Source organism: Gossypium hirsutum, chromosome D02 (genome assembly GCF_007990345.1).
Source record: "Gossypium hirsutum isolate 1008001.06 chromosome D02, Gossypium_hirsutum_v2.1, whole genome shotgun sequence".
NCBI classification, from domain to species: domain Eukaryota; kingdom Viridiplantae; phylum Streptophyta; class Magnoliopsida; order Malvales; family Malvaceae; genus Gossypium; species Gossypium hirsutum.
The window spans coordinates 26,636,812-26,708,900 of NC_053438.1; the positions used below are offsets into that span (position 1 = coordinate 26,636,812).

Sequence of the window (72,089 nt, forward strand, 5' to 3'; positions counted from 1 at the left end):
GGAAGCTGCTTTTAGACTATCCTGGATCACTTTTACTTTTTCTTCTGTTTCCCGGATCAAATCAACCCCATGTATCTTTTTTTCATTGAGCTCTATCCAATATAACTGTGTTCTACATTTTCTACCATTCAAAGCTTCATGGGGAGCCATTTTAATACTGGATTGATAACTGTTATTGTAAGCAAATTCAATCAAAGCTAGATACTTCTCCCAGTTACCTTCAAACTCTAATATACAACATCGGAGTATATCTTCCAATACCTGAATTACACACTCAGATTGACCATCTGTCTGAGGATGAAATGCAGTGCTGAAATACAACTGAGTACCCAAGGCTTCTTGCAATTTGTCCCAGAAATGAGACGTAAATCTGGGATCTCTATCAGAGATAATGGAGATTGGCACTCCATGTAGCCTGAAAATCTCAGATATATACAGTTCAACCAATTTATCTATAGAATAATCCATATGTTCTGAGATAAAATGTGCTGATTTTGTTAATCGATCAACGATCACCCAAATGGCATCTTTCTTCTTTGGTGACAATGGTAATCCCGACACAAAATCCATAGTAATTCTTTTCCATTTCCATTCCGGTATAGTAATTGACTGGAGCAATCTCGAAGGTACCTGATGTTTTGCTTTGATCTGTTGACATATCAGACATCTTGATACAAACTCAGAAATATCATGTTTCATACTTGGCCACCAGTACATCTTCTTCAGATCATTATACATTTTATTACCTCCCGGATGTACGGACATAATACCACTGTGTACCTCGTGTAAAATATTCTGTACAAGCTCTGAATTCTTCGGTAAACATACTCTGCCTCTGAACAATAAACAACCATCAGTCCCAATCTAAAATTCTGAATCATTACCTGACTCACATTGTACCCATTTAGTCTGTAGCTTCTCATTATTTTTCTGAGCTTCATATATTTGTTGTAGAAATGTCGGTTTAACTTTCAACTCAGCTATGACTGACCAAAGACAATTGGGCATTCATAGCTCGCAAAGCAAACAGAGATTTTCGACTTAAAGCATCAGCAACAACATTAGCCTTACCCGGATGGTAATCAATATTCAAATCATAGTCCTTTATCAATTTAAGCCACCTACGCTATCTCAAATTCAGATCTTTCTGTGTCATCAGATATTTCAGACTTTTATGATTAGTATAAATATGACATTTCTCACTATACAAGTAATGCCGCCATATTTTTAATGCAAATACAATAGCAGCTAATTCAAGATCATGCACCGGGTAATTTCTTTCATGTGTCTTAAGTTGTCTCGAAGCATAGGCTATAACTTTACCTTCTTGCATCAAGACACAACCTAAACCATTTAATGATGCATCACTATAAATAATAAATTCTTTACCCAGTTCAGGTTGTACCAACACAGATGCTTTCGTCAACAAATCTTTCAATCGGTTGAAACTCTGCTGGCATTCATCAGTCCACTTGAATTTAACATCTTTCTGTAATAAACGGGTCATCGGAGAAGCTATCAAGAAACTTCTAACTTCAGATACATTTTTCGGTGGACTCCAATTAATAATAGCTAAGATTTTACTCGGATCTACCCTGATGCCTTCTGCAGATACAATATCTCTGAGAAAACCCACTTCTCGAAGCCAAAATTCACATTTACTGAATTTAGCATATAGCTGCTTCTCTCGCAGAATTTGCAACACAATTCTCAAATGTTTTGCATGCTCATTTTCATATCGGGAATAGACCAAGATATCCGATTCATTAGGTCCATAAATACGGCAGGTGCATTAGTCAGCCCAAACGGCATAACCAGAAATTCATAATGCCCATACCTGGTTCTGAAAGTTGTCTTTGACACATCTGGCTCTTTTACCCGTAGCTGATAATAACCCGATCGGAGATCAATCTTTGAAAATACAGTGGCACCCTTCAACTGGTCAAACAGATCATCAATCTGAGGCAATGGATACTTATTCTTCATAGTGACTTTGTTGAGCTATTGATAATCAATACATAATCTTAAAGACCCGTCATTCTTTTTCACAAATAGAACCAGAGCACCCCAAGGTGAATGACTTTGTCGAACGAAACCCCTGTCAACAAGTTCTTGCAACTGTGTCTTTAACTCCTTTAATTCCGTAGGAGCCATACGATACGGAGCTATGGAGATTAGAGTAGTTTTCGGAATCAGATTTATAGAAAATTCCACTTCTCTTTCTGGTGGCATCCCCGGTAATTCCTCTGGAAACACATCGAAAAATTCACATACAACTGGCACTGCCTGTATCGTTGACTCAGATACCTTAGTGTCTAACACATATGCCAAATAAGCATCATACCCTTTTCTGACACACCTCTAAGCTGTCATAATCGAAATCACATTAGATAATTCCTCTGTCTGATCAGATTTAACCTGAAGTAATTCTCCATTCTAACACTTCAGCACAATATATTTCTGTCTACAGTTTACTACTGCATCATGCTGTGTTAGCCAATCCATACCCAATATCACATCGAACTCATCAAAAGGCAATAACATCAAGTCAACCGAAAAACAAATACCTTTTACCATCAGTGGACAATTTTTACAAACTTTATCCACCATCACAAACTGGCCCAGGAGGTTTGAGACTTTAACTACAAATTCAGTAGGTTCAACAGATAAATTTTTAACAAATACTAATTTTGTGCACATGTGTGAATGTGTCGAACCAGGATCAATCAATGCAGTAATATCAATATCAAGTAAAGAAAATGTACCAGTAATAACATCGGGTGCTGAGGCATCTTCTCTAGCACGGATGGCATGTCCTAGCAGGTGCTCGTGCCTTAGGCCTACCTGTAGTATCTTACGTAGCTCCTCGGTTACCACTGACATCACCAGATTGTCGAGGTGGTCTACCCCTCAAAACTGGATTACTCGGCTTCGATATCTAATCAGCTTCTTTTTCACCCCTTTCGAAAATCTGTGAGAAAATGGTCAAAAGAACCACATCGGTAACAAGCCCTGCTCTTTAATCGGCATTCACCAAAATGAGTTTTATTACAGTACTGGCCTCTCCGCTTAGGGGTACCAACACTGCCAACACTGGTCACTGATGGAGTGGAAGGTCTTGGATTAGTGCGTTGAAAACCTCGCTCTTTACCCGAATACCCAGTAGCTGAGGTAGAGCGATCCTGGTATTTCTTCAATTTCTTTGAGGCAGAAAACTAAGATTTTTCAATCGATCTTTTACTAAGAATTCGAGCTTCCCTCTCAGCCTATTTCTTTTCTTTGCTCAATTCTTTTGCTTTATAAGCTCACTCTACCAATGTAGCAAACTCTCGAATTTTAATAATTCCGATTAGTAGCTTAATTTCTTCATTCAACCCTTTTTCGAATCGTTTGCACATTTCGGCTTCTGATTGTACCCATTCTCGATCATATTTACTCAATCAGAAAAATTCTCTTTCATACTCAGATACTTATCTATTACCCTATTTCAGCTCAAGAAATTCTTTTCTCTTCCGATCGAGGAACCTTTGACTAATATATTTCTTTCTGAACTCGGTCTGAAAGAATTCCCATGTAATTTCTTCTTTCAAAACAACTGAAGCTTTAGTATTCCACCAAGGGTAAGCTGTATCTTTTAGCAATGATACAACATATTTCAGACACTCTTCTAGTGTGCAAGATAATTCCTCCAAAACCCGAGTAGTAGTTTCTAACCAAAACTCAGCCCGTTTGGGATCATCATCAACTGCAGGTCTGAATTTTTCTGCCCCATATTTTCTAATTTTATCAACCGGAGCTTTTTCCCTTTTCTGATAGATTCGGCATCTTTAACTTGTGGAATCTCAGGAACCGGTGGAGGAGGAGGAGGGGGAGCTTGAGTTTGCTGCACTACAGGGTTTTTTCTTATATACTGAGTAAACCATTCATTCATCATTTGATAGACTGTCATTTTAACCTCTTCACTTTAGTCCCTTGTCTCGGACCTTCTACTACTAGTAGCTTCAACTTCTCTTTGTTCTGAAGTCGGAGCATGACTCCTGGCTTCCTCGGGTTGAGCTCGGTCGGCATGCATTTACTATAAGAAAATCACATTTCAAATGGTCAAGAGATATCACACTATAATACTAATTTAAATGGCATGTATAGCTAATCCCGTATTCGCTACGTCGGTCCGAGAATCGACTAAACCGTGGCTCTGATACCAACAAATGTAATACCCTCTACCCATATTAATCGCCGAAATAGAGTATGAGGAATTACCAGATTTTACCGAATAAATTTTTCGCAAAATCCCAAAGTTTTTTTTGAACTCAATATAACTCCTTTATAAATATCTAATCTTCCCTGCAATTTTAAACTGAGACCAATCCAACACAACCAATCCATTTCAACATATTTTCAAGATAGATTTAACATATTCATAAGATAACCTCATCACATACCAAAATCAAAATTTGTTAGCCATACCAATGGCTAACCATACATCCATTTCACATTAACATTTACTTTATTAGCTTATACATGCCATTGATTTCCAAAATAAAGTTTCTTTATATACTAAGATCTTGAGGTTGATAGTGTGATACGTCTCTGACCGAATCCGACCTCCGAGCTCTTAACACTACAAAACAGGGGAAAAAGAAACAGGGTAAGCACTTTGTGCTTAGTAAGTTCATGTAACAAGAATTATACTTACCTAATATTTTCAATACAATGCAATAACCATTCATACACTCATTCAATACATTATTCCCTTATCATGCACAAACTCAACATTCAAATTAGTCCAATAATTTCCATGTATCAATAATATATACCATGATTGATGAGCTCATCAATACCATGATTTCCATTTCCTTGTTATTTTTCCATATTTATCCCGTTGAATTTCTCAGAATTTTGATGGATTTTCAGAGGTACACTTTAGTGTACAATTCCGGGTCCGTTAATTCATATTCATGTGCGCACATTTCCATTTCAGAGAGTACACTCCCGCGAACCTCATCCTTACAGCGGGATTACCATTTCAGGCTAAATCCCCTGTAATATAAACTCATAGAGTATTGTCGGGATTACCAGTCCAGGCTAAATCCCTTGCAATGACAATTACTCTAATGAGCTTGGATCTGAATTACCAGTCCAGGCTAAATTCAGACCCTAATTCAGATTACCCATGATGGGTAAATCCATTTTCCACATATTCTTCGAGAGGGATATATCAGGATAGGATCACCCGTCCGGGCTAGATCATTTTTACCGTCAATTCCTTTTCAGAGATCCATCGAATTTTCCTTCTATTCAACCTGGATTTATTCCCTTTTTTATCAAATATATCAATGTTTCATCCATTTTCATACAATGAACATTCAAATCATATTCACATCAATAACAAACATTTCAAGCATTTAAGAATATAATTCAAGCTACAGGAACTTACCTCGATACTTGTTCGTAAACAAAAATCTACTAATCCCGAACTTTTTCTTTTCCTCGATCTAGCTTCGTATTTGAATTTTCTGGATCTAAATAAATAAATTTAATCATTAATCTAATACATTTCATGTTCATATGTAACATTCTCTATAATTCCATTATTGTTTATAGTTCATTCAAAGCTGTCTCATTGAGTCATAGTCACTAAATTATTTGTATATTGAGCTACGGAACTCCAAATTAATATCTACTAATTTTCCCCGAAACTAGACTCACATATCTTCTTACCATAAAATTTTCAGAATTTTTGGTTTAGCCAATAAGTACATTTTATTCTTTAAAGTTTCCCCTATTTCACTATTCGACGGCTCTGACCCCTCTTAAATATACTCATTAAGGATTTTAAACATATAAATTTAATCCCATAATTATTTTTATCAAATTTTTTATGATTTTCCAAAGTCAGAATAGGGGAACCCGAATTCATTCTGACCTTGTCTCATAAAATCTATTATATCTAATGATTTACAATTCTATTGCTTACAGCGTTTCTTTTATAAGAAACTAGACTCAATATGATTTAATTTCATATTTTATTCATCCTCTAATTTAATCTCTACAATATTTGGTGATTTTTCAAAGTTAGACTACTGCTGCTGTCCAAAACTGTTTTAGTGCATGATGTTAATTATCATTTTTCCCCTAAGCTTTCAATAAATGATAATTTCATCCATGCTCAATTAACCTCTCAATTGAGCTTATTTTTCTCAATTAACACTTTATTCTATCACTTTAAACTACTTTACAACCTTTGGAAATCAAAATTTTAGCACTAGATTTTAATTTCAAACTTTTTCACAATTAGATCCTACAAATCAATTTTAATTGAAATTACCTAATAAAATAATCTCATAAACAAATTAAAACTTTAATTTCATACTATTTCATCATAAAATTCCAGTACATATTCATAGAAACTTTCAATTTCATTCATAAAATCAAAAACTAATGAATTTAGTAATAGGACCTAGTTGTAAAAGTGTTAGAAACACAAAAATTACAAGAAAAAGGCAAGGATTAACCCACTTAGTGCAAAAATTATGAAATACCAGCTTGAATAAACCCTTTGGACATTTTTGGCTGATGAAAATGAAGAAAATATGAAGAGAATTCTAGAAATTCCAATTTGGTCCTATTTTTATGTTAGTAAAATTTGTTATTTTCCCATTTTACCCTTATTTCACCAATTCTCCTGATTTTTCTCAACTTATGCCGTCCAAAATATCTCCTTTTGGGCTTATTTGCAATTTATGTCCCTCCTTATTTAACAATTGAGCTATTTAATCCCTCTAGTAACTTTTACACCCTTTTCAATTTAGTCCTTTTCATTTAATTGACTACCCAAACATTAAAATTTTCCAACGAAATTTTAATACCATATTACTAACATTTCATAAATATTTATAAAAACATTTTTGTCTCGGTTTTACGAGATCGAGGTCTCGATACCTTGTTTTTACCCAATTTCTTCAATAATTTCTTTTTCTAACTAACCACTAAATCGGTAAAATTCTTCTATCTATATTTTCAAACGATTTTCCTATCATATCAATATTCATGAAAAAATATTAAAATAAATTTATCTTTAAATCGGATTTGTGGCTACGAAACCACTGTTCCAATAACCTTGAATTTCGGTCATTACACTAAGGTCCCAATTCTTTCAGTCACCTCGAACGGTCCAATGAAACGTGGACTTATTTTTCCTTTCTTTCCAAATCTGAAAATTTTCTTCCACAGGGACACTTTCAAAAACACTTTGTCACCAACTTGATACTCGATCTCTTTTCATTTTAAATCTGCATAAGACTTCTATCTGTCTGAAGCTGCTTTTAAACAATCTCTGATAACTTTTACTTTCTCTTCCGTTTCTTTGACTAAATCAACCATGTAAATCTGATTTTCCTTAAGCTCTGTCCAATAGAAAGGCGTACGACACTTACGTCCATACAAAGCTGCATAAGGAGCCATCTTCAAACTTGACTGATAACTGTTATTATAGGCAAACTCTACCAACGACAAATATTTCTCCCAACTGCCTTGAAATTCTAAAACACAACATCTGAGCATATCTTCAAGTAGTTGAATAACTCTCTCTGACTGACCATCGGTCTGAGGATGGAAAGTTGTACTGAAGTTCAACTTTGTACCCAAAGCTTCCTGCAATTTCCTCTAAAACCGCGAAGTAAATCTCGAATCTCTGTCTGAGAGAATCGATAACGGTACCCCATGTAGTCTGAGTATCTCTGAAACATACAATTCAGCCAACTTGTCAAGTGAATAATCCATACGAACCAGGATAAAATGAGCTAACTTTGTTAACTTACCAATCACAACCCATACTGCATCTTTCTTTTTCGGTGTCAACGACAACCCTGTTACAAAATCCATGGTAACACGGTCCCATTTACACTCAGGAACTAACACAGGCTGCAATAAACCTGAAGGTACCTGATGTTTGGCCTTTACCTGTTGACAGATCAAGCATCTAGAAAAAAATTCTGAAATATCTCTTTTCATTCCTGCCCACCAGTACATTTTCTTTAAATCGTTACACATCTTTGTACTACCTGGATGAATAGACAGAGAACTACTATGTGCTTCTTGTAAGATCTTCCGAATAAGCTCATCATTCTTTGGTACACATACTCTGTCTCTGAACATCAAACAACCATCAGAACCGACTGAAAATCAGACTCTACACCTGACTCGCATTGAGCTCTTTTAGCTTGCAACTCACTGCCATTTTTCTGAGCTTCATAGATTTCTTCGAGAAACATCGGTTTAGCCATCAACTCAGCTAAAATGGAACCATCATTAGATAAAGCCAAACTAGTATTCAAAGCTCTCAATGCAAATAAAGATTTTCTACTTAAGGCATCAGCAACAACATTTGCCTTACCTGGGTGGTAATCGATCACTAACTCATAATCTTTAATCAACTCTAGTCATCTTCTTTGCCTCAAATTCAAATCTTTCTGAGTCATCAAGTACTTCAAGCTTTTATGGCCAGTAAATATTCGGCACTTTTCACCGTACAAGTAATGTCTCCAGATCTTCAATGCAAATACAATAGCAGCCAGCTCTAAGTCGTGCGTCAGATAGTTTTTCTCATGTGGCTTTAACTGTCTGGAAGCATATGCCATGACTTTATCTTCTTGCATAAGTACACAACCAAATTTGTTCAAGGATGCATCACTGTAAATCACAAATTCTTTACCCGGTTCTGGTTGTACTAAAACAGGAGCTTCAGTCAACAATGCTTTTAACTTGTCAAAACTCTGCTCACACTTTTCAGTCCATTCAAACTTGACATCTTTTTGCAAAAACCTTGTCAATGGGTAGCTATCATGGAAAATCCCTTTACAAATCGTCTGTAATAACCATCTAATCCAAGAAAGCTTCTAACCTCTGATACATTTCTAGGAGGCTTCCAATTAACAATTGCTGAAAGTTTACTCGGATCAACTTTAATACCATCACTTGAGACAATGTGTCTAAGGAATCCAACTTCCCGAAGCCAGAACTCACTTTTACTAAACTTGGCATAAAGCTTATTATCTCTCAAAATCTGTAAAACGGTTCTCAAATGCTCTACATGTTCAATCTCATCACAAGAATAAATCAGAATATCATCAATGAACACAATTACAAATTTATCCAAGTAAGGTCTGAAAATTCGGTTCATTAAGGCCATGAAAATAGCAGGAGCATTAGTCAAGCCAAATGGCATCACAAGAAACTCATAGTGACCATACCTAGTCTGGAAAGCAGTCTTCCGAACATCTGACTCTTTAACCCTCAGCTGATAATAACTGGATCTCAAATCTATCTTAAAAAACACAGTATCTCCCTTCAATTGGTCAAACAGATCATCGATAATCTATGCATAATCTCATCAAACAGTCTTTCTTTTTCACAAAAAGCACTGGTGCACCCCACGGAGAACAACTAGGCCTTACAAAACCTTTATCAGTTAATTCCTGCAACTGAGCTTTCAATTCTTTCAATTCCAAATGGGCCATTCTATAAGGAGCAATAGAAATAGGAGTTGTACCTGGAATCACCTCAATACCAAATTCAAATTCTCTAATAGGAGGCAAACCTGACAATTCTTCCAGAAACACATCTAAATACTCACGTACCACTGGCACTGATTCAATTTTCAACTCTGGATCTCTAATGTTCAATACAAAAGAAAGATAAGCTTCACACCCTTTTCTCAAACATTTCTGAGCAGACATAACAGAAATCATAGCGAGAGAACCATCTGACTCATGTTAATCAACCCAGATAATATCACCATTCACATTTCAACTCAATGTATTTCTTTTCGCAATTCACTATCACATCATGGGTAGTCAACCAATCCATACCAAGAATCACATCAAACTCATCAAATGGCAATAGTATAAGATCAACCGGAAAACAGTGATCTCTAATCATCAAAGGGCAATTTTTACATACTTTGTCTACTAACACATACTGGCCTAATGGATTTGATACTTTAATTACAAATTCAGTAGATTCTATAGGCATGTTCATACTAGGCATCAATCTCATACAAACATAGGAATGGGTCGAACCCAGATCAATCAAAGCAATAGCATTAGTATCATAGAGAGAAAATGTACCCGTAATCACATTAGGGGAGGATGCCTCTTCACGAGTACGAATAGCGTATGTCCTTATGGGTGCTTTAACATTTGGTCTAGCAGTTGAGTCTCTAGGCGTACCCCTATTACTTGCTCCAACTCCCAGATTCCTCTGTGGTCTGCCTCTAGTAAGAGCATTTCCCAATCTCGTAGTCGGTATTACTTCTCTTTTAACTGTTTCGAGACAATCCCGAATATAGTGATTTGGTGCACCACATCTAAATCAAGCATTTTCATTTGCTCTACACTCTCCAGGATGACGTCTACCGCATTGGGCACATTCTGGCCTAGGTGGTTGAGTACTACCCGTACTTGCGACTGTAGTAGTCTGAGCTCTTGGACCCTCAAATCTTCTGCATCTGTTTCGGCTAGAATACCTGGTTGAAAATTTTGATCCACTAGAGAACTCTCTAGGCCTCTTAGATGTAGACTGAAATGATCTGCTCATTTACCTTTTCTTTGTGTCTTGCACTTCAATTTCAACTTTGCCCTTCTCTTTTTCATTTAACAAATCTTCTGCCTTACAGGCTCTTTCAACCAGAACAACAAACTCTCTGATTTCTAAAACACCCACTAACAGTCGGATATCATCATTAAGCCCATTTTCAAATCTCTTGCACATATTAGCTTCGGTGGACACAAACTCCTGAGCATATTTACTAAGTCTGACAAATTCATGTTCATACTCGGCCACAATCATCTTACCTTGTTTTAACTCAAGCAACTATTTTCTTTTTTGATTTATAAACCTCTGACTAATATACTTTTTACGGAACTCCTCCTGAAAGAAATCCCAAGTATTTCTCTCACTCGGTACCACTGACACAAGAGTCTTCCACCAATGATAGGCCGAATCTGTAAGAAGTGAGACAACACACTTCATGCATTCTTCAGGTGTACAGGATAATTCATCAAAAACTCTGATAGTATTCTCGAGCCAAAATTCAGCTTTCTTTACATCATCATCTTTAGTAGCCCGAAACTCTTCATCCCCTTGTTTTCTGATCTTATCAACTAGTGGTCTTTCTCTTATAACTAAACCTGCGGCTGGGGAAGCTACATGGGGAACCTGAGAATCATGAGGGGGTAGAGGTCTAACAGCCGGATTCATACGAACGAACTCAACAAACCAATCATTGATAGCTTGGAAGAAGGCTTCTTGAGCCCCTCCTCCCCGACTAACTGATACGGGCCTTTCACTACTATTGGGGGGCACCGTCCCTTCTACGGGAGCAGGCGCATTACTCTCTACATCATCTGCACCAGCTCGTTCAGGATCCATAACTATACAAGAAAACATTTTAAAATCGTCAGGAGTCGTCACACTATCAAAATATAAGTATGCCATGTATAGCTAGACTCTTACTCACACTCAATGTTCCGAGAACCAACTAAACCTACTCTGATACCAAAAAATGTAACACCCCTTACCCGAGACCATTTCCAGAGTTGAGCATGGGGCGTTACTTGACTTAACTTATTAGTTTGGGGCATAAAAATTTGCTTTTAACATTTATTTCACTGTTCACCATAATGCTGTGCACCTGCGCAGTAGTCACTAATTTAACTATAACTCAAGTTACAAAACTCAAAATTTAAATCTGTAAATTTTTCCTGAAACTAGACTTATATATTATCATACCATAAACTTTTTAGAATTTTTGGTTTAGCCAATTAGTATAGTTTATTCATTAAATTCTCACCTATTTCACTGCCTGATGGTTTTGACCTTTATTCACAAAAAATCAACTTTATCATTGTATGATTTTCATATGGTGTTCTCACTTATTTCTATAGAACATATACTCACCAAGGAATCTATAAATATAAATTATAACTCATAATTATTTTTTTAAAATTTTTAATGATTTTCTAAAGTCAGAATAAGGGACTCCAAAAATGATTCTAACCCTGTCTAACCAAAATTCAAATATCTCATAATATAAAATTTCTTTACCCATACCGTTATTTTTATATGAAAGTAGGCTCAATAAGCTTTAATTATATATATCAATCACTCTCTAATTCATTTTATGCTATTCTTGGTGATTTTGCAAAGTCACATCACTACTGCTATTCCAAAACTATTTCATTGCAATTTTTTTTTACTCTTTCATAATTTCTAGCTATAAACTATCACCTAGGCATTCATAATACCAAACATATTCTTACTTAGCCATTTTAATAGCTAAACATTATCACATATTTACACATCATCCTTTAGCAATATCATAAGGACATACATTCAGAATGACTAAGTCCCTATACATGCCATAGCTCAAACATTGATCATCATAAAATACCGAGTTGTTGTTGTTGATAGTGTGAGCGCTCTCCGACGTCTTTAAGATCCCCGAATTTGCTTTGGAATACTATAAAAGAAGGAAAACAAAATAAGTAAGCATAAAGCTTAGTAATTTCACAAGCAAATAAATAACAACATTTAACACAAATAAATATACTCAAGTGCCATGATCTCTAATTCCCTCTTTACTTAATCTCTTGCTCGTTCACTTACTTGTTTACTTAGATAACTCATGATTATAATTTACTCTTCTCTTGCTAAAATGTTGGTTCTCAATTGATAACATAATATGTTCTTAACTCTTATAACTCACCTGAATTTGCTATTTATGCTTTTACCTGAACTTTCATAGAACATAATTTGTTTACTAGCCCGTTGAGCCACATTAGAATAATAAGGATACTTGGGTCTCTTTTCTGATAATAAAATGCCAAAGCCATGTCCCAGACATGGTCTTACATGGGATGTTTTTTGTACTACCAATGCCATATCCCAGATATGGTCTTACATGGGAGTTCTAATATCGGTGCTCATGCTATGTCCCAGACATGGTCTTACGGGGGACCTCTCATCTCGGTGCCAACGCCATGTCCCAGACATGGTCTTACATGGGACCTCTTTACCCAAATGTCATGACATTTGTATCCGATACATTCCTAATGTTTCAACTGGACTTTTTAATACTAATTCTCTATCGTCTCATACTTGAGTCAACATTAAATAATTTCATAAAATAAATACATAATTGTTGGAAAATAGCAACATTAATAATAATTATTGAAATATTGCATTTATTTACTATAAACTTACCTCAGTACAAAATATGGCCAAATCTATTAACTTAGTCTTCAACCTTTCTCTTTCCTCGGTCTAACCCCGAATTTCGTTCTTCTTGATCTATAATAGAAAATTTAGTTTACTTACTACTCAAATTATCGAAACAGCCCTTGACTCTAAATTTTCCAAAATTATAATTTTTCCCCTAAACTTTTACATATTTACACTTTTACCCCAAAGCTCGGAAATTAAACTTCATCTTATATTATTATGTTTTAGAACATGCTGAAAATTTTTCCCTTCTATGGTAACAACAAATTCTCATTCTAACACTTATGAATTTTAGGTATTTTTACCGATTATGTTGTTTTATTCATTTTCACTTAAAATCGCTTAGCAAAAGTTGTTTAACATAATTTAAGACTTCATATTCTACCATAAAACATCAAAATAAACACATTTCACCTATGGGTATTTTTCCAAATATGAGCCCTAGGTTAAATTATTTCTAGAATAAGCTAAATCAAGTTACCGGGGCTACAAAAATGTAAAGAACATCAAAAATGGGGCTTGGAATCACTTACTATGGAGCTTGGAAGCTTGAAAACCCTAACTATGGCTTCCCCCATGCTAATTTCAGCCAAATGAAGAAGATGAGCACAATTTGCCATCTTTTCCCCTTTTAATTCATTTTAATTACCAAATTACCAAAAATACCCCTAACTTAAAATTTTCTTATTTCACTTATCTCATATCCATTTTTGTCCATAACTTAACCAATGGTCTAATTACCATATAAAGACCTCCAATTTAAAATTTCATAACAATTGGACACCTCTAACATCTGGAACTCAACTTTTGCACTTTTTACAATTTAGTCCTTTTGACTAAATTGAGTGCCAAAACGTCGAAATTTTCATGAAATCATTCTGTGAAATTGTAAGCCATAAAAGCATAGTACAAATAAATTTTTCCTCGTCAGATTTTTGGTCTCGAAACCATTGTTCCGACTAGGCCCAAAATTGGGATGTTACAGACTCAAAAACAAAAGCTACCAAAAAGAGTCTGAATAGTGTAAACGTCGAAGCTGATCCGTTCGAACTATTCCACCAGACGTTAACTATAAAAACAAACAAAACAAAACAAAACAAGTAAGTTTATGTAACTTAGTAAGTCCATAGTCAAAATTTAATTTAATTTAATTTAATTTAATTTAATTTAACTTACCTTAACTTATAACAGATCATTAATTAACTTTAACTATTATAATCCTAACAACGATTCCCAAAATCATATCTCATTAGTACCAAAATATTCAAACATATAACTCAATATCCATAATGGCTCAAGGCAAAGCAATCCATGTTACCATACATATTCATGTATACACAAACAGATCATTATACATACATTCAACTAAAAGATAATTTTACATTTAAATAAAAAGTTTCATGGCCCGTTGAATTATAAAAAATTGACCCAGATACTTGGGGTTCCTCCAAAACACACCAGAGAGCATCGTAATGCTATTAGAGGAACCGAAGTGCAAACAAAAGTACCGAAGTGCAATCTCGTTCAAGGGCGCATACTAACCCTATTGGCATGCCAAAATCATCCAAAATTCACAAAAATTCCATGTAAATTTTAATATTTACTCAAATTAATCCTTTAACTAAAAACTAACTAAAATCACTTTACAAAATAATCCTAAACATCAACTAAGACTACAAATTCATCATTTAACTTCAAAAATACCTAGAATTCATCAATGGTAAATTCCAAAAGCTTTAACAGTTTTAAAAATGAATCTCTGGGTTAGTTAGATTAAGCTACAACAATTACAAAAACATAAATTTTACAAGAAATAGATGAGAAAAATGCTTGCATGCATCAAACTAAGCAAGGCCAAATGTTGAATATGGCTATGGTGATTATTTTTTCTTCTAAATTCTATGGAAACAAAACTAAAGGAAGTGATGAACTTTTTCTTTATTTTTGTTTATTCAATAATTACCTTTTTACAATTTTACACTTTATCATATAACATCAATATCACTAAACAAAATCCTTTTAATCATCCGTCTCAAATTACTATAGCCTAAATACCACATAAGTCCTCCTTCTTTTAGTAATTAACCCATCTAATCATTATAATTCAATAGTGACTAGATTTTACATCTTTTACAATTTAGTCCCTTTTAATTAATTAACTATCTAAACATTAAAATTTCTGAACCGAACCTTCACATATCAAAATATTAACTCCATAAATATTTTATAAAAATATTTATGGCCCCAGTTTACAAAAATGGGGTCTCAGTACCTCATTTTAAAAAACCACTTAACTTATGGAACAAACCGCTATACTAAACTATTTGTTCAATAAGTTAAAATTTATCTAGTCAAAAATCAATATAAAATTATAACCGACTCGTATGAATTAAATAATAATTAATACGGGCTTACTCATCAAATTTGTGGTCCTAAAACCACTATTTCTGACACCACTGAAAATCGAACTATTATAGTACCAATTCACAATGACCTAACAAATTGGCCAATTTCCATTTCTGTCCTGATTGAACATATAAATACACTCACAATAATTTATAAAAAACCATAGATATATCATCATTATCAAACTCATCAAACTAACCAAAATATACAAAGAAAGTGTACCTTTGTAACATTGAAACTAGAGACTATTTATGCAAATATCCACTTAACACTTCAAAACATAAACTTTAATTAACTTATGCCAATTAAATGTACCAAAAGACCATTTGATATAAAACCAACTCAAAACCTAGGTACACACCCTTTATCGAAACAAGAGGAACTATAAAAACATTATTGAGTTGAGGTTTTTATCTGAATGTTGGATCACTTTTCATAATCTTAAATTCACTTACACCTGCGCACGAAATAAACAAACCATACGTTAAGCAATAAAGCCCAATTGTACTTCCATGATTCAAGTCATAAAATGAATATGATCACAAGAATATTTCAATCAATATATGCTATGATACAACCATTTCAAATTCCATGCTCATCACACAAATATCAATTCCATACACAATCTCATTTTTTAATCAATTGAACATTCTTTACCATACTTTCTATACGCAAGGTTAAAATTCAATTCCATCTCAATTTCACACACACACACACATACACACACATACATTCAACACTATGATAGTAAACATCCATTATTCAATCAATAACATCTAATCTTTCATTTTTCAATTTAATTTTGTCTCTTTCGAGTCTATTGACTCGTTCAATCAATTCGGCCTTTAGGGCTTGTTTTTAATTGGTTTGCATGGTCTTTCACATGCTATCAGTAGTCACATATCTCATATATGCATTTGTAATACCATTTTGTACTATCGAATCATTCAAATAATCATTTAACCAATTTAAATTTTATATTTCCTATTAATCTAGTACTGGGTTTGATGCCTTGAGCATAGTATAGCCGTTTGTAATCTTGTAATTTTTTTGAATAGATTGGTTTATAAAACAAAATCATTGATTACATTGATTTACTTTGTACGATTGTCCTCATATGGTTTTTTCACACAAAGCAAAATGGAAGCAAATGTTGTTTATTGGGTGTCTAATGTTTAAAACTAATACTAACCATTATTACGTGGTAGGATCGTAATATGGAAAGACATCTTATATTAGCAGACGAACCTAAACATGCCCTTAGTCTAATCAGAAATGAGCAAACCAATTGAAAGACTAATATGTCGTCTATCAAGTCTAATTGGGGAGATGTTTTGTCTTGGACATCGGAACAAGTGACTCCCAAAAGGTAGAGACATGGATATGGCTGAGTGGATTAACAGTACATTGAACTAGACCCAAGAAGAATAGATCCTAAATCCATTTATGATGAAAAGATGCAGAGTGCTAATTCCAAACTCTAGGAAATAACTATGAAACTTGGGATGGATTCTATAGACTCCAACTCAGTATGAGAACTTGTAGACTTACCAAAAGGGATAAAACCCATAAGGTGTAAATGGATCTACAAGAGGAAAAGAAATGCGAATGGTAAAATGGAAACTTATAAGGCTAGACTTGTAACAAAAGGCTATACTCAGAGAGAAGGTATCTATTACGAAGAAACACTCTCTCTAGTTGTCATGCTCAAGTCAATCCGTATATTATTATCCATTATGACGGTTTTCAATTACGATATCTAGCAAATGGATGTTAAGACAACATTTTTTAGTGACTATCTTAAATAGAGCATCTATATAATACTACCCACCGGATATATAGTTAAAGGAAACGAGCGTAAAGTTTGCAAACTACTTAGATCCATATATGGACTTAAGCAAGCATCCCGCTCATGTTGGATCTGGTGCCCTAAGTGTAGTATTTTCGTCTAAGTACACTTGTAATTTTTCGAACAGATTGGATAATAAGATTATTCATGAATTACATTAATACTTTGTATTATTTTCCTCCAACAGTTTTTGCATACAAAACAAACTGGAAGCAAATTTTGCTCATTGGTTGTCTAATGTTTGACTAATACTAAGCGGTATTACGTGGTTAGATCGTAATATAGAAAAACATCTTGTATTAGTAGACAAACCTAAGTATCTCATTAGTGTAATTGGAAATGACCAAATCAATTGAAAGACTAATATGTTGTCTATCAAGTCCAATTGAAGAGATGTTTTGTCTTGGGTATCAGAGCGGATGACTCCTAGAAGATAAAGACATAGATGTGACTGACTAGATTGACAGTACATCGGATAGGAGCCAAACAAAATAGATCTTGAATCTATTTATGGATTTATTCACTTATGACAATTATAGTGTGGCATACCTAAATCCTGAGTGGACGGCGCACTATATATGCGTGACTCATACACTTTAATGTAAGTAAAAGCCGTTCGAATAGATAAAGAACCGAAAGCTGGTGCTTGGGTGTACAACTTAAGCAATACGTAGCGTCATTCATAATAGTGGAATTCATAGCCTGAGACATAGGTAATTGATATTCTTTCATTGGTATTACATGGTTGATGAAAAGTAAACATGGCCACGGGTTGTTCATCTTTGTGATGAATGACTTGATTATTATTCGATAGTAATTGACTTTTCATGAAGGAAGATGTAATGGTTACCATGAGATAAAATAGGATCATATTGGGAGAATGGATATTATCCCAAAGAGATCAAGGATATCCTATGAGGGTAACACATTTATGAAAAGGTCATTGGATGAGCACTGAGTCGTGCGACGGCTCACGTGCGAGGGCAAAGGCTGGGCTACGGCGCTAGGCGGTGTGCGGCTAGGGTTTCTGATTTGCTGGAATTTTAGTTAGCGGGCTGTTGGGTTTGGGCTTAGGGTTATTTTTGTTTTAGGTTAATTTTTGGGCTATTAGATTATTGGATTTTAGGTGGTCTGGGCTTGTTGTAAATGGACTGAACCATTAACTTTTATTTTTGTTTTGTTGTTTGTTTTTTTTTATTAGTTTGTGTTTGGTTTCTTTAGTGAGTCGGGAAAATTTGGGCTTCTACATAGGGGATGTGATAATTAGATCCGATAACATCACGTGGGTTGGAAAACTGTAAGTTTTGTCCTAAAGTACGTTCGAACAACTTGAAAAGCATGGTAAATATGTTAAATTGGGTTTAAGACTAATGGTTTAAAAATATATTCGATAAGTTATGTGTATGAGTATGACATGTAATATATGCTATATGTGATTATGCCATCTATTTTAAGATTACAATATGTATAAAACATGTGTATGATATGTATGTGTCGGGGTGGGATATGTATGAAGGAGGTAATGTTTACGACAGTTTATATTACAAATATGGTAGCCAGACCGCAACGTTATACGTGAGGTAGCTCAGCTGTAGATTGTTAAGTGGCATCCCACCACATATTGGTGTGATTGAATGGATGGACTTTTGTAGTCCCATGTGGTGTGATTAGTTGGACGGAGATGGTGTGTAGCAGATGGAGGTAGGTTTATGATATGCGTGTTATGGTTTGATAAGTTGTGATATAACATGTTACACTACTGTATGGATTTGATATGATATAAACATTTGGAACAAATAGTTTGTGTGATATTTTGCTATAAAATTAATGTATATTAAATGCTTGAATTGGGGCAATGGGCCAAATTGCTCACTGGGTTTTTATCTCACGATGCTATATGTTTTGATTCAGGGAATCCTTCAATCTAATAGTGGACGATGTCTCAGAAGGCTCAGGTTTCACACCCTTAACATAGTATTTTATGGTTTTATTACATTCATCTTAATTGGACATTACGGACTTTATTTTGGTTGTTAATTTTGGACAATTTATAGATCGTTTAGATCATTAGGACTCAAATGGCTCATTTTGCCAACGGTCAAATGGTTAATAATCTTATTTAAGGTAACTAAAATTAAACGAAAAGTTTTCAAGTAATAACCGTCGCAAGTTAAGTTTAAGGTTTTCAATAAAACGAGTTGATATGATTTGGTTAAAGAGTTTTTAACTTGGGATTTTAACGTGATCGAAATGATTTACTAATAACAAAATGGTGTAATTTCCAACTCACATAAAAATAGTTTTTCTTCTACTAAGCAAATTTATTTTCTTGGTACTTTGTTTTGCAATGTGACCCCCATAATCCGGCCATAACGTCTAGGCCGGTTAAGGGGTGTTACACAACAACCAATTAATAAACCTATTCCAAGTACACAAAACCATACAAATGACATAACCAAATCCTATTTTTAACCAATATGCCTTAAGGCACCTCAATCACATTAAACACAAAGTGAAACATCTCAATCCATCTAAACATTTAATACCAAATATTTATTCCATCTAATACCAATCATACTTCAATATTCATTTCATTCCCTATATTCATCAATTAGGCATTTAACCATTAAAAGCACAACATTTATCAAAGCTTATAACGTACCATATAACCTTTTTATAAGTTTACACATTTGGACATTTTATACCATTTCCATTGAAATTTACCATCATTCAAAATGACTCAACCATTTAGCAAGACTTATAAACATACCATATCATGATCAAACTCAAGCATTTGGCACACATATCATAATCATTATCATTAAAGATGACATTATACATATCAAGCCTATATACATATGATATGCACATTCAAGACAAGTATTATATATATATGGATCATTCACCATCAATCCAAAATAAACTCATTTTCACGTTAAAACCTAGACACATGCCACATAACTGGAACAAGTACCATTCAAAACTTTATCGAGTTTGAAGCTAGATAGTGTGAACTCTAGAGTGATTCGACCAATACGTTCCACAAAAAGGTTAACTACAAACACAGAAAATGAAATAGAGTAAGCATTACAAACACAGAAAATGAAATAGAGTAACCATTAAAATAGTAAACTCACATTGTTTACTAGTAATATAACAAATTAACTACTATCCAACATTCCTGTTTCCACATTTAAACACAATAAGGTGAGATCATCAAAGGTAAGTCTCAAAGCAATTCAGTGTCACTAAATCAATATCATTAATTATCTATATACTTCCATCATATTATCCAGTCATCATATAACGTATAAATTTGGAACACACGCCATTTTTTCAATCATATAACATTTTCAATTATAAATTTCAACTCATAACAATGTTATTCTATCAAAACCTTTAAGCAGAGACAACATTTACATCATTCCAATTTTATCGGATAACAAATTCCAATCCATCATATCTATTCATCATATATGACTTTTACAACAACAATATACCATTTGGGCATTTCCACTTTCAATACTCATTCCACTCAATCTTTTATTCAAGTCTCGTGCATTCCTTCAAAACATTTATCTCTTTTACTTAAACAGATTATCTGAATGAAAAAAGTAAAATAATATCGAATACACGGGATATAAATTGCTCACACAAGCTGTGAATATAATTGCTCACATGAGCTGTGGGTCAGGATGGTAACTTTACACGATGCTTCTTACATGATCTGTGAAAGATCCGCAACTAATGCAAGACCTTAGCCATTGGTAAAACATCCAATGCTAGCACCCAAAACTATATAAACCCTAATGACATGCCATTTGTATTCTAATCGTTTATTAAGTTCAAATGGGAATTTATATAAAATTCATAATCTGAAGATTTCCATAGCATTTTCAATGGATCAGAACGTATATCATAATCATATCACAACTATTAAGCCTTTCACATGAATTGTCATTTGCACGTATATATAATTTTACAATTAAATCCGAACTCACATTTTATACCATTATGCTAATAGTTTCAAATATATGAAAATGTAAATATTCATAATTCAAATAGAAAACATTTAGAATATACATACACCGTATGATATTACTTAATATAATCAGCTAGTGACCTGAGTTGTGGGGACTATTCTACAATTTTCCCTTTTTCCCAATTAGTCTCCGGTTGATTCAATCCTTGATTTATATGATAATTAAGTTCAACTATCAATTCCAAAGGTCTTATAGCATACAAATACATGCTTATGACCCTTTATTCTTATTTTACACAGTTTCCCTAAAGTTTTTCATTTTATTCAATTTAGTCTCTAAAATTGAAATAGTTATATCTTTCAAATTCAAGCTTTGATTTTCAATCCAAATAAAAATTCATCATTGTACAGCCTTATAAAAACATAATTTTTAGAAATTTCATGCCAAATTTTATATTATTACAATTTGGTTCTTATACTCAAAACTAACAAAATTTACTTAACAAATTAGTCCTACTTCATTTGTAAGATTAAAAATCTACCATAAACATTTAAAAACTTCAATTAACATTAATGGAAACTTTATAAATCTTTAACAATTTTAAAAACGGAGATACGGGTTAGCTGGACCTAGTTGTAACGATCTCAAAAACATAAAATTACAAAAAAGGGCATCCAAATGACTTACATGCAAGAAGTATAGCTTGGCTGAAACTTTAAATTTTTCAACCATGGCTATTTTGTGGATAGAAAAATAAAACATGAAGAAGATGACTTTATTTTATGCTTTTCACTTGTCTTTTACTAAATTTAACATTAATTTAATTAAACTTTAATTATAAAAATTAAATTAAATATTATCATGATTGGAAACTAACATTTAATAGGTTAAATTTCCACATAAAACCCTTAATTTTAATCTATTTTTCCTTTTAAAAAATAAAAACCAATCCCAATTAACTGTTACAATTTTTACAATTTAATCTTTTTCCATAATTAACAATCAAATACTCAAAATGTTCAGGCCAAACTTCAATCCACTTATATAATTGACTTTTTGTAATTTGGTGTAGCAAATTAAACTAGTTTTCACACTTTAGGAGCTTGAATACAAGAACTTTGGTTAAGTTTTAGTTAAGTTTTCGTAATTTTATTTACATTCAATAAAATGTGTAAATTGAGTCTCTTATTGACCTTAGGGGCCGACTAAGGCCTAAGGGTGAGCTAATATGCTTTGTAAGTGTGTAGAAGACCATTAGAGGGTGTGCTAACTCAATACTGGTCGCTATCTTGCAACACGGAGACTTGGATGTCGCAACATAAAGAGTAGAATAGAATAATTTGAAGACTGCCTTTGGTGTCGCAACATAGCCTGAGGATGTCACAACACACCCCCTGAAGATACCCTGAAGATAAGCATACTCCTTTGATGTCGCGACACATGACCTGGTGTATCACGACATTGTTGGGAAATGTGTCCATATTTTAGTAAACATGTAACTTTTTTCTATTTATTTGAACGGTGAATAAATAAATCAAGTTAAATTCACATTTCAATATTATGTATTTTGTATCTTTTTTCTTTCATATTTTGCATGCATAGCAAAATTTAAACAAGAAAATATTAGCTCATTAATTGTATAAGTTCAAACTGAAGATTAGTGGCATTGTAAGAACATTTACATTGTGAGAACGTTTACATTGTGAGAAAGACAACTTACTTCAATAGATAATTTAAATGAGTTCATAATTTCATAAAAGAATCAAAGTGAGAATTTGATTCAAATACTGAGAATGATTATTATGTCATCTACAATTCCAATTGGGAAGGCCAATCTTGGCTATCGGAGCAGTTGACTTCACGGGTAGAGACATAGATGTATTCATTAGTAGAATGATACATTAGACTGGACCAAGATGAATTAATTCTGAATTCGTAGGTGAGTTAATTTACTTGTGACGTTCATGGTGTGATTTACCTAAATCCTGAGTTAGTCACTAACCATGCATATGCAACTCATATGCTTTGATATAGTGGAGGATTATGCTCTAAAGATGATCGATCTCATAGCCGGTATGTTAGGTATATGACTTGTGCATGGCATGACTTTACTAGCAATAGTGGAATTCGTAACTCAATTAAAAGAGTTAATGATATCCTTTCATTGGCATTGTGTGGATTAATACATATAGAACGTGGCCATGGGTTACTTGTTCTCGAGCGAGCAATTTATCACATTCATTTGTTGACAATGATCATATTAATCATTAAGAAGACAAAATGGTGATAATGAGATCAAATAGGATTGTATTGAGTGAATAAGTTTAACTTAAATGAATCAAGGATATCATATGAGGGTAACACACACATGACAAGGTCATTGGACAAAGCAATTGGATGAATTGCTTTCGTAAAGAGTGTATAATAAGGAGTTTTCAATCATGGTACTTCTTTTGGATTGACTCCATAATTAAGTAATTGCGAATTATCGGAATGATGCTTTTAGACATAATTGCAATTACTAAAGCCTAATTGTATATGTCCAATTGGTCCCCCCGCTAGCTTAACAAAAGCTCGATCGGACTCCATTTGAATTAGAAAAAAATTCTACGACTTTGAAAATAATTTAATTGAGTCGATTTATTCAATGTGGAATTAAATTAGATAGTCGTGAGATTTGTTCAACTAGAGAATTTGATTAAAATTTTTTCTTGAAAAATTAATTTGGAAAACCTATGTGATTTTTGAAAAAATTAATTTTGATCAAGTAAAATTAAATTAATCAAATTAATTAAAATTAATATGATAATTTTGGAAATTAATTTTCAAGTTAGACAATTGGCCCAATGGGTAATTGAAATTGAAAATTAAACCTGAGATCATGAATTGGGCTCGGGAGCCCAAAACCGAGACCAAGACCTAAAAACTAGTTGAACCATGCCGATGGTCCAACTGGTTGCTAGACCGGACTATTCGAGTCGTCATTGACCCGGATTGAATTGGCAACAGCTGAATCGACTCGGGGTGCCGTACGGGTGTTACACCTGCATCACTAGACATGGCGTGTTGGTGGTTGCGACCACGGTGTTCCAATGGTCGGCGGTGGTTGAGCAATGGAAGAGTTACACTGCTACTGGGACTCTACTAGAGAATCTGATTTCAAATTAACTATTCCAAAAAATATATTATTTTAATAGTTTAATATTAGATTTAATTTAATGATTATCTTAATAGTATTTTATTAATTTAATATTAAAGTGATTGTTTTAATATTTAATTTAATTTAATATTTATCTTGTAGATAAATATTTTATTATTTTAATAATATTTAATATTAAATTTAATATAATATTTATCTTGATAAATTAATTGATAATCTTGATAAATTTAATATAATATTAAATTAAATTAGTTGAACCCTGTAAACTCTCCCTATATAAAGAGAGCCTTGGGTCATTATTTTTCACACACTTGAATTCAAAAAAAATTTGTAGAGAGAAAATTCTCTAAAGAGATTACTTCAAAAAAATTCTAGAGATATTTTTCTGATTTACAACTTGACCCAAAAATTTAGAGAAATTGTGAAACTACCCCACAGGTAATTTTTGTGAAAATTTTCTTATTCGAAGTGAGCCCACACTCGGCAGACGTGAGCTTGAGGATAGTGGAGAAGACTACTCGGTTGAAGCGCTCATCCTCAACGAATCGAAAAGGTAGAATTTTGATTAAGTGTTTATTACTTTAAATATCACAACCAATATCTTATTTTGGAAAAAATTAAAACTTTTTTTCCCTAAATTTTTTTCTGCTGCATTTTCCAAACCTGATTTTCCAACAAACACCACCCCTGTACGGGAAATAATTACGAGTCAAAGGCATTTTGGCCCATATAATAAAAAATTAAACACGAGAACAACTGACCTAGGGTTAAGGACGACGACCACTCTAATTCTATAAATAGGCTCATTTAACACATGTTACAGACAACTTTTTATATTGTATAATTTTCTTCCTAGTTTTAGTCTTTAGTTTTTCTCTTTCCTTAGGCTTTAGCTTTATTTTAGTTTTGTTCTTTGCTTTTATAGAGGAGATAAGATTTGTGAACTTGATCAAACTCTGAGAGGATTCGACATTCTATTCAATACAAACCAGGCTTCTTCTAAACATTATATTCTTGAATTGTTACTCATGTCTATTTTATATATCAAGTCTATAATGTTTATGAGATTTATGAGGAACTAATCCCCCTATGGGGGATTAGCGAGTGGAGGTATGATTAATTAACTATTTTGTAAGGTTCTCTTAGCAGATTAGGTGTTCGATAAAGGAAGAACTTAAACCCTAGGATTGACGACCCTAGAAAGTCATTAAGGTAGGAATTAACTCAAAATTCGTATGGCCTATCCGTGAACACCTTAACCTCTAACCAGTTTGGACTGTGAGGTCGAAAGATAAGTAGTTCTTGCTGACTTGTTATTCTAGTCGATGATCAGAAGATCTTGCTAGGGTATTGGCTAGTTGATTAAACAAGAAAACTTGAAACAACGGTTGTCATTATCGAAGCAAGCTAATCACCCATGCTCAGATTTGACAGATTTTTCTATTTGATTTCTCGTTATTTATTTATTTATTTTCTTTTTACTATTATTATTACAAAAATCCCAAAAACCTTTCTTTATATTTCATCATAATATAATCTATCTAAAGTACTAATTAGATCTATTTTTGCTTAAGTTAGAGTTAACTTAATGCTCGCCTCTCTTGGGTACGATCCTCGAAGTACTCACCTACTCCGTTGTAACTATATTACAACCTAACCCGTATACTTGCGGATACCACCTTCTTAATATATCTTGTGTAGACTTTCTACTCTTGACGTTGGTACATCTGGAGGCGATCAAAGAGTTGGCGCCGTTGCCGGGGAGGCAACGTCAATAATTTGATGTTAATTTTTTCATTTTGATAGAATAATTAGGAAACTTTTAAATTATAGCTACGATTTTATTTTCTTATTTTTACTAATTTCTTTACTCTATTTGGGTTTAGTGTATGACTTATAGTAGGGGAACAACTATAGAGCCAGTCATAGATCTAGAAAGAATAATTCTTAGGAACCGCCGATAGCAACAGTAACTATGAAATCAAGCCAGTTATGGTCCAAATGACCTAGAATAATTTACAGTTTCGAGGAAAGATGATGAAAGACCTGAGTCAGCATTTAAATCAGATCTTTCAGCTTTGTGACACTTCTAAAGATAACGGGGTCATGGATGATGCTATTCATCTTTGGTTGTTACCCTTCTCATTAATAGATAATGTCTTTTTTGGTTAGATTCGTAGGCACCAGGGTCCATCACAATATGGAACGAGCTTGTAGGAAAATTCCTAAAAAAGTTCTTCCCTATTAATAATATGGTCCAGCTAAGGAGAGAGATTACAACTTTCAAACAACTAGACGAGTAGAGTTTTCTTGAAGCTTGAGAGCGTTTTAAAATACTAATCCAGAAATGCCTACATCATGGACTACCCAAGGACTACAAGTGTTCGATAATAGGCTGGATGCACACGCAAGGTCAGGATTGGATGGAGCAACAGGATGAGCCTTAATAAACTGAACGTACGAGGATGCATACAAATTAATAGAAAATATGGTAATAAACTCCAGCCAGTGACCAAATGAACTATATACATATGTCCAAAGACCATTTACGATAAAGGTTGTCCAAGAGGATGACAGATATTGGCAATTAATGGACAGAATCAACTACATAGAGTCTACAAATTGTAGACTATTCATATATGGAGGGGACAAACCGCTTTTCCATTATATCAACAATCCAACCGAGGACGTGAACTACATTAAAAATAGGGGTGGAAACCCTTATTCGAATACTTACAATCCTGGATGGAGAGATCACCCGAACCAAAGATGGGGAGGAAATCAAGGAGGATGTAATAATTCTAATCAAGTCAAAAATGCTAACTATCAACCTCCTCATTTACAGAAACCTCAGAAAGGACCAACCCAAATGACTATACTGTATGTGGTCAAATCTTGGATCGGATAGAGGGGGAAATGCAGCCAATGAGAATAGATGTGAAGCAAGTGTAGTCTAAGTGCACTAACTCAACAAAAAAATTGACTAAACTGGAAGGTTAGATGAGCCAATTGATGAGTATGATGAGAGATATCAAAATACAAATTAGCACCAGCATCTCTAGTAATACTAAAAATAATCCTCGAAAGAAAAGGAATGAGCATGTGAAAGCAATCGCGCTCTGTTCGGGCAAAGTCTTGAGTAGCCCAGAAACTCTAACACGAGAGGAGACAAGAAAGAGTGTCGAAAACCTTCAAGAGGACCCCGAAAGGCTAACAAAGAACTAAAACCAGAGGAGGTAACTGAACCAGCAGCTAAGCTGGAGAAAGAATCAACTGCCATCACATAGGTACCACTCCCTTCAAGGTTGGAAGAAAGACAAAAATAAGATACAGATGAGTTTGTAAGCATTTTGAAGTTGTTTCAAATGTTAAATGTTAACTTGCCCTTAATTAAACTAACTGAGAAAGTCCCTAAGTATGCCAAATTTTTAAAAGAAATCATTTTTAGGCGTAGGAAAATTAAGGCGAGTAAAAATGTTAATATGAGTGCTTCATGTAGTGCTATTATATCTAGACAGGTTCGCTAAAAGCTAAATGATCCGGGAAGTTTTACAATTCCCATAGAGCTAAGGAGCATCCATTTCAATAAAGCCCTATGTGATTTAGGAGCCAACATCAATTTAATGCATTTATATATATGTGAAAAACTTAGGTTAGGGAACCTTAAGGACACGCAAATTACACTACAATTGGCTGACAGATCTTCAATGTATTTGAAAGGAGTATTGGAAGATATGTTAGTCAAGGAACGCAACTTTATTATTCCAAAAGATTTTGTAGTCTTAGACTTTGAAGAGGATCGTGAGATACTCATTCTGTTAGGCAGACCTTTTCTAGCTACATCAAGATCCACCATTGATTTAGAAAAATATGAATTAACCATGAAGATTAATGGTGAAATAGAAAAATGTGGTCACTAATCTACCGTAATTCAGGATAGTAGATTAAACTAGTTTTCACATTTAAGGAGCTTGAATACAAGTATTTTTGTTATGTTTTAAGTAAGTTTCTTTAGTTTTACATCCAATAAAATGTGCACATTGAGTCTTTTATAGACCTTAAGGATCAAATGAGGCCTAAGGGAGAGCTAACGTACTTCGTAAGTGTGCAGGATACCATTAGAAAGCATTTCAGGTAAATACTGGATGTTATGTCGTAACATGGAAGATCTGATGTCACAACATAGAGAGCAGAATAGAGAAACTGAGAAATTGACCTCATTACCCAAAACCACTAACTTTCGATACGAACCACTTGTACCTTGACTAACTGACCTATTAATAAAATCTAATAAATCACGATTCACTATTATAATATACTTAACTCATAAATATTAATTAGATATATCTACGGATTAAGCTTCGTCCTCCCTATGCTCGATACTTTATTGTCTTAAGACCTTCCACGCAGCTCTCAATTCCACGATAAGCTACTTATTCTAAGTATTTCTTTGGTCAAAGATATATTGTTGCTCCTTGAAGCGACATCTTTGCTAGAGAATTACTCTTTAAGATGTCCTAGTTTCTCTTAAGTCTCTAAGTCATGAGGCTGAAGACCTGGTGCCTTTTAGTGACAACCCTAGTCTAGTGGAATGGGAGTTACGGTTGGTGGAGGGGGTGCAACTGTAAAACATTTTTCTGCTTCTTGCAAGCAACAGACTATATGGTCAAATGGCCCAGGAAGAGTCGCGCTAGGTTGCGATTGAGGCAATGCAGCTATCGAGGGAGTTGAGGTAACTGGAAGAACGATTCTTATTGGTGTAACATGAGTGGTAAGGTTGGTGGCTAAAGGGTCTTTCAAAGACTTCACCAACTGTTATAAGTTGGTGAGAAGGATGCTTGGGTATTGCAAATAAGTTCCAGCAGGCATAAAGGCAGAAAGAAGGGTTTATGTAAAGTTCAAGCCAATAGAAATACTTAAGATAGGCGGGATGTAAGTGTTGAGTGAACTAGAAGAGTTGACTTAGTCAGCTGGGTTATTGATCTGGTTGGTTTGATCAGCTAGGGTGTCATTTCGAGATTGAGAAGTCATGTTGTCCATGATCATCGCACCTATTGTTGATACAGTGTACAACAAAGGATAAGTACGGAAGAGAGAAGGGTGGTTGCTATGGAAGTCGGTTCACCTTGTAGAGGTGAAGAGCTGGAGGTTATTGATGGTTGTGAGAAGAGAATGTAAAAGATGAAGGCTGAAAAAGTGTTAACAGAGTGGAGGCTTAGTATTCTTGAAAAGCCGATCCATTCTTTATTGTTCCTAGAGGTATGTCTAAGTAGGGGTCTCATGTAGGATGGTGTTAACGTGTTGGACATGCCATATAGCCATCATTACAGAACGTGTGAGGGGATGTCTTCGATGGGACAAGGATATCTGTGACAGGACAGATGTTACCATTCATTCTGACTCTAATGCAATAAAGCAGTTGAGCCCACGTAATGTTTGGTGACCGAAAACTTCATGTTCCCAATGAAGATTAGGCCATCTATTTGCCAAGTAGTCATCCTAGAATGGTGAGCTTACAAGTGACCTCCCTCCTTGCTGGTGGTAGGCTTACTATTTAGTAGTCATCCCGAAATGGTGAGCTTACAGGTGACCTCCCAACTTGCTAGTGGTAGGCTTATTGTTCAAGCATCTTCTTGGCTTGCCATGTACACTAACATGGATGGGGATATAACATATATAATATCTTAAAAATTTAAAATATAAAAAATAAAAGGTAATATTTAATTTAAATTTTCTTAGAATAATTATTTATTATTGATCATAACTAAAACTCATTAAAAATAAATATTTGTTTGGTATTAATATATATATTTATATATTTAAGCTTGGTTTTCAAATAACTGTTGGAGAGAAGGAAATGAAGGAAATTGTGGAAGCCTTTGGAATTCCAATAGCCCAAAACCCGACATATATCTAGGAATATCATTTATTGTTTATTGTTTATTGTTTTTTTTTAAAACAGTAAATAAAAAATAAATTTACACTACCAACACTTGTTGGATCGAATAATAAAAAGTTTGATTTTCTCTCATGTCTTGAGTTTGAATATTGTAGATGAAAAAATAATGTTGGGAGAGCTTACCTCGCATTTAAAGTTTAACCTAATTCGACTTGATATTTAGTTAGAGCCCATATTGACTAATAGACAATAAATAAAAGGTAAATTGTAATATTAGACACTAAATTATGAGTATGTTGTTTTTATCACTTAATTAAAAAAGTTACACTTTGGTCATTAAACTATTCAAAAGTTTTCATATAAACTACTAGGTTGTTAAAACCGATGCTACACTGCATATACCAATTGAAAGCTCTCTTTCCCCTGGTCTAAAATTCAATTTTTTTCATGAAACAATTTTAGACGTCACAAATCTCCGAGCCAAATTCAAACAGCTTTTTTATTCGATCTTTGACACTGACCGTCAAATTGACTTGGATCCAGTACTCATAGTAGCCATCAAATCGTCTCTTGGAACTTACTAGCAGAACGTAAAAAAATATTTAATAGCCTAGTAACTTGAATTATTTTTTTTGAATAATTTAATGACTTGAATGGAAATTTTTGAATAATTAACCAACATTATAACTTTTTTTTAATAAAATAACAAAAAATATATATTCACCCATAATTTTAGCGAGTAATAGGTATAATATAGCTTAAAGAAACACAAACAACGAATATACTAATTGCTATGCATGGACAAAATCTAGTATTATTTGGAGATTCTCTTTGTTCTTTTTTTCTTAAAGTTGGGGGTGTTATGATTGGCGTGTTACCTTTTCCTCTGATCAAAATGGTCAGGATTTTGTACAAATGAATCAATGATGGGAGATTTGTTGCAGAAATTTGGAATAGCAGGAGGTCCAAATCAAAGAACTTGAAGAGTGAAAACCCACTCAAGCAATGGAATTGCGTTGTAAACTTTCTGATCAGCATTTTGAATCAAAACTAAAATTCAATGAAGCAGAATTGTAATAAACCATTCGAGAATGGATTAAACAAAAATTTTAAATGTTTAAATATATGATGTGCTCAACTTCAACAGGATGTCTTAAAAGGACACTAATGACAAGTACAACAGCAAGATTATATCTATTTTATGTGTGAATCATCAAAATTTTGACATCTGAACAGACAAAAAGGGACAAGCTTGTTACATCCGAATACCCAATTTTGGCTGTTTTCTCACCTTCACCTTCTAAATGTAAAAGAACAAAAGGGGGGGGGGTTAAGGAAAAGGCAACAATGAATGAAAAACAAACAAACACCAAAAAAAATATAAGCTTCTCTCACAAATTGCTTTATACGTGTTACTCTACATCTTCTGTAAAAATCAAAAATAAAAATTGGGTGCTTTGTCATACTGGTTGCTTGATGTGAGCCAAGAAACTTCAATCCATGTTTCATTTCGTGCTTCGGCGAAGAAGGTGCATGCAGAAGAGGGTTCAATCATGGGTCATCCAATCTGCATCAATCATATAGCTATCAAAGCTGATCTAAGTACCCAAAACTCACCTAATTTGTTCAAACCCGAATTAGAACCAATTTCATATGATCAGAAAAAAAAAACACTAACGTTAGATCAACTCAAACCTAAATGATTTCAACTAAAAAACAATTAAATCCAAAATAATTCAAACCTAAATAAACTGGAAACGAAAATGATCCAAACCAAAATTACTCCAAACTAGCTAATATAAAACATATAAACCTTTGAAGATCATATTTCTTAATCACAAGTATCCTTTTAATTATATAAAAACATTAAAAAATATTATTATAAATTAAGTTCGCTTTACACAATTATATATTATAATTCTTTTTATTTTTCCTATTTATGAAACTACTCTTAAAAAATACAATCAACTAGTTTGGGCTCATATCCCAACATTTGCAATGTTACCTATGTTCTGATAAAATCTCACTGTCTACTCAATTCATTCAAAATGGAACAACTTAATTACAATTGATAAAATCTGACTTTGTCTACTCAATTCATTCAAAATGGAACAACTTACTTACTATTGATAAAATCAGACTTTGTCTACTCAATTCATTGAAGATCCAATTTGGTTTGACTTTAAAAGTAGATTTAAGAATGATCCAATTCCAAAAAATTTGAGGGTCAAGCCTAAATGACTAGAATAAAAAATTACAAGAACCAAAATATGAACTGACGTCCATTAGACCCAAAATAACCCAACCTAAAGTAATCCAAACCAAACCCAAGACGGCTACTGATTTGACATCTCTAATCAATCACTGAGAGAATCTGTTCATGTTATGGATACCATCTAAGAACATAAAACATTTCTTTCCTAACTCTGCTTGTAGAGATGGAATGATTTCCAGGAGCAAGGACAACAAATAAAAATCTTGAAAAACATATAGCCTATGTTGCTTTGACTCTTCATTTTTCTTGAAGTACACTTGTCCTATGCTAGTGTGTCAGGCACACATATGACAATGTGACCTCCAAATACATGGAAAACCTTAAAAAGTCTAGCCATACTCATATAAGATATACATCCATATTTTATACTTACCAGAACCCAAGTAACATAGCATACAGTAATAAATTAACACAAGCAAGCGATTAATTATGATCAAGTCATCAAGCCTCTTAAGTGTTTGCATTCAGGTTGGAACATACATATCAAACTGTGCACTGCATAAATTACAAATGAAAGAAGCTGAAGAAGTGAAATCAGAAAGAGAATGAACTCACACTGCTTTCCGTTCACTGCAGGAAGTCCATAATCGGCAAGCAGGTACGAGAGGAAAATTTCATTCCAGATATCAGGTAAGCCAGGAAGACACCAATGGCTACAATCAGGTACCATTGGATTGTCACTCCACCCACCCACATGTGCATCTCTTCGGAAAGCTGACATGGAAGTTACTTGCAGAACGGTTATAGGAACAGTCATATTCTTTATCACCTCAAATATAGTCTCTGAAAAAATGCTTCGTTCCCTCCCTTCAGTTTCTAACAATGGGTTCTGGGTCACATTGCAAAACCTACGGGATTTTTCACTGATGCAGAAACCAGAAAACAGTAATGGTTTACAAATTGACAAACACGTTTCATTTGGAAATTACCCAAATAAGCAAATAATGTAATAGATAATATGTAGATAATTGACCGCATAAGGAAACCATGAAATAGACCCAACTCTAAAGCCTTTTTATCAGAAGAATGAAGAATGAAAACAAAATTAGGAAACAGTGAAGCAGATATCAAGTTGTGAAGTTGTTCAAATTGTACATACAAGCCAATTCAGGGTAGTTTGCTGCAAAAGAGCAACATAATATCTGCTTGTGGGATGCGAAAGGGATAAGAGGGAGAGAATAGCTTATAATGGCATTCAAAAAATGAACATGCATATATGCCACTGACAACAGGACAATCCAAAATAAGGATATAAAACTTATTTAATTTAGCAACTAAAAGGATTTCCTTTTGAGTGTGCTTTTTGAAATAGCCTCATGGTGCAGCTGAAAGTTCCACTCAGTCATTGGTACAAGCATTTCCCTGCTCAAAGGGCCGGCTGAGTTCAATTCCCCCTTCCCCCAAAATTATACTTGATGAAAGCAAAACAAAAGAACATAAGAAAGAGCATCATAGTATCATTGGTTACCTCCAGTGTGATGGCTCAAATGTTCTGAAAAAGACAAGTGTTCTGTTTGTGTCAATCGTGTTCTCAACCCATGATGCCCAAGTACCTAATGCCATTTTGAATGCAGCAGGAATTGACATTCCAAGCTTTACTGAGTTCCCAACCTGGAAGTAGCAACCACTGCAAAAGAAGAATATTAGGAAATTTTCTTACATGTGTATGTAAAACCATCTAGGAAATGTCTTTTAAGTTAGTCATAGTAAGTTAATTGGATACTAAATGGTCAGAAAAAACACATTTACAATACAACAAAGGCCGGTAAGGTCTGACCAGTATTCTCTTTCAGTTTAGAATATTATGAATTGAACCCTTCAAGCATTAGTTTAAATTGAAAAAGCTGCAAGTTAACAGTCGTAGAGATTCAAATTGAAAAAGAAGCACCATAAGAATTCATGTAGAAACTATGAAATAGTCTCATTAATTATTGTTGTATAAAAGTTTAGTCTCAAACTCTTCACTTGCGGCCAAACCTTACAGTACCAAATACTTGAATCATTGCAACCTAAAAAAGAGATAAATACTATTAATTGAAGTAGACTAATCCCAATTCAGGTAGTCTCCTAGAAGTAAAACACTAAAATGACTTATTTGCAGGGACAATTGTGGGTTTCATAATTTGCCCTGATTCTGAAGTGCAACAGGGTAAGTGTTCCTCCACTAAAGCATCCTTTCATAGTCAGAATTCAGACATCCATCGGAAAAAGTGACAATAGTAAAAATGCTGCACAAAAAGTAAAAGATAGAAAGTACACATATAGGCCAACTATCTAGGAAACCTTCCACAAGCTGCTGCCACAGCTAGTTTTCCACTCTATAAGGTCTAAAAAGGGAAGGTGGAGGAGAAAGGAAGGCAGAGAAAAGGGAAAAAAGAAACCTTTCCTTAAGATTCAATAATGCGGACTTTGAATAAGGGAAAAACATATATAATCCAAAATACAGAGTATCATTTACACAAATTATATAAATTTGGAAAATGACAACGCAAAAGAGATTACAGCAGTGCTTTGTAAGTGCTACCAAATCATTCATGAGAACCCAGAAATTAGAGGATCTTTCTCTAGAAGTCAACATGAAATTGAATCTGTGTCATGATATAAGTTTATAGACAGACAGAAGGCAACTTACGTTTCAAAAAGCTTCCCTGGAACCCACCATTGTCCAGTGTTGAATATAAGAACATCTGCATTAATCCACTCATTGCTAACATCATCCAATTTATCCAACTTAAGGGTTGACCTAACACGCTTTGGTGCATGTCTAGGCATCCAACCATGTTGCACCAAGAACACTGAGCGAAAGAACTCAATGGTAAAATTGAAGGAAGTAAACCGAACACCTAGAAATCTGATCCGTTTTGTTATCTTATTGCCATTAACTTCATAAACACTCTTCTTATCTTCTACTCCAGTCATGAGCAAGCAAATCAATGATTCCCACTGCGTTCTACTCATAGAATCTCCAACAAAAACTATCCTTTTATCCCGGAGCATTTCCAGAACATTGTGAACATTAAACCTTGGAATATCACAATTTTTTGGTTTCCATCTCCATTTGAGATAATCTCTATCTTTCCGGCCATTTCCCAAGCAATTGAATCCTTGTTCTGCAAATGGACAATCTGAAGCATTGTAGAATGGGTAATCATCATCTATAACCCAGCTTCCATCAAAAATATCACAAACGTTGCTTGAATCATTGAATTTTAACACACCATGTCCATAAAATGCTTGACTCAGACTAGGGAGAACATATATATAACCCCCATGAAGTAGTATAATAAAAGAAATCAAAGCCCCAATGAGAATAAGGACAGGAAACAAGCGTGAGACCCAGCCCAACCTATGATAAACTCTAGAACTAGTGAAACACAAAGGTTTAGCGCTTAGAACATTCAAAGCTTTGGGGCTTGAAACATTCAAAACTCTCGGGCTTTCAGCATTCAACGCCCTTCGGTTAAATGATGTACTCCTACTAAAATTATTCACCATCTCAATCAATTCATAATGCCAACGTATTCAAAGTACAATTTTTGAAACTAGGCATCTTCCTTTTACCATCTTATCTCACCAACATTCAACAAACTCCCAACCAAAAACAATGAAAACTTTACAACTTCAAGATCTTCAATAGCCCTTTTCTCTATAAACAACTTCAAACCCATTATAGAATTGATCCAATGTATATGCCAAACTAACGATTAAAAAAATTTCACCATCAGTTCAATCAATATTCCCCATTCGGCTCAGAGAAGTACAAGAGTTTCACAGTAGAGCAACACATCACATCAAAGTAAATCATTCAAGTACAAAGAAACCAACACATCTATGCATATTTAACACTCAAATTACAGCTTTTTCAAAAATTCAAGCTGAAAGCTATGATCTACATAACAACCCATTTCGCATCAGTGGCCAATGAAACAAAAGGGTTTCCCAAATCTCAAGAAAGACAGACCCGGATTCCCAAAAGAAAAGAATTCAACAATCTTGTTTTAAGAAGAAGAAAGAAGATCTTACTTAGCTGGCGGACGAAGGCAAAGTTAGAGAGAAATATAGCATTCAATGAGTGAGAAATGACAGAACGCTTGAATGGAAAGAAATGGGGAGATGAGAGAGCTGTGAAGCGAAGGAGATCGGAGAGGTGGTTAAGAGAAAAGGACAGCAATACATCAAAATCAAAAACGAAATGTACAAACAAATGGCTAGCGAATGGAACAAGTGCTATTATAATTATTTATAACCATAAATTAATATTAATACATGAACCAAAAAAATATTGATCTTCTGTTAAAAAAATATTTAAAAAACAATGTTTTCTCTCACCCGTTTAAAATATATTTATATAAAATCAATAAAAACTAAAAAAATATATAATTTTTAGGCATGACTTTCAAATTTACAAAATATATATATAATTTTAGACATTAATTTAATTTTCTCTGTATGTTTTCACCTTTAAACTTTATTATTTGTTAAATCATCTCAAAAAGATGAAAAAGTTAGCGATTGTTAACTTCGTTGATGCAATATACACGTTAATTGTCATGTTAGTAATTAACTAACTTTTTGTAATTTAAAATTTTCAAAAATATATATAATTTTTTTAAAAATATATAAATATTAAAAATATTAAAATATTTTTAATTTTAAAAAAATTAATCAAGTACTAACGTGACATACACGTAAACTGTCACATTAGCAAAGTTAACAAACATTAACTTTTTTATCTATTTTTAGGTAATTTGACAAAAAAAATACAAATTTAAAGGTTAAAAAAATGAAAAATTAAATGGAGGACTAAAATGATTTTTTTTCTTACTATAATGTAGTTTAATATAATAACTTAATAAATAATTGGATATTTGGAAATATATTATTAATTTGTTATCCCATGCATCTTATGTAATACCATTAACCTGTCCCAACAATTGGTATGGATGAGAAATACCACCTGAACATTTATGGAGCAAGATACTTGACTTTTTTTTGAGAAAATATATATTAGATAATTTGTATGAAATGATTAAAAATAGGTAAATCAATTTTTAGTATTCCAAAAATCATGTTAAGCGTTTAAAAAAGGTTCAAAGTGGTTCGGGGTCCAAAATAGCTCCCAAAGCAACTCCTAACATAATACGCATGAAACATGCTTTAAATTTAATTAAGGATCAATATCATAATGGTGGATTCTTTCATTATCTCGGTGATCTGTGTTCTTCAGGTGCATCAAGCTTATTCATTTTTGTGATTTTTCGCACCAGTCACACCGTGAACTCTATTTTAAACATTGCCCCCTCTCTTGATAAACTGATTCGCGGACCTTCCATTTGTGATCTCTATGTTTTACGTCCTGGCGAACCTCCCCGTATTTATTATCCCGGTGGATACTCGTATTTAGTGTCCTGGAAACTACCCCGTGTTTAGTGTCCCGACGAACTACCCCGTGTTTATTGTCCTAACAGACTACCCCGTGTTTACTGTCCCGATGGACTACCTCGTGTTTAATGTCTCGACGGACTACCCCATGTATAATGTCTTTATGGACTACCCTGTGTTTAGTGTCCTAGCAGACTCTGTTGGTTTCTATAGCCTATCTATGGTCTTATACATTAGACCTCTTTTAAGGTGTTAGCTCGTAGGACCTTATCACCGACGCGGTGTCGCCCCATAGAACTTGCTGACCGCCATCGTGGTGTTGCTCTATGGAACCTAATAATCGTCGTCACATGTCACATAGAAGGACCAGTCGATATCACTCTATTTCTCATTTAACATTGATGCTTGAACATCATAGTGTCCCCTCCGCAAGGACCAAAGCTTCGCACATCATGGGTTGCACTTAGCAACACTGTATGGTAGAATCTTAACGGAATTCCATTTCCCTATTCATCCGTCCATACGTCCAGTTCACCATAACTACCTTGATGCTCAAACACTGAAGTGTCCCCTCTGCAAGGCCCGAAGCTTCAAACATCACAATTTGCACCTAGCAACACCGTATAACGGTATGTAAAACACTCTTTCCCAGTCTTAACTTCATCTAAACCATCAATTATTCTCTCATCCATACTTCGCCATTTTGAACATGAAATCCACATACTACGACACTATATACCCACACAAAGTATGCCAAATATTCAAGCATCGAGAAGTATTCATAAACGAACAACAATCGTTCATACAACATTTACATACTACCACTAGTCTATGCGCTAATGGCATACCCGTTCAACACTTTTCAATCACAATCACAATATGTAATGCAATGAAGTATTTCTATCCAGAAGCATAGCACCATAAATTACCTAAAAAGTAGAGTACAAAAACTCACATTGTTTCCTTATCCTTGATAGCTTAGCTTGTCCAAACGCTAGAGCCTTCTTTGTCTTAACAGCTAAGCATGAAAACCATTTATTGGTTAAATTAAAGATGTTCAGCCCTTACAAACCCAAAATCCATAATTGTACAGAAGCTTTTAAAAGTTCTTACTCTGTTTCTTTCTTCAATCCACAAGTACAAAGAGATAAGGAAAATTACCAGTTCTTAAGTTTCTCTACTACCAGACTTCAATTCACACAACTGTTGCGACATGTAAAGCTTCTTTCCGCTACATCCTCTTTCTTCTTCAGAGTGACTAAAGAAGATGATGCTATGGTGAGAAAAAGATTGGAAAATAGAATTGAGAAAATTTTGTCTCCACAAACACCTATATGTATATATACCTTTAGCACGATTTTCACCGACCATGTCTACCATTCATCCTTAATCATGTTGGCTCACACTATGGAACCAACTGGTTCTATTCTAATTGAACTATAATTGAGATCCAACTAATAGCAATTTAGCCACTAAAAATTCTGAATTTCCTGTGGAGCCCGACATTCACTACTCCTTTCAATGTAATCCCAACTTTCCTTAGATTTTGGGTCAATAAAGATACTCAGGTGTTATATAAACACACATAGCTGACAATGGATTTTGACACCAATCGTTTTTAACACCAGGATGTTGAACATTGTTTTCCAAAAATTTAAGGAAAAACATTCATCCAGGAAAGGGTTTTTGAGTCATTGTTGACTCTATGCAATGAGATTTGGGACTTAGCTAATTATCACGAATGGGCTGATTTTTGTTTAACCCTAAAAGAATCGAATTTCATCCCCATAATCCAAGAAATTTATGCTTCACTGAAATATTGGAAAAACACGAGACTACGAAATGACATCTATACACATTGAATTATTAGGGGTATACAAGTCCTTGTCATTCCTAAAGAAATATGTAAATATTACAATGCTCCATATCATATGGATGATTTTATTAAAAGTGTTAATTTGAATTTTATAGAAATATTGATATGGATAATGTAATAAATTATCTAAAAGAAGGGAGGGTTCAGTGGGAACGTCACCCCCACACTAATAACCCATTCTCATTTAATCAAGTGATTATGTTCCCAATCACTAAAATTTGGATACAATTTTTGTGTACTCAAATTTCACCTGGCCTTAACATGTCTAATGTTAATTCTTTTGAGCTACTTTGTTGTATGTTATTTTGCAGAGGAAATAGGTTTGAATAGGGACATGGATTCACCAGTCTATGGTAAAGTGCATTAATGGCCCGAAGGCCAAGATATTCTTCCCGCACCTTGTGACGACACTATTCTAGAAAGCAAATGTTCCAATGACTGCCACCGTTACACACATTGGTTTAGCGAGCCAGATCAGTTCAGGAGATTGCATCGGTAAAGACCGCCTAAGTTACGAGCTTAGACCGTATAAGGTTGGTAACTTCATAGTGGAGAACTTTGTAGAACTTTGCCAATACTGTGGAGTACCATTTTGAGTGATGGCGAGATTATAGTTAGAGAGAGGACCTTATTAGACGAACTTTTTCGCTACTTGTATTTTTAGTGTTTCTACTAAAGTAAGTATGATAGCTTCACTACACCAAAACAGGGTTTTAGCGGCGTTTTTAGCAGCGTTTGGACAAAAAACGCCACTAGAAATCGAGCATTAGCGGCGTTTTACGTAAAATGCCGCTAAAGATCGAGCATTAACGGTGCATTTTAAAAAACACCGCTAAAAATAAGTATTAGCGGAGTTTACCAAGAAGCGCCGCAAAAAAGAAAGCCGAACGACGCCGTTTTCAAAGTTTTGAGGCATTTAGCGGCGCTTTTGATAAAGCGCCGCTAATGCTCGAGCTTTAGCGGTGTTTTTGAAGAAGCGCCGCTAATGCTCGTGCCTTTAGCAGCGTTTCGGATAAAGCGCCGCTAATGTTGGCCTTTAGCGGCGCTTTATCAAAAACGCCGCTAATAATAAAATCTAAAACCATTTCAATTATCTCATTCTTTAATATATTCTCAAGTAATGTTTCAATTATATATTTTTTATTATAAGTTGAAAAAAATTAATATTTCGTTGTATTTATTATATATTGGTCAAATTTACATTAAAACGATAACAAATAATATTGTTTAATCCAGAATGTTTTTTGTTAAAGAGAAGTCCTAACTCCTAACTATTTATTATTATTTTTCAATCACAGTTTATTTAAACTACTTTACTAGAAAAATATATTAAATTATGAGTAAAACAAAATATCATAAAACTTAAATTGTTGTGTTGTAAAGAATAAAAAATAGAATAATTTTTTATAAGAATAATAAATTTTGATAGTTCGACTATATAAATCAAAGAAAGTAATATAAAACACCAAATATCGTGATAAATAATGAATTAATGAAAGAGTAAGGTAATACATGAACACAACAATGACCTAATATATAGTACCTACTCAAGAGTAAGAACTGAAAATGAATGAAAAGGGACAAATGAGGTTGTTACTTGGTCTAATACCCACAAGAAATTAATACTAGGTTTTTTAGGCTGAGAAATGGTTATAGGAAAATATTATAAATATTGAAATTCGAATAAAATTTATTAAATATTTAATTTTAGAAAATAATTAAGTGAAGTTGGGATTCAATTTAGCTAGTAAAGTCAGTGGGGCTAGTTGGACGATTTGCTCTCGAAAAGAAAAAGCTGTTTGTTTTTTCTTGATAACAAAAATTTGTTAGCTGAGTCTCGAGTCTAGAGTAGAATGCTGCTTCAGGCGGTATAGTGGTAGTAATGGACAAGTAGGTCTAATTTATCTGAATAGCCCAATGGCAAAAGAAAGCAAATATCTTATATTTGCAATCATTAATCGAATTAATTTGGGTACTTCGTTAGGGTGGGTGAGTGGCGAGTGCTGAGGTCCAGGGTTGGGAAAACAAAATGAGTAGAGCAGAGCAGGGTTTGCATTTGGATTTGGGTCGGGTTAGTGGATAATGATGAATAAATATCATCATAATGTTTATTATTTTAGGATTACAGTTTTGAGTTCAGGGTTTAGGTTTAGGGCTTAGGGATTGGGGTTTAAGGTTTAGAGTTTACATTTTAGTGTTAATATGAGGTTAGTGTTTACGGCTTATAAGATAATGATCAAATTTACTGTTTTAGGGCTTGATGTTTATGGTTTACGGTTTAGCGTTAATGATTTGACTGTTACAATGCATGGTTTAGAGTTTAAGGTTTAGGTGTTACCATTTTAAGGTTTATGGATTAGGTGTTACCAATGTCCAATTTTAAAAAATTTTTCAACTTCAAGCTTGTTTTACCCGAATCACCCATTTCATTGTTTAAAAACAATAAAAAAATATAAATCTAAGCCTAATCATATTTTGGACTAGGTGTGTTGTATGGGTAGTGAACATTTCTAATTATCATTTAAAAGTAAATAACATATATTTTTCTAAATTTTGAAAGGTTTAATATTTTTCGTGATTTAAAATTTTAAAATGAATTTTAAAAGATTTTAAATTTTTTTAAAAATTTTAAAAAGATTTTAAACTTTTATTTTTATAATATTTATATACTTTTAAAGAAAAACCAAATTAATAAAAATTACAAACATTAAAGAATACAAAATTATTTTATCATTTTTTAATTACTACATTGATGATTTTAACCACAAAATTAGATGTTTAAATTAAAAAATAAAAAATTTAATATCTCAAAATTTTAACCGCCAAATTAGATGTTTAAATTAAAAAATTTTAACCTTTATAAAAACGCCACAAAAAATTAATTTTACTTAAAAAAAAGCGCCATTTTATAAATTTTCCCCCCTGAAATCCCTCCCTAATTTCCCCCATTGAAACCCCCAACTTTACAAACACACCGTCCTTTAAAACTTTTAACGCCATACCCATTGCTATTTTTTCTTCCTCAACCTCAATTCTTAAACGCCCAAATTTGGAACCCTAGATTTTTCTCTGCAGAACTTTTCTTAATCCACAAGCTTTAGCTGCTCTATGTGATTCCATCACAGATCCGAAGAACTTTTCAAATGTACAGCTCCATTTCACTGCGCCCCCTCTTCCTGATCCTGGTACCATCTTTTAATTTAAGAATAAACAAAACCCATGTTTCATTTTCTTCAGTTTCTGTTAACGACTGTTCATACCAGTGTTTATGTTAACACCTGTCACCATCTCTTCTTCTTTCCTTGTTTTTTTCTATCCATCTCGTGGAAACCGCAGTTTGGCATTCTCAGGGTGGCACCAAAGCTCCTAACAAAATAAAACAAAAGTAGAAACACTTTTTTTTGGATCATTGGGTTTTCAAAGTTTTTAGGGTTGGTTTATCTTTTCCTTTTTGGTTTTGAAAGATTGTTGTGGGTGGTTTTGATTGTTTATTTTTCTTCTTTGTTTTCATTTTTGTAAGAGAGTGAAGATCATCCAGGTGTTGGTGGTGGACCCAGTCATGACTGTTGACGAGAGTAATCCATTGGTCTTTGTTCAACCCAATGCCCTCAAGTTCGTTTGTAAGTTCTACCTTATCTCTGTTTTCACTCCTATGCATGCATGTAATGCATACATTCATGATTCAATTCCAAGGTTATGTGATCAACTTGTACATAGGACTGGAGATGACTGTTCCTTTGATAAGTTTATGGAATTAGATTATGAAGACTCTAGTGACTGATATGTTTTTTGGATGCTAGCACATACCCATTCAGCATCCTCCCCCAATCAGAGGAAATGCCAAAATAATTTGTGAAGCTTGACATGGTGTTCTTTACAAGATGCCAGTTTTATCTTTGTATCAATTCTTCAATGTGTGGCTAGTTTATATTTTGCTATTAGATGCTGGTTTCTTTGAAATGCTAAATGTCAATGCAATCTTTGTCTTCAGCATATGGTTATTTTGGAAAGTTTTTGAGGAACAAATTTTTAAGCTTAGTTAACCTATGTTTTCAGTTGAGCTTGAAAAACCAAGCTTTTGTTAAAATGGTGAACACAAAAATCAAACTATTTTGATTTTATCTTTTAGGCAAATAGTGTGGGCTTTTGATGCACCTAGAAAGTAATGGTTTTGATTTTATAACGTCAGTGCTCTTTCATTGATTTTTCACTCTAGAATGTGCTGATAAGAATTTGATCATAAAATTGTTGTTATATGCACCTTCAGCTTTTTAATTCTTTTGTATGACTTGGGGAACCTATACATGTTTTACTTTTATAGAACTTTTGGAAGTTTTCTTTTTTTTTTAATTTTTATTTTCCGCCTTCCCTTGTCAACGGTTTAATTAAATTTATGATGCATATGTACTTTAAATTTTTTGATTCTTGCAGGTTCTTCAAATGCAATTGCAAATTTTGATAGCAATACTGCTAACAGAAGCCTGCAACTAGAAAGACAATGAGCATGTCGAGATTCTCATTTTAGTGACGGTGCTTCTATTTGCAACAATAATGAAAAATTTAAAGGTCAAAAAACTTATTTTGAATACGAACATGCCTAACGTTTTACCAACTCAAACCAAAAGAAAAACCGGATAGCTTATTTGTTTAATTATTACGTAAAAGATGGTTATTTGCTGTCCATTTTCCTATTAGTAGCCTTGTGCACTTCTCTTACATGTCCTCGGAATTCATAACTTCTAATAGTACTCAAAATTATGCTCTTTAAGTCCAAAACAAAATTACGTATTTTCTTAGCTCTTTAAGTTCATGCAATTAACCCTTTTTTTTCTTATTTCTGCTTTCCTTCTATTCTTTTATGTATTATTTTCTTATTATTGAAACCAGAATGTGTTTTATTGGACAGGTGCGTGCAGTTTGCCGTGACAATGGAGAAAAGACTGATATCTCTAGAGTCTTTTAGGTTGAACAAGTAAAAGGAATGTTGGATAAGATTCAACAGAACTTATTCGATGTGGCAAAACAAAAAAGAGATGCCTGCATTGAAGTTGTAAAAACGTGGGATGAGTTTGTAAAAGCTCTTGGGCAAAAGAAACTGATCTTAGCTCCTTGGTGTGATGAGGAGGTATGACTTTAATTTGTAGAATCCTTATTATTTATAGGGATCATGACAATTTAGCATTTAATTGGTATTGTTTTAATGCTTATTTGTTACCCTTTTTTCTCAGAATTGCATCATTAATCATCATTAATCTCAAGTATTTTGTTAGGCAACAACATGAGCTGGATCATATTCTAATCTCTCGAGGCATATGTAGCTCATTTTTCTTAAATGATGTTTTATGTTTTGTATATATAGGAGGTGGAGAAAGATGTGAAAGCTCGAACAAGGGGTGAGATGGGAGCAGCTAAGTCTCTTTGTACCCCATTCGAACAGCCTGAACTCCCAGAAGGTACTTGACTCCATCCATGCAGGCATTTATTTTAAATAATTTAAAGAATATGAAATTAACCCTTTTCCATCCAAATTTCTTTAGAGCAAACAAGGTTTTATATATAAAATTATATATATTGTCAATGATTATGTTTGATTGATTCTACTGGAGTTCAGAACCTTGACAGAGCCGCTATATAAGAAGCTTAGTTGGCATTTCAATTCATCTATAGATAAAATAACATTTAGTCTTTAAATTTGTCCAATTTAAACCCTGATTAAAAAAATAATTTATAAAATAATTTTTTATTTTTTTAATCAAATAGATAAACCCTGATTTTGTTTTGGACTGCATCGATAACATTGACACAAAGGTATCATCATGACTTATGAACTTTCAGTTTTACCTATTGGCTATAAGAATTTTATATAACGTTGCAGTCAAATATTGGCTTTTCACCATATATAGAACTCCTAATTTCTTTATGTGGTTCATGTTATGCTCTAATTTATGTTTTATTTTTCATTATTATGATAGTGCATGGCTAATCCTTCTATTTGCTTGTTTGATATTGCACCCATCTAAATCACGAGTAAGCAAGCAATATAAGTTATTCAGCTGATTGCTAATAATCTGTCAGCATAAAACACTGTTTCTGGAATTGATGCTTTTGGATAGGCAATAATAAGTTAAAAAATACAATGTAGTATAGGGTGGATGGAGAGGGTTACTGCATATTGATAGGACATAGGTTGCAAAGCTATATGGAAAGAAAATTGAGGGGTTAATAATAGGATTTTTTTTAATGGCAGAATGATGGAAAATACTAGGAAGATTTGGTGCTTATTGTTGAGTCCAGCATTGTGTTTTATGTAGGGTGTAAGAAAATTGCTCAAGGAATTTAATTATCTACAGTTTTTGCTTCTTTCCAATATTTTAGGGGTTTGGCAATACTTTTTATATATATTTAAGATTGGTTACTTTATTCAGTAATAGAGGATTAAGATCTGCTTTGCTACTTAGTATGTACGAAGGTTAGGTTTTGCTTCTAGATACGTATTTTATTTTAGTATCAGTAGCTTTAGGTTATGCCATATTTATGTTTTTGTATTTTTATTATTTATTGTGATTTGAGCTTCTGGCATTTTATATTATTGATTCTAAATACGGTGAAGTTGTTTTGGAGTTGTCAATCATTCTAAAATGGGGGCTCTTTGCGCCTGTGGCTTTTGAATCTACACTTGCTACTGCAGTTTTCTGGTGGTTGCTGATCTTATGATTGGTGTTTACTTTGGGGCCTTGTCCAATTAGATTTTATTTGGTTTGGAAAAACTTTAATATCTTATGCTTGTATTTGTTATTTTGGATATCCAATTTTACTCTTGTTTATCTATTGCATTAAGAAGACATTGTTTAGGGGTTTATTTCCTGCTATCATTCACTTTACTCTTTCTCAAATTTTTGCTTCTAGGTGAGACACCGTTTAAGGAAAGATTATGAGATTGAGGGTGGAATTCGTGTTGTTTTCTCTTTAGAGAAACCTAAAGCTCAACTGCTTCCTTTTAGAGGACCAAGTGGTGAGGAAGACAACCCTTCAGATTATCAAGTGAGGATGCTTGCTTCTTACTTTTGCAGTTTTAAAGTACTCTGTTTGATGGCCTAACATCATGCAGTGGGGAAATTCATCCAATATATTGAAGCAGAATTTGAAATGAGAATTGAAAGTACATTTGGATGGAGCTAAAGCTGTGTTTCTTTTAGCGATATATTTGAACTTGCTGGTGTTAGGTCCCTGGTTTTTGCTATCTCTAGATTTAAGGGTAAAAGGAAAAGGAAAATATTTTGATCTACATTAGTATGTAATCTACATGTTTAATCCAACAATTTAATGTGTTATTCTGCTGTTAGATAGTACCTGGGCAGGTTCAACAATTTAATGCATTGTATTTTTTATTACCTTGCAATGTGTATAGTCATAGGTAGGTTCAACTAATCAGTCTGTTTTTCATATGTATTATTTATTTTAGTTTTGATTTTAAATTTTTATTTTTACTTTAATATTTACGACAACTTGAGTTCTAACTTTTGGATTTTAATTATGTTATTAATTTATTATTTTAAAATTTAAAACTAAATTCATTAATTTTTATATTTAGTTTTAAAGTTAAAATTTTGATAGAAAATTTAATTTAAATAATATTTATTTATTTATCCTTAAAAAAATATATTTAAAGTTCAAATTTAAAAAATAAAATATAATATAATATTTATCATAAAAATAAATATTATTTGATTAAAATAATTTTTTTTAAAGGTTATGTTCTTAGTGGCGTTTTTGCGAGAAGCGTCGCTAAAGGTTTGTTCTTTAGCGGCGTTTGTAGGAAAAGCGCCGCTAAAGATAGTATTTGATTAAAATATTTTTTTTAAAGGTTATGTTTTTAGCAGCGTTTTTGCGAGAAGCGCCGTTAAAGGTCGTGATCTTTAGCGGCGTTTCTCGCAAAAACGCCGCTAAAGGTCGCGGTCTATAGCGGCGTTTCTGGGAAAAGCGCCTTTAAAGGTCATGGTTTATAGCAACGTTTGTGGGAAAAGCGCCGTTAAAGGTCTTGGTCTTTAGCGGTGTTTTTAGAGAAAAATGCCGCTTTAGCGGCGTTTTTTACGGCGCTTGTCAAAGCGCCACAAATACTTTTAGCGGTGCTAAAAAGCGCCACTAAAGGCCTAAAAAAGCGCCGCTAAAAGCCTGTTTTGGTGTAGTGCTTATGGGATATGTTTAAGTCTCCTAACATCCTAATGGAGGCAACGTGTCAGTAATTAGGACACTTGGAGAGTCTTATAGGATGTGATTAATTAACGGAAGCGTACGAGAGCAAGTAATGATTAGAGATAATCCTGATTGGCATTTGGATGTAAGTTATATACAAATAAGATAGCATGATAGGCGAGAGAATATTTCTAATTCATCTTCTCTACTAGACTTCGTTATCATCGAAGAAACCAGGAGAGTTCTTCTTTGCTAATAAATGTGTTGACTGTTAAAGATTAGGAGAGCTTTTGCGCTGGTTGTCCACTAGTAAATTCTTAAATCTTCCTTTAAGCATTACCAGATAGATAAAAGCCAACGTAAGAAAGGTTTGGGAAGATTTCTTTGAATACTGAGTATGAAGGAAACTTCTACTTAGAAACTGTTTGCATATCTATAGATTCTTGTTATATCGTAAAGTTTTGGCCATTTTTTATGTTTAAAGAAGTTTTTTTTATTATTTTAGCTAAAGAAACATGAGAAGGTCCTAATATTAAAAGGTAGGAACCAGTGGAGTAGAAAAAGCTCTAAGTAAAATATTCTGGTAAGTTCCTCTGTACCTTGTGTCTAGTACCTGTATTAATTCGTTTACTCCTAAACATTGTACAACTAGGTAAGTGGTTCTGTCATTTTTCTCTGGTGTTCAAGTCTAAGGAAACATATTCAAAGAGTCGGTGCATGTATGGTTATATACAGTTAAACAAACCCAAAAAACCTGGTATGAGTACTCTTTCTTAGTGCACAAGCTCTCTATCTAGATTAGGGTTAGGAAGTAATGGAGGGATGTTATGTATAATGGGAAAGAAGACACGGGATAAATTGTTTTACCTCCGATATAACACTTTGATACAAATCGTGATTACTAAAAATCTAGCCTTATAGGGGAACACTTATGTGTTTGATAACTCTTGAAAAGAGTTATATTACAGGCCTCTAAACTTGATTAATTAATTGTACTTAAGTGGATACATTTTCATGTTTAATATATTTTTATAACATTGCATCATGAAGCTTGGACTGTGCTTTCAATATTACTATATGTTACTTTTGTTGCTGGAAGGAAAGAAATTGTTTGTGTTTCTAACAGGTGTAGGAAGGCAGAAGAGAAATGAAAGAGTGAAGTATTATCATGGCAAAAGGTTGGACAAATTGGCAGCAAAAATGTCATGGAAATTCCAGGAAGATGCTGACACAACACTTAGTCCTCGTCACTCTCAGCTAGTTGGAAGTGTACCAGATAAATCTATCTAAAAAAGAGGGAGAAATGTGTGTGCTAAAAGAGGGGACCTACCCTATAAAAGAGGAAAGAAAGGAGAATTCTACACACGGAGTTTTTACGTGAGGATTTAAGAGCGATTTTTCTTCTCCAACAAACTCTCGTGAAAAATCTAGAAAAAAGAAAAGAGAATAGCAGCTAAAGCACAGAGTAGAGACGTAAAGAAGGGGACGAAGCATTCAACCCTAGGTCTTGCACAATATTGCAGCACTGGAGTTGGGAGCTAATTTGGCAAAAGTTTTTTGAAGTTCTTCCTTCATTATCTTGATCAATTAGAATTTTAACTGTTAAATGATGTTATTAAATTATACCTTTATTTTGGATGTTAATTTCCAACCCATGAGCCAATCTTATCGGGTTGGAATGACTTGATGAATCTTTATTTCCATTAATGACTTGGCATTATCTTGATTAGATTTACTGTTTCTTTCGTTTTGTATTATTTTGAATGCATGCATGCAATCTCTAGACATAGATGGATGTATGGTATGTTCACAAACTTGATTTAATTCTGAAAATGTTAGATAAGTTGGATTGTGATCGAATGATACAAGTAAGCACTCAAAAGAATATTCTTATCACTCTAAACATAGAGCTTCACTCTGTACAGAGTAAGGAAAAAAATATTGGGTATTATCCTTGAAGCTTATAGACATACAAATCCTTAGGTATGGTAGCTTAAAGTCTGACTCTCGAAAGAAGTAGACAACTGTAGCTAGAATATGAACAGTAGATTGGTTAAAACTTTGCCATGGCATTATTGTGTTATAAGGATGTAATCTAAGTAATTCCAACCTTCCCATTCAACAACTTAGTTTCTCTCAACTTTGTCTTGTTAAATTGCCACATCATGTTAATTTAGTTATCTGATTTTAATATTGGATACGTGATTATCCTTTACAAATTTGTTATTCTATTTTTGCCATAGCATGATTCATACAGTTCATAGTGATAACTTAACCAAATTAATCCTAACTGATCCTTGTGGAGATGATCTTACTTACTATTTTATTGCTTGATTCGATGTGTACACTTGCACATTCGCATATCATTTCATACGCGTCAAGTTTTTGGCACCGTTGCCAGGGATCGGTAAATTGGTGAATTTTGGTTTGTTATTATCGATTTAATTTTTTTAGTTTTAACTTAGTTTTTTTATTCATTTTCAGGTCTATTGCTAGTTTATGAGTAGAGGTATTCCTGAAAATGAAGAGTATTATTTTGATCCTGAAATTGAGAGAACCTTGAGGAGAAGGAGAAAGGAATTGCGAGAGACGGCAAGGATTGGAAATGATCCAAACAGAGAAGATCATTTACGTTTAAATGGTAGGGACACTAATATTCCTGGTGAGATAGATGATAAAGATAGACCCATTAGAGAACATGTAGCGTCTATCTTGGATGATTTGAATCTAGGGGTTATCAGGCCACAAATTTAAGCTCAGCATTTGGGGTTAAAACTAGTGATGTTTCAAATGCTATAAATAGTAGGACAGTTTAGTGGATTACCTACTGAAGATCCACAGCTACATCTAAGACTCTTTTTGGAGATCTATGATTTATCCAGGCAACAAGGTGTTCCTAAAGATGCAGTGAGACTCAAGTTATTTCCTTATTCATTGTAAGATCGTGCCAGAGCATGGTTAAATGCTTTTTCATCAAGAACAGTGGCATCTTGGAATGATATTTGTCAAAGATTTTTGCTACAATACAATCCTCCTAATATGAATGCTAAGTTAAGAAATGACATTACATCTTTTCGTAATTCGAGGATGAGACGTTGTATGAAGCTTGGGAGAGGCTCAAAGAATTACTAAGAAAATGCCCGATGCATGGTTTCCAACATTGGACACAGATGAAATTTTTTTACAATGGATTAAATGCACATACAAGGATGGTAGTTGATGCATCTACCAATGACACGTTGCTAGATAAATCATATAATGAGGCATATGAGATTCTAGAAAGGATAGCCAACAATAATTATCAATATCTGACTACAAGAGTAGGGACAGGTAGAAGAGCTGCTAGAGCAATAGAGATTGATGCAATCACCTTATTAACAGCTCAAATATAATCCCTAGCTAATATGATTAAAACATTGAAGAGACCAACTATAGTGCAGGAAATGAAAGCAACCGAGCTAAAATGTGTTTACTGTGGGCAAGATCATGTTTTTGATGAATGCCCATCGAACCCAGCCTCAGTATATTACATGGAAATTTTCAATTGGAACAATAATTCATATTCCAATACATATAATCCAGGGTGGAAACAACATCCTAACTTCAGCTGAAGTAATCAAGTTCCAGTAATGTTGCTCGACAGAATGTCACAAGTGCACCACCTGGATATATAATCAACCCATGCCACGAAAAAATGTTCAACAAAGTTCAACATCATCTTCTTTATTGATGGAAGCTCCGTTGAAGGAATAAATGGAAAAAAATGATGTTGTGATATAGAGTCAAGTTGCATCCCTAAGAGCTTGGAAAATCAAATAGGGCAGATTACTAATGCATTAAATTCGAGACCCGAAGGAGCATTGCCAAGTGACAATGAAAATTGAATATCTCAATGAAAGAGCACTGCAAGGCCATTACGCTCAGAAGTTGTACTCAATTACCTGGATTTGTTAATGATACTACTATTGAATAGGACAACTTAAAATTTGCACATGGAATGAATTTAGAACCATTCGTGGAGTAGTCTACAACTAAAAAGAACAAAAAAATATTGAAGCAGAGTCAGCTCGTGGCGCCAATAAAAATGCCACGGCACAACAATATCACCAGTCTGAAGGAGGGCCATCGCCACCTTTTCCACAGCGATTCCAGAAATCTAAGCAAGATTTTCAATTCAAAAAATTCTTGGATGTCCTGAAGCAACTTCATATCAGCATACCATTGGTGGAAGCATTAGAGAAAATGCCAAATTACATTAAGTTCATGAAGGATATGTTATCAAAGAAGTGGGGATTAGGGGAATTTCAAACTATTGCTCTCACTGAAGGGTGCAAAGCAATGTTGATGAACAAATTGCCTCTAAAGTTGAAGGACCTAGGGAGTTTTACTATCCATTTTTCAATTGGAAATCATTATGTTGGCAAGGCATTATGTGATTTCGGAACAAGTATAAATTTAATGCCCATGTTTGTTTTCAGGAAGCTAGGAATTGGGAAGGCAAGACCCACCACAGTCACACTCCAGCTACCAAATCACTTCTATGCACATCCGGAAAGAAGATTGAAGATGTGTTGGTAAGAGTTGATAAATTTATTTTTCCAATTGATTTTATTATTCTAGAATGTGAAGCTGATAAAGAAGTACCGATTATTCTTGAGAGACCTTTTCTAGCAACAGGTAGAACGCTAATTGATGTGCAGAAAGGTGAGTTGGCAATGAGGGTCAATGACTAACAAATAACTTTTAATGTTTTTGATACCATAAAGTGTGCATATGAAAATGAAGAATGTCACGCCATTGGATTTCTCAAATCAACAGTATAGAGAGAGTGTGAAAATTTTTGTCGTAGTAATTCTGATGATGATGGAGATCCATTTGAGCGGACTGAAGCAGAAATCACTGGTGAACTTATGAAGACCGAGCAATTTGAGAATCAACAAGGAGGAGTTTCAAATCTTTAGATTTGTCAAATCGTTCCTTTAAGTCTCCTAGACCTTTCATAGAGGACCCTCATACTTTGGATTTGAAGCCTTTGCCATTACACTTAAAGTATGCCTACTTGAAGATAACAACACTTTGCCAATATTTATATATGCAAAATTGACACCTGATTAGGAGAAGAAGTTATTAGAAGTTTTGAAGAAATCTAAGAAAGCACTGGGGTGGACAATTGCTGATATCAAGGGAATCAAACCTACTATCTATATGTATAAGATTTTATTAGAAGATTGTCATGGCAATTCTATTAAGTAGTAGAAAAGGTTGAACCCCATTATGAAGGAATTTGTTAAGAAGGATATTATTAATTGGCTTGATGTTGGAATAATATAACGTATTTCCGATAGTTCGTGGGTGAGCCTTGTTCAGTTTGTACCAGAGAAAGGACGTGTCACAGTAGTTAACAATGACAACAATAAACTCATCCCAACTCGTACTATCACGAGATGAAGAGTATGTATAGACTATCATAAGCTTAGAAAAGCAACTAGGAAAGACCATTTTACTTTTCCATTTATCGATCAAATGTTAGATAGATTAGCAGAGAAAGCCTTCTATTGTTTCTTGGATGGTTATTCGGGGTATAACGAGATTTCTATAACCCCCATTAATCAAGAAAAGACCACTTTCACATGTTCGTATGGAACTTTTACTTTCAGACGAATGCCATTTGGGTTGTGCAATGCCCCAATAACATTTCAGCACTGCATGATGGCAATATTTTTAGATATGGTGGAGAAATTCTTAGAAGTTTTCATGGACAACTTTTTTTGTGTTTGGTGATACTTTTGAGAGATGTTTGGAGAATTTGGAGCTAGTTCTTTGTCACTGTGAAGAAACTAACCTTGTTCTAAGTTGGTAGAAATTTCATTTCATTGTTTGTGAAGGCATTGTTCTAGGTCACAAAATTTTACAGCAAGAGATTGTCGTAGACAAAGCAAAGATTGAGGTTACTGAGAAATTGCCACCAGCTACTACGGTTAAAGGTATTTGAAGTTTTTTTAGCCATGTAGGATTTTATCGAAGATTTATTAAGGATTTTTCGAAGATATACAACCCCTATGTGCTTTGCTAGAACACAATAGAACCTTCAATTTTGATGAACTTTGCCTGAAAGCATTTGAAGAATTAAAAAAGTAATTGGTGACAGCATCGATTGTCATAGCACCGAACTAGACACTACCTTTTGAACTTATGTGCGATGCCAGTGATTTTATTGTAGGAGCAATGCATGTGCAAAGGAAGGATAAAGTGTTTCATGCCATTTACTATGCAAGTAGAACCATAACAGATGTGCAGCTAAATTACACGACTACTGAAAATGAGCTATTGGTTTTAGTATTTACATTTGACAAATTTATACATTATTTAGGTTGTACCAAAGTTACAGTTTATACGAACCATTTTGCGATTAAATATTTGGTGACCAAGAAAGATGCCAAGCCAAGGTTAATTTGGTGGATCTTACTACTGCATTAATTTGATCTTAAAATTCTAGATAGGAAGGGAACTGAGAATCAAGTGGCTGATCACTTGTCGAGACTTGAAGCAAAAAATGAATATGGGAATAAATGAGAATTTTCCAGGTGAGCAACTACTGGTTGCCACGACATTACCTTGGTATGTCAATATGGTCAATTTCTTAGTATGTAGATTGCTGCCACCTAAGCTTAACAATCAAAGATGAAGGAAATTTCTCCATGATACAAAGAAATATTATTGGGATGAGTCATTTTTATTCAAACATTGTGCAGATCAAATAATTTGGAGGTGTGTTATGGATGACGAGATTTAGAGTATTTTACACTACTGTCATTCAGCATAGTATGGAGGACACTTTGGGGGAGTTCGAACTGAAAAAAAAGTTCTCCAATCTGGCTTTTATTGGCCAAGCATGTTTAAAGATGCACATGAATTTTGTCAAGCTTGCGATCGTTGTCGACGAACTGGGAACTTATCAAAGAGGCATGAAATGCCATTGCAAAATATTCTAGAAGTTGAATTCTTTGATGTGTGGGGAATCGACTTTATGAGTCCATTTCTACCATATTAGGGTAATATATACATCCTTGTAGCTGTAGATTACATCTCCAAGTGGGTTGAAGCTGTCACTCTCCCTACGAATGATGCCAAATCGGTACTAAAATTCCTGCATAAGAATATTTTCACCAGGTTTGGTACTCCTCGTAATTTGATTAGTGATGAAGGTTCTCATTTTGAATGCAAATTAGTTGCTATTGCCTTGAATAGATATGGGGTTAACATAAAATTTCCACAACATATGACCCTTAAACAAATGGACAAGCTGAAGTCTCTAGTAGAGAAATTAAGCAAATTTTAGAGAAAGTAGTCAATCCCACCCGCAAAGATTGGTCATTTAGATTGGATAAAGCTTTATGGGCATATCGTACTACCTTAAAGACACCATTGGAAATGTCACCTTTCGAGCTTGTATATGGAAAACCTTGTCATTTGCTTGTTGAACTTGAACATAAGACATTTTGGGCAATTAAGAAATTGAACATAGATTGAATTAATGCTGGCAATAATCGACTACTGGAGCTAAATGAGATGGAGGAATTTAGAGTGCAAGTAATGAGAATGCCAAACTATACAACGGAAGGACAAAGCGATGGCATGATAAGAAGATTTTTCCATGGCAATTTGAACCTGGACAACAGGTGTTGTTGTTCAATTCCAGGCTAAAATTGTTTCCTGGCAAATTGGAGTCTCGCTGGTTAGGACCCTTTGAAATATATCATGTCTACCCTCATGGAGCTGTGGAAGTCAAAGATAAGAAGACCATACTTACATTCAAAGTCAATGGACAATGGTTGAAGCATTATTTGGGTACCCCTATAACTCGGGATAAGCATTCCATTGCTCTTCGAAATGCATATGTTCCCACCTCTACATTAGTTTCTTTGCTTTATTCATTTTTTATTTATTTCTTTTTCTTTATTTGATTGAGATAATTAATTTTATATTTTTTTTCCTTTACAGGTATACTAAGGATTGGGCTTGGTAGATTAGTAGTTACCCCATTAGAAATACTTGCCAGCTTTTACTTTATTTACCCCCAATAAATTTTTTATCATCCCACCTAAACTTTATTTTACTGTGTCAGGCCATAATTTTAGCCTTCTTATCACCCAGGTCATGGCTTGATTTTTCTCTTTCTTTTACCTTAATCGATTCATCTTCTTTCATAGTTACTATCAATTTCTTTCTTCTTCAACATTTTCTTTGTTTATTCTATAACTATAAAGTTCTTACCTTTTTCTTTTTATAGTTACTCTACCTCATTTTGAATGGCTTGACGTGCTCCTCCTTCATAGGTTAATGCACCACCAAGAACCTTTTTCAACCAAGCAACAAAAAAAAGATATACCTATTGTCGAAACCATTTTTTTGAAAAAAAAACAAAAATTTTAGGTTGTCGACTTTTTAAAAAAAATTAAAATTGGGAGTCGCCACCAATCTTTTATTGAGGTGTGATTGGATCACCTAAAAAAACAGCTTTGGTCTACGAGTTTTAGAAAAACGGATCCGGGAGTCAGTTACGTACGAGGAAGGATTAGCACCCTTGTACGCCCAAAATTGGTACCTAGTTAATTAATTAATGTCTTAATGTCGAAAATTTGAAGAAATATAATCCTTAGAAAAAACTTAAAAACGTTACGTATTAAAACCTTTATCATTTCAGAGAAAGAAAATGCCACACCCAGTACGTTAGGGCACGACATTCTAATTTTCCCCAAAAATGAATTAGGCCAAAATACTAGTGCAATAAAAATTTAAAAGAATATCTATTTATTCAAGATTTAAGAAATCGTGGCCCAATACGTTAGGGCACAATTCCTTTAGAATCCCAAACTCGGAATATTTTCTTTATTATTTTTTAAAATATTCATTTCGAGAAATCAATGCGTCACATCCAATACGTTAGGACACAACGTGTTGAATTCCCAATAACGAGTTCTTTATTTTTTTTATTAAAGAGAAATGCTCGATTGTTAGATTTAACGAAGAAAATCGGAACCCAATACGTTAGGGCTCAATTTCCTTGAAAATCCTAAATACGAGCATTATCTCAATTTTGAAAAGTTTGAAATCGAGTAAAAAAAATGATGTGATGCTATATTAAATAATGCAATAGTAAATATCACAGTGGCATAGAAATAATATAAATAAATGAATAAATAAAATCAATATACATAATAAAAATAATCACATACAAAATATCAAATAAATGATCAAAATAAAAAAAATCTTTTAAACATATAAACGAAAACATGAATTAATAATCGAGTGAAGAAAATAAACAAAACATAAAGAATAAAAGGCACATAATATATACATTGAAATTAAAAGTCATACACATAATTTACATATGGAATATTGGGCTATGAAACTTATACATACATGATCCATTTATGAAAATAAAGGAAAAAAATATAAACTATAAAGTATATTAAAAAAACATATATTTGCATTTTTAAAATATATATTCATATATATATAAATAAATAAAATTGGTTAAAATATTAATATGTATACATACATATATATACTAAAATAATATATACATATAGATTATAAAAATAATTACATATAAATAAAAATAAAATAAAAATAATTATATTATACTACAAAATAAACCTGCGTATGTAAAAATATATACATATATATTTTAAAAAATAATAATTAAATATGAAAAGAAATAATAAAAAATAAAAAAAACTAATTAATTAAAAATAAAGAAAATAAAAAAAGCTAATTTGAACTGTAAATAAAAATTCTGAGGCAAATCTGTAAATAAATGGAGACTGAAGGACCAAATTGAACGCGTATATTACATGGAGGGACCGGAAGGGAGATTTTCCCTATTTCCCTAAACGGCGTCGTCCAATCAGGATCGAATTGAATTTTAAAATGAATAAAAGGGTAAATTCAAATATAAAAAAAAACTTAATTTTAAAGATATTAAAAGGCAGAGGGGCTAAATAAAATAAATAAATAAAATTCGCAGTGGTATCACCTTCTCCCTTTTTTAAAATCGTAAATAAGTAAAAAAATAATCGAGAGAAAAAAATAGTAAGCCACATTTAAAAAACTGCCAATCGTTCTCTTTTTTTATTCCTCCTTTTTCTTTTTCTTTTACAATGAAGGGAGAGGCCTCTATTTATAGCTGAGCTTCCCCAAATCTAACGGTACAGATCAATTACATCAACGGTGAAGATTAAAGGGTATCTACAAATTAAATCTCTAAGATTACAAAATCACATCTTCTAAGATTACATATCATATCTAAGATTGTATATATCATATCTAAGATTGCATATCATATCTAAGATTGCATATCCTCGAAGATTATGTTTCCATATGTGAGTCCGGGCTAAAATTGAGTATTACAGCTGCCCCTCTTTGCTCGTTGTCGTATAACAGGAACGGAGCAAAAACTTTAAAAATGGCCAATTTTTGCTCGGTCACGCTGGATCTTAGTGCTCTTCTTCTTCAAGCAGCCACATCCATCCTACTGCATCTTCAGAGGTATAGGAATTGGTGTCTCGATCTACTCCACCGCAACATTGGAGAGATAGGATTGGTAGCTTCGACGTGGTCTGCTGCAACTTAAAGATGAATTTGATGCGATCTGCTCTACTGTAATTTCAGAGAGATAAGATCCATCATTCTAATCCACTCCGCTACAACTTTAGGGAGATAGGATTTGTTTATTTAGTCTGCTTCACTACAACTTCAGAGAGATAAGACTAGATGCGTTCTGCTCAATGCAACTTCAGAGAGATAAGATCCAAGATTTTAATCCGCTTCACTGCAACTTCAGGGAGATAGGATTATCGGCTTTAATCTGCTCCACTGCAACTTCAGGGAGATAAAATTTGCCATCTTCAATGTTAGGGAAACAAGATTCGCCGTCATAGTTTCAATCTGTTCCATTACACCGCCAGGGAAGTAAGATTCGCTGTTGCGGCTTCAATCTGCTCCACTGTAATGCCAAAGAGATAAGATTCGCTGCCCACAGCTTCAATCCGTTCCACTTCAGCTAATCTAAGCCTTAACGCCAGGGAGATAAGATTCGCCATCATGGCTTCAATCTTTTCCATTGCAACATCAAGGTGATAGGACTGACGTCTTCGATCTGCTTCACTGTCGGTGCACGAAGGCAAGACCTGCTATTTTCGATCTACTTCATGCCAATAAATGAAGACAAGATCTGCTTTCTTCGATCTACTTCGCCACCAGTATGGGAAGACAAGATCTGCATCTTCGATCCACTTCCTACCAATATAGGAAGACAGGACCTGCTATTTTCGATCTACCTCATGCCAATACATGAAGACAAGATCTGCTTTCTTCGATCTACTTCACCACCAGTATGGGAAGATAAGATCTGCATCTTCGATCCACTTCCTACCAATATTGGAAGACAAGACCTGCTATCTTTGATCTACTTCACGCCAATACATGAAGTTAAGATCTGCTTTCTTCGATCTACTTTGCCACCAGTATGGGAAGACAAGATCTGCATCTTCGATCCACTTCGCTACCAATATAGGAAGACAGGATCTGCTATCTTCGATCTACTTCACGCCAATACACGAAGACAAGATCTGCATCTTCGATCCACTTCCTACCAATATAGGAAGACAGGACCTGCTATCTTCGATCTACTTCACGCCAATAAATGAAGACAAGATCTGCTTTCTTCAATCTACTCTACCACTAATATGGGAAGACAAGATCTGCATCTTTGATCCACTTCCTACCAATATAGGAAGACAGGACCTGTTATCTTCACTGATCTGCTCTTTGGGAAATATGACCTGTATAATGAACCTAATTATGCCTAATGATTAGGATGGCATGAATCAAATTCTCCTAACTAGACATGTGTGAATGGTGTTTGCATGAATGTAGAATGTTATTTTTGAGAATGATCCCCCTTTTCGCTTAAGTTATCATTGCTCGAAGTTTATTAAGGATTTATCACTGACGTGCTACAACGCTTTCTTGCTCTGCTGGCGTCTCCACTTAGTCAGATTTCCCCCACTATAAACCTTAAAGTTCAATCTACTAGGACGTAAAATTTGTACCATCATTCTCCCACTGCAACCCGAGGGTAGAAATATATGGCTTCTTCTCAATCCACTCCTATCACAATTCAAGGATACAGAATGTAAAATTCTTTGGCCCTTTACACCATGCCCAAGGTGTCGCACCAAAGGCTCATGTGCAAATGAAGTCTTTCTTCTCCGAGGAAACCTCTTCCTATATCCTAGTGACCATTGCTCGCTTGTTTATTAAGCTTTGTCATCATCATGTCATTTGTTCAATCAATGTTTTTGACAACAGAATCCAGAAAGTTCTAATTAGACTCTTCCTTCTTAAATTTTTAACCTTTAAACTTGGTGCGTTCTAAACAATAGTCCTGTTTCAGGTTCTTGTATTATTTAGAAACTTTTAAAGTAATATGCAAAACTTCCCTTGTGAAAGTTTTATTAGTCCATTAATCATTATTCCAATGCAACATGCTTGCAAAAAAGGTCATAACAATAGATAAGAAAAAATTGGTTCTGAGCATAGCTCGAAAGAAATAAGTTATCAAAAATAGCAACGAAGGATAACAAAGAAATTGATTGGGAATGTGTATCTTTGAAAAGAATGAAGTATTCCAAGAACAACAAATTCAATAGTATGAAAATTGGGTGCCCCAGATATCGCAGCTTGAAATTCTCTGTACAAACTTTCTGAAGACCCTTCTGAGTTTGACATGTGTTTGAGAGATCTACAGTACTCTGTGGATGCCTCAAGATGTTTCCTACTCTTTCCTATTGATTCAAGTATAACTAGATCACCACATGCCCCAATCTGATCAAGATTCACGTTGCTCTGATCACCTCATGCCCCATTTTGATCAATATTCGAGCTGCCTTTTTCGGGTTTTCAACTCAAATCCCCTTTGGTCTCAAGGCGTCCTTTGTGGATTTTCACCTTGGCCTCTCCATTTTTATTTTCTTTTTCTTTTTCTTTTTATCACTTTTATTTTTTATTTTGATTTTGACCCTTTTTTTTTGAATCTGAACTCATAAGATTAGGCATGTCCTTGTTATCCCTTCTAATCGATGCTTTTCCAGATAATGCCTTCAACATAAGGTCTTTCCTAACTTGGAATAAATTTTTTTTGTGTGTGGGAAGGATCTTTTTCAATACCAGGTCCCTCTCAAGGAAATCTCTAGGGCGGACTCTTTTTTGTGAGCTCGCATAATTTGCTTTTGGCGCATTTGACCATGATGAATAATTTTGAACATTCCTCTTCAATCAGAATTAATCCAAAAACTCAGAGAGCAGGAATCTTGTCTTTATTAGGCAATACCGCAATGGGCCCAGGAGAAAGGCATTGCCTCGACGGAGTTTTTTTTTTGCGATATGGCATTAATCACGAACAGACTGCAAACCTTTGATATTGTGCTGTTGTTCAAATTTAGTACATTGTCAGATATGATCTTTTTGGGGTTCCATACTGATATAGGATTCTTCGAGAATTTGCTGACTGTCGACTTCATGACATTGGCTTATGAAGTGGATTCCCCTCATTTAGTAAAGTAATTGACGATCACAAAGATGAATCGATGATCGTCAAACTCTTTTGGCGAGATCAACCAAATGACCTTCATGCCCCACATAAGGAGAAGTCATGTATCCCAATGATTCTTTGTAGGGTAAGATCTGTTTCTCAACTTGTTCTACCATTCTTAACAAATCTAGAAATAGGCTACGATCTATGTCATCTTCAAAGTCATGAGATCCCTCTAAACACATGTCTCGCTCAGAAGGAGATTCTGAGTCAGTAGCAGTGTCACTCATGTCATTGATATTTGGAGACCCATAGTAAGCGCAAAAAAATATACAAAAGAATGTATGAATTTACGACTAATTATTTGTACAATATAATTATGAATGAAAGAATGATGTGGAAGAAAATCCAAAAGAATGACATAATAATTACTCGCAAAGAATGAAAGAATGTTGGCTCAAAAATAAATGCAAAGATGTATTTTATTAGAATAATGATGTTCAGACATGAGCCTATTTCACAAAGGAATTGCTATCATTTTTAGGTTAAAATTAACAAAATGTTCTGAACATTACTCTAAATAAGCTCTAAAGACTACAGAAATTTCTTCCGCAATCCAATTACTTAGACGCTTCCAAGTTTATAAAGGTGGATATCTAACAAGCTCCCTTTTTAAGTGTGTCTTCATATATGACATTGACATGAACGCTCTCGAACTCTTCTTCATATGTCGTATTAATCCCATTATCAATGTGATTGGGTAGCAGATTTTCTGCGCTGGTGACCTCATTAAATTTGACAATGCCAATATTAATAAATCTTTCAACTATCTTTTTGAATGCGGTGCAGTTTCCTATCGAGTGCCCCGCAATCCCTGCATGGTATTCACACTAAGCATTTACGTTATACCATTTAGGAAATGGAGGCAACATTGGTCTCTAGTAGAAAAGGGACACCACATGTGCATTAAATAGGTTTTGATAAAGATTGCTATATGATATCGGTATAGGCGTGAACTGAGGCCTTTTGGCATTTACCTTCGTGTAAGATTCTTGCTTTAAAGGGCTCTGATGGTTGGTGGTTTCTGTCTGTGACCAACCCACAGTGATTGGTTTTGAGTGGCCCTTGTTATATCTGCCTTCATTATTCCCCTTATTCCCCTTCTTCCTTGAGGCTTTCATGGTATCTAGGTGCTCTACCTTCGCCTGTTTTATTTCTGCTGGATTGTCAAAAGCAATAGGGTTAGCTAAATTGATCCTCAAATTGGATTCTGGGCCTATCAGGTGATTCACTGATGTCGATGTACCAGTCTGATATTGTCGGGAGCTGATAGTAAAGAATGACCCTTGTGGACGCTGGTCTAGCTGGACCTGGACATTTATCGGAGTACCACCTAGAGAATAAGCAAGATCCTCATTATCAACCCCAAGGTGGACCGCCGGTCTTTTCATTTCTTCTAACTTTCCAGCTAGCAATAGGTTAAATTGGCTCATCATAGTTCTCTGTAATTCTAGCATCTGATCTCTCGTTTTCTGCTGGAATTTGGTCAATTGCTCCTGTATCTGTATCTGCATTCGCTCTAATTTTTCCAACCTTTGTTCCATTTCTCTAATCTTTGCTTGGATACCGTAAGGGTATTGGTAAGTTGGTTGGTTTCCAGATTAACTGAGGAATGATTTTAATCGATTAGGATCTTTTAGTGGACTTTAATGTTATGATTTTATGTAATACGAATGCATGAAATAAATGCATAAAGAGACGTTGATTCTGACTCAATTCCATTTAGAGAACTTTACTAGAAAACAAATCTCTTTACATAAAATGGATATTTATACAGCCTTGCCCTCATAGGCAGAGATATCCAATCCTTTTCTTCATTCGAGCGTTAAGATAAATCTCACGAACTCTTCAAAAAACGTCTCTTCTATCTCCTTTTTGCTCGATCCGAGCCGTAACTTGTTGTTCGCTCATCCTCGTGATACTCGTTGGCTTCTCTTTAAGAAGGTTCAGCAGCTCTCAAATAATCTTTGTCATCTTGAATCATTGGGCAACGGAGCTATAGTCGTGTAGTCCTCCATTAGATTATCATCATTCTCTTATCATGTGTTCTTGGACCTTATTCGGACAACCATATTGTCATCCACTTTATCAAGAAACCCATTTTCTTATGACAAGCTCTCTATTTAGCAACTGAACGTGAATCAACACATCTTTTTTCTAATGCAAATGCAATGCAATCATAATAAAAACAACATAAAAAACAAGTTAGTACAAAGTAAAAGCAAATAAATAAAGTACCTACTCGGGTGGCCTCTAGGGATTTGGCATAGTTCTACCTAGGGTAAGTTCCTAAGGTTCATTATATGCGGTTTGGTTTTAAAGTAAGGGTACCTGAACTAGCAGATTCCTCGATCCTCACCCATTATAGGTTCATACGGACCAAGTTCAGTTCAGGGGAATACATTTCCCTATGGCTGCACGGAGATAAAAATCTCACGAAGACATAGGTACGGATGTATCCCAAAAGCAATCCGCTATCCTGCACGGAGGTGAAGACCTCACGAAGGAAATAGCTTCTCACTCCCACTTATAAGGGTAAAATCATTCAACTCATGTAATGAATAATGCAAAGATCAATTAAGCAAGAAAATGAATGAATGCACAATGATCTCATGATTTTTTTTTAAAAATATTTTCTCGACCATAAGACAAAAATTAATCAACTTTGTGGCTCGACTCTCTTATTTTTTAAAAAAATCCCCAGTGGAGTCGCCAAGTTTTCGAAACCATTTTTTTGAAAAAAACAAAAATTTTAGGTTGTCGACTTTTTAAAAAAAATTAAAATTGGGAGTCGCCACCAATCTTTTATTGAGGTGTGATTGGATCACCTAAAAAAACAGCTTTGGTCTACGAGTTTTAGAAAAACGGATCCGGGAGTCAGTTACGTACGAGGAAGGATTAGCACCCTCGTACGCCCAAAATTGGTACCTAGTTAATTGGTTAATGTCTTAATGTCGAAAATTTGAAGAAATATAATCCTTAGAAAAAACTTAAAAACGTTACGTATTAAAACATTTATCATTTCAGAGAAAGAAAATGCCACACCCAGTACATTAGGGCACGACATTCTAATTTTCCCCAAAAATGAATTAGGCCAAAATACTAGTGCAATAAAAATTTAAAAGAATATCTATTTATTCAAGATTTAAGAAATCGCGGCCCAATACGTTAGGGCACAATTCCTTTAGAATCCCAAACTCAGAATATTTCCTTTATTATTTTTTTAAAATATTCATTTCGAGAAATCAATGCGTCACATCCAATACGTTAAGACACAACGTGTTGAATTCCCAATAACGAGTTCTTTATTTTTTATTAAAGAGAAATGCTCGATTGTTAGATTTAACGAAGAAAATCGGAACCCAATACGTTAGGGCTCAATTTCCTTGAAAATCCTAAATACGAGCATTATCTCAATTTTGAAAAGTTTGAAATCGAGTAAAAAAATGATGTGATGCTATATTAAATAATGCAATAGTAAATATCACAGTGGCATAGAAATAATATAAATAAATGAATAAATAAAATCAATATACATAATAAAAATAATCACATACAAAATATCAAATAAATGATCAAAATAAAAAAAATCTTTTTAACATATAAACGAAAACATGAATTAATAATCGAGTGAAGAAAATAAACAAAACATAAAGAATAAAAGGCACATAATATATACATTGAAATTAAAAGTCATACACATAATTTACATATGGAATATTAGGCTATGAAACTTATACATACATGATTCATTTATGAAAATAAAGGAAAAAAATATAAACTATAAAGTATATTAAAAAAACATATATTTGTATTTTTAAAAAAATAAATATATTCATATATATAAATAAATAAAAATTGGTTAAAAATATTAATATGTATACATACATATATATACTAAAATAAATATATACATATAGATTATAAAAAAAATTACATATAAATAAAAATAAAATAAAAATAATTATATTATACTACAAAAATAAACCTGCGTATGTAAAAAATATATACATATTTTTTTTAAAAATAATAATTAAATATGAAAAATAAATAATAATAAAAAATAAAAAAAACTAATTAATTAAAAATAAAGAAAATAAAAAAAGCTAATTTGAACTGTAAATAAAAATTCTGAGGCAAATCTGTAAATAAATGGAGACTGAAGGACCAAATTGAACACGCATATTACATGGAGGGACCGGAAGGGAGATTTTCCCTATTTCCCTATACGGCATCATCCAATCAAGATCGAATTTAATTTTAAAATGAATAAAAGGGTAAATTCAAAAATAAAAGAAAAAACTTAATTTTAAAGATATTAAAAGGCGGAGGGGCTAAATAAAATAAATAAATAAAATTCGTAGTGGTATCACCTTCTCCCTTTTTTAAAATCGTAAATAAGTAAAAAAATAATCGAAAGAAAAAATAGTAAGCCACCTTTAAAAAACTGCCAATCGTTCTCTTTTTTTATTCCTCCTTTTTTTTTTACAATGAAGGGAGAGGCATCTATTTATAGTTGAGCCTCCCCAAATTCAACAGTACAGATCAATTACATCAACGGTGAAGATTAAAGGGTATCTACAAATTAAATCTCTAAGATTACAAAATCACATTTTCTAAGATTACATATCATATCTAAGATTGCATATATCATATCTAAGATTGCATATATCATATCTAAGATTGCATATCATATCTAAGATTGCATATCCTCGAAGATTATGTTTCCATATGTGAGTCCGGGCTAAAATTGAGTATTACACCTATAATATCTCCAAGCGATCGTTTTGTTTTGAAAAAGGATTCATTTTTAAAGATGAACCTTTCATGGGGTATGATGAGTCTATATCATCCATCATTGAAAAACATGGATGGCAGGTTTTTTTGTGTCCATCCTGATGATGTTTTAACAAAGGTTGTCAGGGGGTTTTATGCCCATTTGACGTCTCCCAATAATGCTTTTATTTATGTAAGGGGAACTTTGGTGCTTTTTGATCCATACTCCATTAATGCCCAGTATGCCCTGCCTGATGAACAAGATGAACACGCTTAGTTTCCCGCTACAATCACCACAGATGGTCTAACTTAAGTTTTGGAAGACCTCTGTATTGCAGGAACAAAATGGACGGTGTCACAGCAAGACTGCTACACCGTGGAAAGAACCTTGTTGAAACCCAAATATCGAGTATGGTATCATTTCCTTAAATCCTGCCTCAACCTTTCAACTTACAACTCCACCATTTCTAAAGAAAGGATGCTACTACTTCATTCTGTTATGAAAGGAAGGAAAATAAATGTAGGAAAAATTATATTCAAAGAAATCCACCACTGTGCCTAGAAGAATGCCGGAAGTCTCAAATTTTTATCTCTTATCACGGCAATGTGTTAGCGAGTTAATGTTTCCGTTCAAGCCAATGAAGATACTATTCCAAATAAAGGGGCTATCACAAAGAAAATTGTTATGAGGTTTTCAGGGAAGGAAAGGCCATGTTATCCACCCACTGGTTTTGCATCTACATCCTTCACTCCTACTTCTGCCCCAGCAACCCCTTCCAATTCTCACAATGCCTTTGAGCAACATATGCTCAATTCCCATGAGAAGTTGTACAAGCTGTTCAGTATTTTTAAAAAGCAGCAAGTGCGAATTGCCATAAACTTAGGCAGAGCACAAGAGGAGATGGCTTTCTTTTGGGGCTAAGTAAGGAACAAGGACGTTGCTATCAAGAAGTCCTTTTAGAAGAATTTTACTAGGCCTCTGCATGTATTCCCCAACTTTCCTAAGGAACTGCTATTTGATGCAAAGGAAGGGTAAGAGGATGAAGCCAAAGTTGAAGCAATCGAACCTACCATCATCCACACTGCCACTAATGAGAATGACAAAAAAGGACCAGAGGGAAAGGAAGAGAAGTCAGAATCTGTGAACATTGAGTCTGACCAAGAAGGAGAGGAAACAAACCCAATTTTTACACCAACTGAACCTGCTACTACACCTATCCCACCTCCATCGACTAGGGGTGTTCATTCGGTTAACCGACCCGAATTAACATTAACCGAATTAACCGACCATTCAAAATTTTTAACCGTTAATCGAACCGAAATTTTTTCAAAAAAATTAACCGAACCGAATTTTTTTCGGTTAATTCGGTTGATTAACCGAATTAACTGAAAATTATATGTTTTTTATTTTTGGTTAAAATTAACCGAATTAAACGAATTAACCTAATTACTCGAATTAACCGAATTACCCGAATTAACTGAATTACCCAAATTAACCGAATTGAATCACTACATAATTAAATTATTTTTAAACTTTTAGACTTTAGTTTTAGTTTTAGTTTTAGAATTTTATTTTTATTTATTAAATTATTTGTAATATTTATGATTGGGTTGGTTGGGTAATTGGGTTGGGTTGAATACTTGGGTTTGGATTGGGTTTAGGTGAATAGTAGGCCAATTTATATATTATAATTTTATTTATTAACTTTTTCAGTTAAATCAAAAAATTAGGCTAACCGACCAATTTCAAACCGAATTAACCGTTAACTGAAAAATAAAAAAATAATTAACCGACCCCCAATCGAAAAAATTCGGTTAACCGACCGATTAATCGAATTCAGTCGGTTAACCAAATTTTTTCGGTTTTACCCAAATTTTGCACACCCCTACCATCGATTGCGCCAATATCAGAGCAAGATCGTGAGATTAATAAGCTGACTAATGATCTCACCAAATCAGATGATGAGGAGGACAATGTGCCAATCAATTTCTTGAAACAGAAGCATCGTTACAAGCATGCTGCCCGCAAAACCACTCTCCCAAACTGAAGTAACATCAATTTCTTTCCAAGCTTTCATTTTCAATTTCATTTCATTTCATAATGCATTCATAACTGTTATCTTTATATTTTATATATGTATATATGTCTTTGCATTTTTTTTTGTTTGTTCATGGATTGAGGGCAATGCATCCTTTAGGTTTTGAGGTGTGTTGTGTATTAGATAGTTGTTTTAGTATTTTTTTTCATTTTGCCATGACATACAAATGCTAGAAAACTGTTAGACTACAATGAGTATATTTTTGCCGATGATGTTCGATATGGAATTTAATTCTTCGACATACCTAGAAATTTGTCACGATGAATTATGTGAGTTTAGCTTAGAATGGTTGCTTGAGAATTGACCTCTAAAAATAGAATACCCTAATTCCAATTACAATTAGTCTAAAGTAGGTTTCTTTTAATAAATTTAGAAATTCTTGAGGTTATGTTCAAGATTATGGTAATTCTCAATTTAAATAAATAAATAAATGCTATAAGTTACTTCAATGCTTGAAATTTCCAAGTGGTTCAACAATATTTTGTTTGCTCCATTATGTTGTTGATTAGAAAAGTAAGTTTAAGTAAGAATAATTCAATAAAAGAAGTAGTTTAGGGACACTCCAATGTAGTGCTAAGCGAAGAAGCTAAGAAGGTAATTGTCTGCTCCATCCATCTTCTAAGTTAAAAGCCTTAACTTCATGAGTGCATTTCATTCAAATGGTGACATGATGGAATACCTGACAATTTAGTGTATGCTCCATTGAGATTGTCAAGTAAAGAAACCACGCAACAAAATGAATACCCTAGTAAAAATATCTGTAACTGAGTTATGCAAGGCCAAATTTAAAAAGAAAAAGAAAAAGAAATTGAGTTTAGATGAAAGATAAACTAAGTACATTAGGAGGTACATGCTATAGTCGAAATTGTTTGAGCAATTAGGAATTTTTATTTTTTGGGAAATATTTTCTACACTTACTTTGCTAAATAAGCTTATGAAACTTGAACCAATTTTCAAAGATAGAAGATCATTGAGAATGGAGGTAAAAGAAATATGCTTCATACGGTTTGGTTGTACAAGAGATAATTATGTGTTATGGAAATTCTGTAATTCATACTTACATGCATTCATACATATTTTGCTTGAGGACAATCAATAACTCATGTTTGGGGTGTGATAACTCTTGAAAAGAGTTATATTGTAGGCCTCTAAACTGGATTAATTTTTTGTACTTAAGTGGATATATTTACATTTTTAGGATATTTTTATAACATTGCATTATGAACTTTGATTGTGCTTTCAATGTTATTATATGTTACTTTTGTTGCTGGAAGGAAAGGAATTTTTTGTGTTTGTAGCAGGTGTAAGAAGGAAGAAGAGAAATGAAGGAGTGAAGTATTGTCATGGAAAAAGGTTGGACAGATTTCTAGCATATATATTATGAAAATTAGAGGAAGATGCTTATGCAGCACTAAGTCCTCATCACTCTTAGCCAGCTACACGTGTACTCGATAAATCCACCTAAAAAGAGGGAGAAAAGTCTATGCTGAGAGAGGGGACCTACCCTATAAAAGAGGAAAGAGAGGAGAATTCTACACACGGGGATTTTACATGAGGATGTAGGAGTGGTTTTTCTTCTCCAACAAACTCTCATGAAAAATCTGGAGAAAAAAAGAGAGGGTAGCAGCAAAAGCACAGAGCAGAGATGCAAGGAAGGGGACCAAGCATTCAACCTTGGGTCTTGCACAATATTGCAGCACTGGAGTTGGAAGCTAATTTGGCGAAAGATTTCTAAAGTTCTTCCTTTATTATCTTGATCAATTTCTGTGAATTTTAACTGTTAAATGATGTTTTTGAATTATACCTTTATTTTGGATGTTAATTTCCAACCCATGAGCTAATCTCATCGGGTTGGAATTACTTAATGAATCTTTATTTCCATTAATGACAAGACATTATCTTGATTAAATCTACTGTTTCTTTCGATTTGCGTTATTTTGAATGTATGCATGTAATATCTACACATAGATGGATGTATGGTATGTTCACAAACTTGATTTAATTATGAAAAGGTTAGATGAGTTGGATTGTGATCGAATGATACAAGAAAGTACTTGAAAGAATATTCGTAGCACTCTATACATAGAGTTGTGCTCTATACAAAGTAAGAAAGAAACAATATTGGGTATCATCCTTGAAGCTTGTATACATACAAAGCCTTAGGAATGGTAGCTTGAAGTCCGACTCGCAAAAGAAGCAGACCACTGTAGCTAGAATATGAACAGTAGACTGGTTAAAACTTTGCCATGGTATTATTGTGTTATAGGGATGTAATCTAAGTAATTCCGACCTTCCCATTCAATAGCGTAGTTTCTCTCAACTTTGTCTCATTAAATTGCCACAACATTTTAAGTTAGTTATCTAATTTTAATATTGCATATGTGATTATCCTTTACAAATTTGTTATTCTGTTTTTGCCATAGCTTGATTCATATAGTTCATAGTGATAACTTAACCAAATTAATCCTAATCGATCCCTATGGAGATAATCTTACATACTACTTTATTACTTGATTCGACGTGTACACTTGCACATTCGCATATCATTTCACATGCGACAGTGTTCAAACAATGAGGGGAGTTGACCGCCTCCGAACGTACTAACGTCCGGAGTGTGACTACTCCAACTGAAGATATGAATTTGAGGCAGTGTTCACAAGTATACGAGTCAGGTTGTAATATAGTTTTTACAACGATTTAGGTGAGTACTCCAAGGATCGTACCCAATAGAGGTGAGTACTAAATCAATTCTAACATAAATGCAAACAAATCTAATTAGTACTTTTAAATAAATCATATTATGATTAAAAATAAACAGAAGAAGTTTATTTATGAATCTAAGAAAATAAATAACATGCATAAAATAATAATAGCAGAGAACCTAATTTCTAAACTCAATCAAGTCTAAGCATGCGTGATTAGCTCACTTCGGTGATTATAACTAATTCCTATTTTGGGTTTCTATCCAATCAACTAGTCGTTACCCTAGCAGGATCTCTCGATCTTTCACTAAATTAACGAGTCAGCAAGAACTACTTATCTCTCGACCTGATAGTCCAGACCAGTTTGGGGCTAATCTGTTCTCAGATAGGCTATACCAATTTTGGGTTAATTCCGACCTAAATGACTTCTTAGTGTTGTTAGGCCTAGGGTTTAAGTTTTTTCTTTCCCAAACAATTTATCCGCCAAGAAAACCCTACATAGCAATTAATTAATCACACCTCCACTCACTAACCCCCCATAAGAGGATTAG

At 33.8% G+C, this 72,089-nt stretch overlaps 2 protein-coding genes and 1 non-coding gene across 12 annotated transcripts; 1 reads left to right on the forward strand and 2 right to left on the reverse strand.

The window, feature by feature from the left end:
* Positions 1-26,938: 26,938 nt before the first annotated feature.
* Positions 26,939-27,044, reverse strand: LOC121215139 (small nucleolar RNA R71). Its single transcript, XR_005910868.1, has one exon. It is a non-coding gene; the product is annotated as a small nucleolar RNA R71 (small nucleolar RNA).
* A 4,626-nt stretch (positions 27,045-31,670) lies between these two features.
* On the reverse strand, positions 31,671-37,064 carry LOC107910644 (protein trichome berefringence-like 7). 3 transcript variants are annotated; one of them, XM_016838576.2, is made up of 4 exons: positions 35,486-37,064; positions 34,322-34,480; positions 33,409-33,716; positions 31,671-32,145 (listed from the first exon to the last, which is right to left on the reverse strand). In XM_016838576.2, exons 1-4 carry the CDS (start codon positions 36,346-36,348, stop codon positions 32,126-32,128), a joined length of 1,350 nt encoding a protein of 449 aa, XP_016694065.2. In that variant the 5' UTR covers positions 36,349-37,064; the 3' UTR covers positions 31,671-32,125. The 3 variants fall into 3 exon arrangements, with proteins under 3 accessions (XP_016694065.2, XP_016694064.2, XP_016694066.2); XM_016838575.2 differs by having other exon boundaries at positions 31,927-32,195; XM_016838577.2 differs by lacking the exons at positions 31,671-32,145; positions 33,409-33,716 and adding an exon at positions 33,729-34,215.
* Positions 37,065-43,045: 5,981 nt separating this feature from the next.
* LOC107910645 (proline--tRNA ligase, cytoplasmic) lies at positions 43,046-47,586 on the forward strand. 8 transcript variants are annotated; one of them, XR_005910137.1, is made up of 8 exons: positions 43,047-43,296; positions 43,448-43,542; positions 43,632-43,731; positions 44,543-44,677; positions 45,018-45,236; positions 45,471-45,564; positions 47,018-47,152; positions 47,220-47,586. XR_005910137.1 is itself a non-coding variant. In XM_041088254.1 (5 exons), the coding sequence occupies exons 3-5, from the start codon at positions 45,093-45,095 to the stop codon at positions 47,044-47,046; spliced, it is 267 nt and encodes an 88-aa protein (XP_040944188.1). In that variant the 5' UTR covers positions 43,051-43,496; positions 43,632-43,731; positions 45,018-45,092; the 3' UTR covers positions 47,047-47,586. The 8 variants fall into 8 exon arrangements, 2 of the variants coding, with proteins under 2 accessions (XP_040944188.1, XP_016694067.1); XR_001687706.2 differs by having other exon boundaries at positions 47,018-47,586; XR_005910140.1 differs by lacking the exon at positions 44,543-44,677 and having other exon boundaries at positions 43,046-43,296; positions 47,018-47,586.
* The last annotated feature ends 24,503 nt before the right edge of the window (positions 47,587-72,089 follow it).

What these genes read in the sequence shown, in the direction of transcription:
- LOC107910645 (XM_041088254.1), top strand. Translation starts at nt 45,093, where the DNA reads ATGTTGGATAAGATTCAACAGAACTTATTCGATGTGGCAAAACAAAAA. An exon ending in CTCCTTGGTGTGATGAGGAG is followed by an intron (nt 45,237 to 45,470) that starts GTATGACTTTAA and finishes TTGTATATATAG; the next exon opens with GAGGTGGAGAAAGATGTGAA. An exon ending in ACAGCCTGAACTCCCAGAAG is followed by an intron (nt 45,565 to 47,017) that starts GTACTTGACTCC and finishes TTTTGCTTCTAG; the next exon opens with GTGAGACACCGTTTAAGGAA.
- LOC107910644 (XM_016838575.2), bottom strand. Translation starts at nt 36,348, where the DNA reads ATGGTGAATAATTTTAGTAGGAGTACATCATTTAACCGAAGGGCGTTG. An exon ending in CCAGGGAAGCTTTTTGAAAC is followed by an intron (nt 34,481 to 35,485) that starts GTAAGTTGCCTT and finishes CTTCTTTTGCAG; the next exon opens with TGGTTGCTACTTCCAGGTTG. An exon ending in TGCAGTGAACGGAAAGCAGT is followed by an intron (nt 32,196 to 33,408) that starts GTGAGTTCATTC and finishes TGAACAAATTAG; the next exon opens with GTGAGTTTTGGGTACTTAGA.